This window comes from Hypomesus nipponensis, chromosome 2, assembly GCF_054491055.1.
Source record: "Hypomesus nipponensis isolate SF chromosome 2, ASM5449105v1, whole genome shotgun sequence".
NCBI classification, from domain to species: domain Eukaryota; kingdom Metazoa; phylum Chordata; class Actinopteri; order Osmeriformes; family Osmeridae; genus Hypomesus; species Hypomesus nipponensis.
The window spans coordinates 9,846,287-9,916,146 of record NC_140362.1 but is presented as its reverse complement, the minus strand read 5'-3'; the positions used below and the strand labels follow the sequence as shown (position 1 = coordinate 9,916,146).

General features: G+C 45.9%; 4 protein-coding genes across 5 annotated transcripts in view; 3 read left to right on the top strand and 1 right to left on the bottom strand.

Moving 5' to 3' along the window:
• The window catches only part of mroh1 (maestro heat-like repeat family member 1), a 23,725-nt gene extending 5,820 nt beyond the window's left edge, over positions 1-17,905 (bottom strand). Inside the window, exons 1-32 of one of the 2 annotated variants that reach the window (XM_084704540.1) lie at positions 17,669-17,905; positions 16,983-17,091; positions 16,427-16,572; positions 15,509-15,640; positions 15,076-15,238; positions 14,517-14,615; positions 14,171-14,322; positions 13,217-13,357; positions 12,868-12,960; positions 12,384-12,462; positions 11,087-11,200; positions 10,782-10,855; positions 10,559-10,681; positions 10,344-10,451; positions 9,402-9,546; positions 8,761-8,801; positions 8,277-8,418; positions 7,243-7,295; positions 6,957-7,064; positions 6,613-6,732; positions 5,877-5,999; positions 5,446-5,592; positions 4,032-4,058; positions 2,953-3,075; positions 2,687-2,766; positions 2,135-2,273; positions 1,840-1,935; positions 1,520-1,624; positions 1,192-1,327; positions 680-792; positions 287-439; positions 1-85 (exon numbers count right to left, since the gene is read on the bottom strand). The exon at positions 1-85 is cut by the window's left edge and continues 70 nt beyond it. In XM_084704540.1, the coding sequence (XP_084560666.1) occupies positions 1-85; positions 287-439; positions 680-792; positions 1,192-1,327; positions 1,520-1,624; positions 1,840-1,935; positions 2,135-2,273; positions 2,687-2,766; positions 2,953-3,075; positions 4,032-4,058; positions 5,446-5,592; positions 5,877-5,999; positions 6,613-6,732; positions 6,957-7,064; positions 7,243-7,295; positions 8,277-8,418; positions 8,761-8,801; positions 9,402-9,546; positions 10,344-10,451; positions 10,559-10,681; positions 10,782-10,855; positions 11,087-11,200; positions 12,384-12,462; positions 12,868-12,960; positions 13,217-13,357; positions 14,171-14,322; positions 14,517-14,615; positions 15,076-15,238; positions 15,509-15,640; positions 16,427-16,572; positions 16,983-17,004 (3,382 nt within the window). In that variant the 5' untranslated portion in view covers positions 17,005-17,091; positions 17,669-17,905. The remainder of the gene's footprint in view (positions 86-286; positions 440-679; positions 793-1,191; positions 1,328-1,519; positions 1,625-1,839; positions 1,936-2,134; positions 2,274-2,686; positions 2,767-2,952; positions 3,076-4,031; positions 4,059-5,445; positions 5,593-5,876; positions 6,000-6,612; positions 6,733-6,956; positions 7,065-7,242; positions 7,296-8,276; positions 8,419-8,760; positions 8,802-9,401; positions 9,547-10,343; positions 10,452-10,558; positions 10,682-10,781; positions 10,856-11,086; positions 11,201-12,383; positions 12,463-12,867; positions 12,961-13,216; positions 13,358-14,170; positions 14,323-14,516; positions 14,616-15,075; positions 15,239-15,508; positions 15,641-16,426; positions 16,573-16,982; positions 17,092-17,668) is intronic. The other variant, XM_084704549.1, reaches the window with a different exon arrangement.
• A 16,300-nt stretch (positions 17,906-34,205) lies between these two features.
• LOC146300696 (basic helix-loop-helix transcription factor scleraxis-like) lies at positions 34,206-41,378 on the top strand. The gene is made up of 2 exons (XM_084669452.1): positions 34,206-35,182; positions 40,552-41,378. Exons 1-2 carry the CDS (start codon positions 34,616-34,618, stop codon positions 40,588-40,590), a joined length of 606 nt encoding a protein of 201 aa, XP_084525578.1. The 5' UTR covers positions 34,206-34,615; the 3' UTR covers positions 40,591-41,378.
• A 4,650-nt stretch (positions 41,379-46,028) lies between these two features.
• LOC146300695 (B-cell receptor CD22) lies at positions 46,029-53,544 on the top strand. Its single transcript, XM_084669438.1, has 11 exons — positions 46,029-46,145; positions 46,293-47,088; positions 47,316-47,573; positions 47,764-48,033; positions 48,556-48,825; positions 49,551-49,820; positions 51,355-51,436; positions 51,643-51,691; positions 51,838-51,924; positions 52,129-52,256; positions 52,350-53,544. Exons 2-11 carry the CDS (start codon positions 46,842-46,844, stop codon positions 52,468-52,470), a joined length of 1,782 nt encoding a protein of 593 aa, XP_084525564.1. The 5' UTR covers positions 46,029-46,145; positions 46,293-46,841; the 3' UTR covers positions 52,471-53,544.
• Positions 53,545-61,419: 7,875 nt separating this feature from the next.
• LOC146300694 (uncharacterized) lies at positions 61,420-63,779 on the top strand. The gene is made up of 5 exons (XM_084704537.1): positions 61,420-61,489; positions 61,718-61,994; positions 62,122-62,276; positions 63,077-63,353; positions 63,459-63,779. The coding sequence occupies exons 1-5, from the start codon at positions 61,420-61,422 to the stop codon at positions 63,607-63,609; spliced, it is 930 nt and encodes a 309-aa protein (XP_084560663.1). The 3' UTR covers positions 63,610-63,779.
• The last annotated feature ends 6,081 nt before the right edge of the window (positions 63,780-69,860 follow it).

Sequence of the window (69,860 nt, the reverse complement as noted above, 5' to 3'; positions counted from 1 at the left end):
GGATGGTCTGCCCCACGGCCACCTTCACCTGGTCCTCACTGATCATCTGGAGACGCACGTGCAGAACCTCCAGAATCTCCGGCACCTGACACACACACACGACAGAGTTAGACAGAGACAGATAGACGCCCCAGCTTGTGTTTGTTTATGTGTGTGTGTGTGTGTGTGTATGTGTGTAGATGCATGTCGATGCGTACGTGTGTGTGCGCGCATGTGTGTAGGTGGCTATGCGTACGTGTGTGCGCGCATGTGTGTAGGTGCCTGTGCGTGTGTACGTGTGTGCTACCATGTCCTGTAGGCCGGCTCCCCTGTTCTTCAGCAGGGTGTTGAGGATGACGCTGGCAGCGCGGGAGCAGTTGGACTGGGAGTCCACTAGACCCTCCAACAGCATGAAGATGACCGCCGTCAGCTGCTGCTGTGGCACCCGCTTACTCACAATCTACCACACGACACATAGACAGGGTCGACAACGGCCGCGGTCGCAATCGGCGTACTGACAGTCTACGACAAAATGCTTAGGAGATCCCGAACAGGCAACGATGGGAAAACAAACAAGTTAACTGTCAATGAGAATGCAAGACTGCGTGACAGAGAACAAGACAGATGCACAGACACAGGAAACATGACAGACAGATAGACGCAGTGGGGCAGACAAGCAGACAGGCAGCCAGGGGTGTACCTTGGTGAGGTCAGAGCAGGTCTTGTAGAGGACAGTGTGGTCAGGGTTGTCCAGCTTCTCCTTCAGGGGGATCAGGTTCTCCACAGACTCATCTTTGTAGTCCAGAGAGAATCCTACAAACACAAAGCGGAGTCAGGTGACTGAGCGGTTAGGGAATCGGGTTAATAATCTGAACATTGCCAGTTCGATTCCCAGCCATGCCAAATGACGTTGTGTCCTTGGGCAAGGCACTTCACCCTACTTGCCTTGGGGGATTGTCCCTGTACTTACTGTAAGTCGCTCTGGATAAGAACGTCTGCTAAATGACTAAATGTAAACATGCCTGAAACCTGTATGTCCAGAGCCTACGTGTTTAAGTTTCAGTCCAAACAAACAGCCATCTTGTTCAGAAATACTTCAGCAGTGTTGGGCTAATCAGGGAGTTTGTTTATGTGTGTGTGTGTGTGTGTTTATGTGTATGTGAGAGTGAGTATGAGTGGTTGATGCATATGTGTGTGTGTGTGCTCGCTAACCCTCATAGCGTAGCTGGATGTAGAGCAGGGTGTAGATGCAGTCTATGGCGGCCCTGCGGACGGGGGGGCAGGGGTCGGTGCAGCGGGGGGCCAGACGTCCCAGGAGGGCCCCCAGGTTGTGGAACGACACCATGTTCTAGATACGCGTGGAAACAGGAAGCAAAAACAAATCATCTACATCAGTTTTGGTCCTCACCCGCACACACACACTCTTCGATATCCAAAAATGTGTGTGAAACACGACACAGTGGTGTGTGGTCACGCGTGTGTGTGTATTAAGGTGACAGCGTACAGGGGGCCTCAGAGCTGTGTGCGTGTATGTGTTTACCTTGACTGTGAGGTTGTCCAGGTAGAAGGCCAGGATGTGTGCGGTGGTCTTCAGGGCCCTCTCTCTCTCCTGCTCCTGACTGGAGCTCAGCCACGGCTCCAGGTGCTGCAGAACACACAGCATCACGCTTACGACGTCACCCGATGACACATGACATCACGCTGCGACATGGCACACCACGACATCACACTTTGACATCATGCTGACATCACGCCGAGGCCATCGAAACATGACTGACTGACTAACAGAGGAGAGAGTACGACAGAGAAGCCAGCTAGGCCTCAGTCGGGTAACGGTTCCTGGCGTCCCTCCGGCCTCACCTTGAAGATGCCCTGCAGGCCGTCTGGCGTTGGCTCCCTGGACAGAGCGCTCCTTAGGAGCTGCTGGAGGCCCTGGTAGGTGTCTGAGTACAACGCCTGAAGGAGAGGAAGCACCACAACTGACGTCAATTTCACTGCTCGCGCAGCGACAAATGACAGCGTGTGATTTGTGTGCCTGTGTCTGTGCGTGATCTTCTGTGAGTGTGGTGTGTGCGAGTGCGTATGTATGTGGGTGTGTGTTAGGGCGTGAGTGTAAGTGTGTGTGTGTGTCCATGCATGTGTGTTCCTCCCTCACCTCTCTCTGATTGGGGTCCAGGACCTCGTCATCCTTGCCCTTATCCGGGGCGTCCACCGGGGGCAGCCCGAGGACGCTGCCCACACACGTCCGCAGCATCTCGAAGGTCTCGTTCTCTGTCAGCGCCGGCTCCAGGTTACTGAACCCCGGGGTCAAGGGTCATATTTGTCAACGGAGCACCTTGCACAGGTGGAATCGGAACAGACTGTCTGTGAACCTGATACCAATTACCAACTCACTTACTTACTACCCAACAACTATTCCTTACCCATGCAAGCAAGTAGCCCGTACCCACACGTTAACAACCATGCTTTACCCATGCCAACAACTATCCCGTACCCACATCAGCCCCAAATCAAAGCTCACAACATATTCATTACAGCCATTCCCCCCCAACCAACCAACAATAAATGTTAAATTGACCGTCCAGTATCATCTAGCTAACCACCCCAATGGGCCAACCAACCGCCAGTCTCTCTGCCCCTCCACGTCTGAGGGAAAAGCAGTGGCTGTGGAACGATGTGATCGAGCGACGAGGTGACCAAAGGATACATCAGGTTGGCGCAGGTGCTCATCACAAGATGGCGGACTGGAGTCCTCATCACGTCGGTGGGCTCTGCTTTGATGAAATCCTACGGTTCATTCAAGACAAGAGAAATGCTTTTGTGTTGAGAGGAAGTGGACAGCCGCAGTTTGAAACATGGCTCTCTCAGAGAGCATGCATTTGAGATTTTCTTCCACAAACCGTGGAGACAACAACATTTTCAATATTAATGAGTGTGTTTACAGTAATTAAGAGTGTGTGTGTAGTTACTGACCAGCATGACTCCCATGAGCTCCTGCTTGCGTGTGAACATGTATCCTTGTCGTCGCACACACACACCGATTGCCTTGGCTATGAGGCCCACGCTTTTGATGAGGCTCAGCTTCATAGTCAGGTCCTGATGGAGGAGACGGCACACACACACACACACACACACACGAGAACAGACACATACACAGTCTCTCAGACTGTGGTAATGATAACAGCAACGCCACTCCAAATCACCTACTGAGCGCAGCCGGCACAACCGTTGTCTGGAAGAAATCATTAGAAGAAGGCGGCAACAAGTACATTCCCCGGGCCAACCATCCCACAGCACCGCAAACACCCTGCAGCGACGTCAGAACGAGGCCGTCACTCAACCCAACGCTCTACTCCGCTCCCTGCACCATGTGCCCCTGTAGGCCTCCATCTTGGAGGCCAGCCCAATAAACGATGGATCATGCGTTCATGTTTCATAAAGTACCGTGTGGACCAGATCGTTTACTGGGGTCTAAACACATGGCAGAAGGAACAGAAGGAACAGAAGGAACGTGCGTGAGTGATCGGCTGAGTTTCACACCAGTCGGGGGGTGGGGGGGTGGGGTGCCAAAAGCAGTTTTGTTGAAATGGGCGTCAAAACAGGATGGGCGAAAAATCAGTCAGTACCAACCAAGAGGGTGATTGGTAGGGATTGATCGTCCCTCGTGCCTCGATTTGTAGGGAAATGATGAAGATCAGAGGCTGGAAAGTTGGGTTTCGAAAGAGAGAAAGTGCAGCCCTCCTGCAGCTGTGTTCTCTGAGCCGTGGTTTAGGGAGAGACTGGCCCGGGACCAGAACGCTGCCTAGCATTAATGTGAAGCAGATCAGTTTTGCGTTAAGAGATTTGGTAAGTGGGGAAAATCCTTTTTGGACTGGTAGTGCAAAAGAAATATAGAGAATGATAGAAGGTGAGAGAGAAAAGTTGGCAAAGAAAACGAGTGAGGAACACACCAGGAAAAACAAAGAAGGTGAATAAGGAGGGAGAGAGGAAAGAAAGAAAGAAATAGTGGGAGAGACGGAAGGAGAGAGTCCTCTGTGTTCCCATTACGGTACCTTGGTCTCTACTTTAATCCCCAGAACCTGTACAACAATAAAAGTAGCAATGAGTTTAATCCACAAGGTTTCACGCTTAACATAAACACCTGAAAGCAAAGAAAAACCCTCAGGGAAGTTCCTGTACCCGACCGAACGAAGCTAATGAATAGTGGCTGAGTGTGTGTGAGGCTAGCCTACATGGGCTCTAATGCCTGCAGGAAGAGGAAGGTGTCACAGATACAGATGCCCCTGATCTCTATATCATTACTACAGAGTGACAGGAGGGTTAGCCAGTGTTACAGCAGCTGTCCTGGAGATGAACCCTGTTCCACTGAGGCACGCATGTCTCCCTGTGTGTGTGTGTGTGTGTGTTTGCATCTATCCGCCACCTAGAATAGACATCAAACCCTCATGGTCTAGTCTAGCGGACAACCTTGTGGTTGGGGTTCATACCCGGGCAGGCTCTAGGGTGAGAGGTGAACAGGATTCATACTCCTGTGAAAACCGTGACTGATGGTTTTCAGATCCTTTATGGAACAAAAATAGACAGGTGGGAAAGGGTGGATATAGAGTAAGCCCATCTGTATCCATGGAGACAGTACCGTAATACAGTACATACAAGGCCGTATACAGTTAAAGCCATATATAGTACAAGACTATAATACAGTATACAAGGCCATACTGCACAGAATAAGCCCATATCTAAGGGCATAAATAAGCCATATACAAGGCCAAATATAATATAAAGATTGGAGGAATTCCATGTGTGACCTCTCTTTAACCATCACCTAATGGCTTGTTTCTCTTTGCTGTGGCTCATTGTTCCATTCCTCTAAAAAATACCACAAGTATGCCTCTGGGCTTGACCACAGGCAGTTAGTGACACTCATGCAGCAGCAGACTCATAACAGCCTGTTTGAACGTGACGGTCATCTGGCACTCTCTAGCTCTGGGGCTCAGTGGAGCTGGGTAGACGTGGTTATTTTTGTTACTTGGCCGCATCCGACCCCAGAAACAGCACAGTAGGACAAGAATACTGAGCAGATACAGTTGAAGTCTCTGACTCCTACCTTGGTGTTGAAGAGTCTGACCTCTGACCCCTACCTTGGTGTTGAAGAGTCTGACCTCTGACCCCTACATTGGTGTTGAAGAGTCTGACCCCTACACCCTAGTGTTGAGGTGTCTGACCCCTGACCCCTATACCCTAGTGTTGAGATGTCTGACCCCTGACCACTACCTTGGTGTTGAAGTGTCTGACCCCTGACCCCTACATTGGTGTTGAAGTGTCTGACCCCTACATTGGTGTTGAAGTGTCTGACCCCTACATTGGCATTGAGGTGTCTGACCTCTGACCCCTAACCCCTACCTTGGTGTTGAAGAGTCTGACCCGACCCCTACATTGGTGTTGAAAACTCTGACCCCTGACCCCTACCTTGGTGTTGAAGTGCTGGCTGATGCTGCGCAGGATGTCCTGGTCGATGTGTTTGAGGACCGTGTCCTCGGGTGCGTGCAGAGCCACGTAGCCGTAGCACAGGATCAGTGTGCTCTTCATCTTCTCCACCTCCACGTCGTTCTTATCCTGGACACACACACAAACGCGCACACACAGGCTTAGGGGTTAGTGTTAGGTACCCAGTATGGGGGAAAAATTCTGCATTCGTGCTCAGAGGAATATGACTCTGTTTAGGCCCCAGTAGTAAAACGTCCACACCTGCCATACTGGGTTGGAAATGTGCTACATGAGCTTTGACTGTCCAAGCAAGATTGACCTGATCTGTGGACTAAGCTACGTTAATCAACACCAGATCAAATATAAACGCACATAGAAGTCTTGATTCCCACAGGTTCAAGAGTGTGACGTACTTTGAGGAGGCCAAATATCCCAGAAGCTTTCTTGAAGGCGTCTGACTTGCCAAACTCGCTCAGCTTGGTCAGTGTGCCCCCCAGGTGACTGCTAGCGCACAGGCCGACTCCCATGGCAACGCCCTAAAAAAAAACAGCCAATCGTAAACGCACCTTCCAGGAACGGTTGCCTATAGAGAAGTAGCATGTACCCAACCACCAAAACACACATTTGCTGTACAGTTTACTTTCTAAAACTGCACGAAAAGCTCTTTGCTATGCCAGACACGTTTACAGCATACAGTATTTAGAAGCTAGCCAGCCAGACAGCAGACAGGCGGGCGGGCGGGGAGACAGATGGGACGAGAACTGGTGAAAGGCAGCTTGTCACAAGACTGTCCCCCTAAGCCAGTCAGCCTGTTCAGTCTCTCTGGACAAAGTGCCAGTGTTTTTATAAAGAACTCAATATCTCATACACTGAGGGTCACTTTGTCCACCCACACATAAATACACTGAAGGAACTGACAAACGACAACCTCGGCACTGAGAACGCTCATCAGCTACCATCTACACCCCACTCTTGTGTCTATGAGTTCATGGGTAGAAAGAGGTTTTGAAGACTCAAAACACTAGTTTAGAAAGTAAAAAAAAAAAAAAAGAGTTATTTATCTTTGTGGTGCATGTTTGTTGCTAGTTTTTGGGGGGGATCTAGTTTTTGTTGTTGTTTTCTTTCCTCCCATAAAGGCGGCATGGGTACCTCTCTCTCGATGGAGTCGCTGTGCCGGGCTGAGACCAGCAGCTCCTGCAGCTGTCGCTTCACCACCTCCTTGTTGCTGCACTGCTGCAGAGCCACGCCCACACACTGGTACAGGAAGCTCTGGTTACGCAACAAGGAGACAGGGTTCAAACCTGGGGAGAGCACAGTGGAGGCTCTGTGTGTGTGTGTGTGTGTGTGTGTGTATGTGTGCTAAGGACGTTAGCAAGAGCGGTTTAACAACACGTATCGATATCCTTGCTTCTTCCAGGTAGCGTGCAGAAGGTTACCCAATGTCACAGAGCAGAACAGACTAGAATAGAATGTCGGTGGGGTTTGTTGTCCACCTTTTCTTCCATTAAGTTGTTGTAGGTGGAGAGGTAACGCGTTGCCTCGGCAGCCAGCTGACACGCCCACTTGTCGTCAGCGATGGCGACCAGGGATTTGGACAGCAACTGCAGCCAATCAAAACACAGATGGGCGAAACAGATCATTAATGCCTACACAGATTATTTGGATGACTTTACAGGGAACTTCACGAATATCTTGTAAAACCAAATGAACTATGGAGATGGTTCAGATTCGCGGACGATTCGCAGACGGAAATATATGAGGTGTTTAACGGCAGTCCACCTTCAGCAGTCTCTCCTCCCAGGCCTTCTGGTCAATACTATCAGGACTGGACTCTGGAACATATGAGAAAGACAGAGAGAGGGAATGAGAGACATAAAGAGAGTGCGAGAGTGAGGGGGGCAAGAAAGGGAGTGAAAGAGAGACAGACTGCAAGCAGAGTGCAATAGACCTAATGAGAAGAGAAAGATAGAATGAGCATGACAGAGTTAATGAGAGAGATAATTAATGAGAACGAGAATTTATGAGAGAAAGAGATGGCAGAGTGAGTCAATCCTAAACACAACAATGAGCGAGTGAGTCTCCAGCACACTAAAACAAGAAACAATAGAAAACTATGTTGACCCACAGACTCAGACTTGGCTGAACTTCCAGAACAAAAAAAACAAAAAAAAAACACAAGCAGAAAATCCGAAGGCCGCTCCAAGCCAACCAGAGAGCTAAGATGATTTAAGATCGGTTTTAATACCCTCTGCTCCACTCAAACTTCAGCTATGTCGTTTTTTATGAGGGAGAGGAGAAATAGCCCGGAGCTAAGAAAGCTCCCGGAATAAAAATACAGCTTGAGATTGGCTTCATAACTGGAAGCACTTATGATATCTCATAACTGGGGGGCTGTCGGGGAGGAGAGAGGTGACCCCTGTGGGCCGTCTCTCTCCGATTCACCTCAGCAGAACACCGGGAGAACCCTGTAAACCCGCTGACGCTAGCGCGGGGAGACACATAGACGGGACACGGTGTTGAAGCTTTCGATCTGCCGTTGCTTGGTGGCTTAAGTAGGCTCTAGCTCTAGCTGTCTGTTGCAGTCTTCAATCGAGCGAATTTAAGAGGAATTGAGTAGGGTACAGTTCAGTGGGTTTTGTTGAATTGAGTCTGAAATTGTTTTCGTTATACTTGAGGTGTGCTTGTTTTAGCCAGTGGTATCGGAGGCATACAGCACTGTGCTCCAGTCTGTGTCGCTCAGAAGTTGAATTCAAGTGCACCCCAGAAATGTAAGTAGTTCCGTATATTCCCCCTTGGGTGTGTTTGGTTCATACCTTCAAGCAGCGTGAGGATGGGGGGGATCTCCTTCTCCCAGAGTGCCTCAGTGTTGGGGTGGATGTTGGGGCTCAGCACGTTGAGCAGAGACAGAGAGGGGGAGCCGTGACCTCGGCAGCGGAACGGGAACGCGGCATTGACCTGGGGAGAGAGGGAGCGTACTCTGAAAGAATTCTTCTGAAGGAATCCATCAAGCCTGTCAACTCTCCTGCATCCTCTTGGTCTCATTACAGGAGTTCAGGTTCAAAACCAAACAATGTCACTGTGTTTTTGCTGCTTTATTGGCTCTTGATTGATGTTGCTTGATTGATTCTTAATTGATGTTGCTTAATATATTCTTGGTTCATGCTGTTTATTGATTCATTATTGATACTGCTCGATTCCAAAATAAACAAAATTCTCCATGTAAATAACTACAAAAGGGATTTAGAAGCGATGCACACTGGAATCTTTTGTGAATGTCCTGCACTTTTCCCTACTCACCAGCAGGCGGACCATGAGCATCTGAGGGTTGGGCAGGTTGACTGGAGAGGAAGAGGAGAGCAGAAGAGGGTAAAACTGAGTAGTCGTCATCGTTATCATCATCATCATCATCCTGGTTAACTACCTAAATGATTACCTAGCGCCACTAGACTCCTATCACCCCGCTAACAGCCTGGTCTAATCTGCCCCCCCCCCCCCCCCATCAGAACCATTACCGTACTGCGGGGTTCGTCTAGACCCGGTGATGAATCTGGCTGCTGGGTTGCTCGGCTAATGTGAGCCAGACTTGGCTGGCTGGCTCTCAGACTCAGGTCTCTAATGAGAACAGACTGTCTGGGTGGAACACTAACGGTCCCTGTTCCCCTGGGAGTGAGGCCGGGCCGGGCAGCCCCCATCTTGTTTACATTAAGCACTGATGGGGGAGGGGGAAGGGGGTGATAGAGTATGACTGACTCCCCTCGCCCCCCCCACCTCCAACAGCTGGAATAGTCACACCCCACCAGTCACCATGACATCATCCTCAATGGCCAGGTTTGGACCCTACCTCTGTGAGTGTATGTGTGAGCGTGTATGTGTGCATGCGTGAAGAAGTGTGTGAGCGGCGCGTGTGTGAGTGGCGCGCGTGTGCGTGAGCGCGCTACCTTGCTGTGTGAAGTCGATGGTGAAGCTGGGGTCCTGGGCGGCCCTCTTCTTGCTGCCCAGCAGGATCAGGCTCTTACACAGGGCGCTGGTGGCGTTGGAGTACTGGGGCGGGGTCAGGTAGAACAGCAGCATGGGCCACAGCACCTGCAGCACGCACACACGCACACACACAGCTCAGAGATTCTATAGTACCGAGGGCAGTAAAGCCAGCCAGCCAGCCACACTCAGACATACAGGATAACGTGGGCAGACGCAGTGATAAAGTGACAGTCAGTGTTAAGTCAAAAAATGCAGAGCACGAGATCTGAGACAGGCCGGCTGGCAGGGTTGATGATGACAAATGCTCTCCCTGCCTGGGGTGTTGCTCAAACAACTGTGACATCAATGTGCCCTGCCATCTCTGGCCCTCCGCTGTAAACGCTCGCTTCCAACCACGACTCGGGGGCTGGGGAGGATTTCACGACGAGAACAAACATAAAACATTATTTATTAGGGATTTGAAATGTGTTACTTTTATAGCATCGACTCCCTGTCTGAATAGTGTCCAGGACCAGTAAAATGAAGTTTTGTATAAACAAACTCATCTGATAAAATGTGCAGGGTGGGAGAGGGTGGAAATAAAGTGAGAGAGTTACTGCCCGAGGAGTAGGCAATGGAAAATGGAGAAAAGAGAGCAAACGAAGGAAAAAGAGGGTGACAGAGATAGAGTTTCAGAGAGAGAGAGAAAGACAAGAGTTCAGAGGGGTAGAGAGAGACAGGAGAGAGGGGTAAAGAGAGAGTTGAGAAGGTCAGAGAAAGAGAGAGAGATGGGTAGATAGAGGGGTAGAGAGTTGAGAGGAGTAGAGAGAGGGGTAGAGAGAGAGAGAGAGAGAGAGAGAGAGAGAGAGGGAGAGAGAGAGAGGGGTAGAAAGAGAGAGAGGAACAGAAAGCAGATGGCTCACGTCCGTCAGTCTTCCCACGGTTGTAGTGAAGAGGTGGAGCGTGTTGTCGCACATGCTCCGCAGCGCCTCATTGGTCACCTCCTCTGGGTCTGTGGGCCGCTGGCCGCGCTGCAAACACACACACACACATAGAATTATATACAAATACATACTCTCCACACACACCACAGCACACATCCAGGATGATGGAGCGTTCAGGACACATGGTCACCTACGTAGTAGGTGTCATGCAGGGCGCAGTGCTGGACTATGAACTTGACCAGCAGGTCTCCGCCCTCCAGTTCCAGGTAACCATGGTGAGCCATGGCACTGATGACCTGCACCACCCTTTTCTTCACCTGCAGAGGGCAATAGACACAGCTATGTTTATACACACACACAGTATGTATATACTGGACAGATATATTGGATACACGTGTGTGTGTGTGTGTGTGCTACCTTATTGCTGTGGTCAGCCAGTGGTTGTCTGATGCTGGCCAGGATAAGGAGCTTCTTAGTTTCCATCATGGATGCTAGAACGCAGAAAGGAGAACAACACAGTGAGTGATAGACTTTGTGAGTGAGTGTGTATGACACACTCTGTGTTTCTGGTGTTCTGTAATCTTGAATAGGATTTCAGTGAGGGAACTGATGAGGTGTATAGTTCCTCTTGTTATGAAGTGTGTGTATATATATATATATATATATATACACACACACACGTGTGTGTGTGTGTGTGTGTGTTTGTGTGTGGTTAGTCCTACTGGTAGAGTTGATGAGGTGTCGGAGCACAGCCAGAGAACCCATACGGTTCCTCTCGTTACTGTTCTCCAACTTCTGGAGCACAAACACGATCAGACGATCTGGAAAGGTGTTGGCTGGAGGGAAGAGAGACAGAGAGAGAGGGTGAGACACAGAGAGAGAGGGTGGAAAGAGGGAGAGGGGGAAAATGCAAGGGCAGGCATAGATTCAGGGATGAAGGAACAAAGAGCGAATGAAGGAAGGAAGAAAGCAAGTAGTGGAGGACATGGGGAGGGGAGGAAGGAAAGAAGGAAGGGGCCATGGTGAAGGAAGGAAGGGGCCATGGTGAAGGAAGGAAGGAATGAAGCGGCCATGGTGAAGGAAGGAAGGGGCCATGGTGAAGGAAGGAAGGAAGGAAGTAAGGGGCCATGGTGAAGGAAGGAAGGAAGGAAGGAAGGAAGGAAGTAAGGGGCCATGGTGAAGGAAGGAAGGAAGGAAGGGGCCATGGTGAAGGAAGGAAGGAAGGAATGAAGGAAGAGGCCATGGTGAAGGAAGAAAGGAAGGGGCCATGGTGAAGGAAGGAAGGAAGGAAGTACAAAAGAAGGAAGGAAAGTAGGACAAAAGAAGGGAAGGAAGGAAGTAAATAAAGAAAAAAGGACGGTAACCAGGACAAGAAAAAGGAGAGTGGGGCCAGAAGGAAACATCTCACAACATGTTATCTCTGTATGCAGTCACACCGTCCTGGATAACGACATTACAGAAGCCGGTCATGTGACTGCTCTACCTCAGCAGGGAGAGCAGTGCAGTCACAACTCATAGCACACCCCCACACACACAGCCCATCAACTCGCAGATTCTCCAAACAGAACCTTCCTCCCTTCCCTCCATGGAGACAGCATCTGATCCGACATCATGTTACTTCATGTAGGGGGGAAGAGGGAAAGTTGCATTTCTAGACGATTCAAGCAAGGCTATATTTTATGTAATCCAGGCTTGGCTGGAACACAGTAGAGCTCTCTCCAAAAACAGTGCTTATGTGGGACTTCCTCTTCCTCCCCTCCCCCCCATTCCCTTCTTCCACACTCTCCTATTCCACTATCCCTTCCTCCTCTCCTCAGTCCACCTCCGCACATGACCACATGATCACCACAGGTCAACCTCTCTGGTCAACCAACAGTGACCACTAACCACAGTCAGGCATCACAATACCCGACTGATCCATTGGTGTGAAGGGTTATGAATACAGAGTGTATGGATAAAAGCTATAAGGGCAGTGTTCCAGATGTAGAACAATGGGCGCTGGTTGAGGAGCGGGCCTACCCAGGATACTGAAGCTTCGTAGAACCTCGTTGTGGTTCTTCACCGTGGGGGGGCTGTTGTAGTCCACAGGAGCACACACCTGTGGGGGGAGGGCAGTAAAGTTAACGCTGGTGAACATCTTCTGGGCCAGCAGCGAAACGAGTCGTGACAATATCCTTGAATGAAAATCCATGAATGTCTCGTGATGGGGATTAAGGAGTGACTGTGTCAGGAGTGTGTCAGGCCATTAGAATGCTGGTCTCTGGGGTGACTGTGGTGACATGGTACAACATGCTACTACAGCTCCTGTCCCAATAGCCTGGGGCCGTGCGTCCCTGTTCTGCAGGCTGCACACTGACAATAGAGCTGTTCCAGTCTGCATGCTGGTTCATTCGCTATGCGGTGACGTTTCAAAGATGTCGACGCGAGATGCTTAGCGTTGACTACAGACTGTACACACTGGCTTGTGTGTTGGGGTCAGTCAGCGAGGGTCAGTCTACTGTACCTGCTGGTGCAGGGCAAAGAGTAGACCGTCCACCTGAGTCTCAAGCACTCTGCTACCCATGTTAACAGCTGCATCCAAGACCTGGCACAGGCTCTGTAGAGGACAAACACACACGTTACAATTCAACCTGCACTAATGAATATTTACATTCTGTAAGTACAGGGAAATTCCCCCGAGGCAAGTAGGGTGAAGTTGACACCCAAGGACAAAACGTCATTTTGCACGGCCAAGATTCAAACCGGCAACCTTCTGATTAATTGCCCAATTCCCTAACCGCTCAGCCATCTGACCCCGCAAGGTGAATATGGTTCACCTTGCTCAATACACCATCCAGTGAGTGAAGGCCTACCTTACTGATGATGTAGTGCTCGTTGTTCTTCTTGTAGAGGGAGAGGATGGTGGGGATGAGTTTGGGAATCTGCTCCTCCAGTTTATCGTTGGCCATCAGGTGACTCATAGACCCCAGCGCCTCAGCCACGGTTAGTCTCAGCTAGGTCGTTGCCACACACACGGTGGGTTCACAAGGTTCAGGGTGATTGTGACGGAAAGGATAAGGATTCAAAAAGTGTCTCATTAACTTCATTAACACCTCTGGGTGGGGGGAGGGGGGGTAATGTCCTTTTAACCTCTAGCTGGGGCCAAGACAAATAAAAAAACACACAGTTTGGAACCAGTGACTACTAGAACCACTACTAGACTCTCATCATCCAACTCACTGGAAAAACAGTCAGCGCATCCAACTCAACCAGAACGGTGTTTATCAATGTGGGCAAATAATCAGATTTTAAACATTCTGAAACACGGTCTTCAGATGGAACATTACTCTGCATTTGTGGCTCTGCGGTCAATGATGTCAAACCCAAACGGGGTCCATTACCTGATTACAGATAAGGAGCTGGTTCTTTGGTTGTTATGGCTGCTCTTGGCTCAGACCAGAACAAAAAACACACCAGACAAGACAGCAGCCTGCAGTATGTAAGCTCTCTCCTAATTAACCTGGCAGAGGTCGACAGTCTCCCCCCCTGTCTCCTTCACGTCTAGCCTGGCCTGGGCCTCCTTCTCTGCTGACAACATGTGGCCTCGCCCTGCGTGTGTGTGCGTGTGTGTGTGTCTGTGTGAGAGAGAGAGAGCGAGAGAGAGAGAGAGAGAGAGAGAGAGGCTGATTTGTGCTCATACATGTCCTATCTCAACTCGAAGAGAGCCTTCGTGCACTCTCTCTGCCTCAACAGAGAGGCCTTCCGAGACAGGAACGAGATGAAGTCCTGTTAGGTTTCCCTGGCAGTGTCCCCGCAGTTCCCGCTACCTTGGACTCCCTGCTCTGCAGCCAGCTGGAGAAGAGGATGTCGTAGGCGGCGGAGACCTCGCTGGAGAAGGTGTCCTTGCGCACCGTGGGGTCAGGAGCCTTGTCCAGGTTGGCCAGGTACTCCAGGATGCTCTCACTGAAGTGGGAAAGAGCTGGGGGGGTGAAAAGGGTGAAAGACCGAGAGAGGGGAGTGAAAAGAGGAAGAGAACAAGGAGAAAGAGGAAGAAGGAGAAAAAGGGAGAGAAAGACAGAATTGTATTTTTATTTTTTTAATGCTCTTAACTGAAACTACGGCAGTAATGCAGTATACCAATGTGTGTATGTCTACGGTGTCCAGGGGGCTCACCAGAGGAAAAGGCCCACTTCATGTTGTCATGTTTGGCCAAGGCCAGCATGGGCAGCATGGTGCCCAGGATTGCATTCAGGAATGGCACCATACCATAAACTGGAACCAAGCACAGGAGCCACTTAAGTGACATAAGGGAGGTAGACATCACCACAGCACAAACATACCTATGTATCAGTAGTATTAGAGGTCTGATTAGGAGGCATTTCAAATTTGAGAGACGGATGAAACAGTTTGATCTGTTTGAGTGTCCCATTATCTATGTAACTATGTAGCTAAAGATGACTAGTCAATTATCAGACTTCCATAGCTGCTGTTATCATATAAGTTGTGTAGTGGACATCCACTGAGTAATGGAACACTATTTGTGAACAGTGTTCATGTAGAAGTGCTGCTACAGGGTCAGTTTTGCCTTTCGCATACAACTATATGGACTGCAGCAAAGACATGATCACAGATCAGCACTCCTTGACCGAAATGCAAAACTGCAGGTCCTGGAGCATAACGTGGAGTTGTGTGTGTGTGTGCGTTGTATGATTGTGTGTGGCTTTTCTCTTACTGTTGGAATCAGAGAGGCTGGCTAGTGTCTGGACCACAAAGAAGTGGGGCAAGACCCCTGGCTGGAACTTGGTCAGGATCTCCTCCATGATGTCATTGATGTGTTTGTTACCAACGGCGACCAGGATGTTACTGGCTGCTTGCTGCCAATCAGGTATGACATCCTGTAGAAAGGGGGAACAAACTACCAGCTGATTTACTGTATATAGACTAGTACTTCCTGTTATCAGATCTTGAAATCAACTGAAAACCCTATTTTCCGTTGAAAAATGTTGTATGGTAATTTAAAAAAAACGGATAAAACAAGTTTTACATAGATGGGATATTGGGTCTTCTATTTGAATCTGAAAGTATCGTATCTGAATGAGTACTTCATTCATACTCCAGCACACACACAGAGACGGGACAATGTTTATTGAGAGATCCACACCTACCTTGGATCGTGTCATCTCGTCAGAAGCCAGAGAGATGATGCTCTTGATCCTGGGGGAGCTGATCTCATCTATCTTACTTTTGACCACCAGTTCAATGGTTAGCAAGATGACCACTCTGTGGCTGACCACAAGCTAGAGAAACAGGTAAGGAAAGCTGTCACTTTCAACACTGTGCCACAGCACAAACAGTCTTCCAAATCGGATGACATTTTATATGTATGCCACCACATCTGAGATAAGGGATATGGTTTTAGGGATGATGCGAAGGATAGGTAGCCAGAGGAGTGAGACGCAGCCGTAGATGGTCAGAGCCAGACATCACTGAGCTGCTATTTTAACAGCCAAAGCCTTCTCTGTCTCACTAACCACACACAAATCTGTGAGTGCGAGCCGGGCCTGGCAGAATCAGATGATGACAGTAGTGGGACCACAAATCAAGAACCACATTTACCCAGAATACAGACAGAAAACTATAACATGGTGCTAGATAGTGTGCCTACACAGTGTAACAGTGCTGCTCTTGAGACTTAACAGTGTAGCAAGGATTGTAGGTTCAGCCTTAACATTGTGTGTAAAGTATTGTTAGCAGCACTAGGCAAGAGGGTGAGGCAGATCTAGAGCAAATAGGAGCCACATTTGTACAGAAGTCTGAATATATGGACTTATGAATGGACATATATATATATATATATACACACAAACACACACACACACACAGACCACATCTGTAAAAAACTGTAAAACATAGCACCAAAGCAACCATCTCACACATATAAATTAACTTGACTATGAAAGGTGATCCTGATACTAGTGACCTTGAGATATTGAAACAAGCAGGTCATTCTGCCATACACACAGTTCAACACCATAGCTAGTCAGTGGGATGAATAATGCTAAACAGCTCCTCCACGTACCAACCTTGGGGTGTTTCAGTAAGTAGTCCTGGCACATGGACAGCACCCTGTCTGGCTGCTGTTTGCCCAGAGTCAGCATGGACTTTCTGACCTGCTCTTGTACTACCCCATCCTTGTCGTTGGCCACATCCAGCAGGGCCAGGGTCACCTCTGGGTAGAGCACACAGACAAAGAGTGACCATATTTCCCTCTAAGGCAGGCAGGAATAAATAGAAGGAGGAAGTGTTGTAGACCCCAGGGGACAAAGACTACAAAAGACATCAGACAAAGATTAAACCAGGTCAGGACAGGCCAGGGTGACGTCAATAACACTGGACTAAGGGACAGAAGAGCCCAGTAGATACAGAAGAAGATTAGGGAGAAGTCTAGACACAAACTTGAACATGTTAGTAATATGTGTGTGTGTGTGTGTGTGTGTGTGTGGGGGGGGGGGGGTACTTTACAGAATACAGTACACACAGAGGCCTACTTCTAAGTCTGAACACTGCAGAAAGAAAGAGATCAGGAGCCTTGAGGTTGATGCAGGGGAGAGGTCAAAGGTAAGATGCTAAGAGACTCACGCTCTATATCTGACTCCTCCATAAGGCCTATGCAAAGGCTGGGAGAGGGGAAACTTTCAAGAAGGCATGTGGTGAGACCTGGGTGCAAAGACTGGTCCAACTAGATTGACTGCAAAGAGAAGAGACAGAAGCACAGTCAAATTATGTTAAATGTATTTAAGTATAAGAATGTCAAAACGTCCCATTGAACAATGTGTTATTTGGCAGGCGAGCTAAATTGATAAGCAACGTGAACAAAATCATAACAACGTGTTGCAATGGACAGGAGTTGTCTTCCAACATTTGCGTTTGATGAAGACAAAATAAAAACGAATCTAACACGCTGTTTACTGGATTAAGCAAACCACGAAAGCTGTTTGCTAGACACCAATCAAGGCCACCGTAGAGTAATAACGAGTAGCTAGCTGATAAGCAACGTAACACTGACCAAACATGCTTCTACTAGTTAAACAATTTGTAGAATGAGCACTTCCTCATCAGAAACCAGCAGTACCAGTGAATGTACTAGCTGGCTAATTAGCGTCATCAAGCTAGTCGGTTGCAGTCTGGACTAGCTGGTATAATGTTCAAGTAGCTAACAATGACATTCAAAGTTTTAATCTCTGTTATATTTTAGAGTACTGGTAAACTTGTAACCTATGAATGGAAGGACTGGGCTTTGCGGAGGTGCAAGGTCGGCTTCCTACCTGTGTCTGTGTGTCGGGCTAGCCTTTTGCTAGTAGCAAGCAAGGAAGCCACTGCTGCACTGTGAAAAACAGGATCTCCGACCTTACTGACAACAGTGTTGCGATTTGTGCTGTACCAATACACAGTGAACACAGTCACTTCTATTTAGCGATTGGGTCTTTACCCCTTCACACACGGACAGAGACAGTGGAATCGCTAGCTAACGTTGGAGCTGTCACTCGGACTGCAGGTAGCTCTATCGTAAACACCCTATCATGTGCCTCGAGTCAGCAGGAACGTATCAGAGACTGTGGGCGTGACTGGCCATTCCCAGTTTTGGAGAACCGCGAGTGGAGTTTTAAATGCGTAGCGGTCCCTATATCACGAGATACGATGCTATATCACGTTGTTAGTTATGCAACGTTATTGGTATTTATTTTTTGACATACATACCATCTCAAAATGATTATTTGTCGCAAATATGCAGTCATCTTGTATTGTCATATTGCACATGTTGTTATGTAGCAGTACAGCCATACTATTATTCATAGTCTGCGTAAAATGGTGCCTTTTTCTTTGCTTTGACAACGATAAATATTATTTGTGTTACTGCCATCGAGCGCGGTGGTTTTTAACTAGGAAAAGTCGCTAGAGGGAGCCAGTCAGTTGGACTTCTCCCCTTCACCTGTCAGAGCACTCATGCTGACCCTCCTCACCTGCATAAACAACGTCCCGACTTGACTAATGTGCTCAATAAGCACCTACCGAGACACATCAGCACCACCTCTTTAATGGGAAATCTCTTTTGGTATGTAGTCGTAACAGAGGAAGCTGACGGAGCACAGTAAGATACGTTTTGCTCTGACACTGATCTGGAAGTCTGGAAAAATGATTCGCAAATAACCAAGAACCCAAAATGTGTTTAATAATCCAGTTGTGTCATGGACACACTGTCACACAGTGTGGGCAACTGTCTAAACATCACCTGCTTCCTCTGTTTCTCAACCCTGACTACTGTCAAACATCATGCTGTTCTATCTCATGACTGCTAGTCAGAATTGCGCCATAGGACCGAGTTAAAGGTAAAGAATTTACCATCATGAAACTCAAGCCTGTGTTAGTGAACTGCAGGGTCAACCCAGTCTAGAAATAGACCTTGGTTTATTATTGTTAGCTGCTCAGGTAAGTTCATTGTCTTTGTATAGTCTATGTGTCTTCATGGTATGGAAATTACAGAACAAGTGAAATATGTTTGTAGGGATTGGCAAATCAAGGGGAATCAAATCGTTTGAGTTATTATACAGCTGTAGCAGTACAGTAGACTAATGAGTTGGTTTAGTAAATGTGGTTTAACTGATGGTAGCCTTGTTTGTCATTTGTTGTAAATACTTTTTTAGCATTTTAGGGCAGACTTTTTTCTGCAGACCACAAATCCTGTTTGGAAATGGTGCAGCTGTGGTAACAGGAGCAGAAAGTGATTATTGATATGTAAACTTAAAAATACCAACTGTAAACTGAAATGACGCACCTGCCAAATGGAAGTGTCAAATCCACAGGAAATTGTAATCTGGGTTCCGTGTATGGGTTTGTGTGTGTCTGGCCTATGTGTGTATATGTGCAACCATGGTTGTGTGCATGCGGACATTTGTGCGAATGTGTCCACTGCACTAGGACAGTACTCTGGGTGCAGAATGGAAATGGAGAAACATGTTTATTTGAAGTATTTTTTTATTAAAGAATTGCAAGTCTAAAGTAGATAACATTCATTGGAGATTCATCATGTCTTTTTATTTTGTAGAAGATTATTGTATCCATTCGTTGTGCACTTTTCCTTTGCCTTCTAGCACAGTCTGTATAGTGCATTTTTACCTACTTTGACTAGTCTGCATAAACAGCAAGGACGATTATGGAACCATTCATGGCAAAAATTCAGTGACCTCAGTTAAATACCGCAGTAGTTGATTTGCGGGTGCCGACTGTTTATAAAGCTCAGTATTTTTCACGGTTCTGAGTATGTTCCCCTTGCAGAAATTAATGTGTTCTTATTGCTGCCCATTCTGTTCTCCAGGGATTAGACCGAGACGTAATGAAAGGTTTAGGAAGACAGACGAGATGGAGTGGAGGTTTACAGTTTTATGAAACAACATTAAACAAATGAAAGGCCAAGAGGCAGGGCTGCCCCTATGACCCATCAGGAGTGTGTGTGTGTTTGGGTGTTTGGGTTCCTTCAGCTATAACCAATCACTACCTCACTTGTAAATTGCATGGTACAATAAACACTGCTCTGCAGTATTACATCTGACCATTAATCTATCTTAAAATAAAGAGGCTAATAACTAGAGGATTTTCTTTTTACACTCATACTGCAGTTACTGTAGAGCTGTGAGGTTGGGGTTACAATCAGAGATACCTAGAAACAGAACAGGCTCTGTGGGTAGGTTTTTAGGGGCGTCTTACACTGCCAAACCTATGGAAATGATTTAATACCATTAAATCCATGTAACAGTTAAACAAATCTTTACCCCCCTCCAGGCAACGTTCTCTTTGTTAATATTTTTATATGCTGTAAAATTAGGGTGTTTAATATTCAGTAATGGCCTGGTCAGGCACACGCCAAAGCCTTTAAGACCAATTCAAGGGCACAGCACCTCGTGCAGGGGGAGCAAGGGTTGTTGATACAGCTGAACCCTCCAAGCTCCACACATCACCCTAATACCGGGCCCTCAGAGGCAGCCTGGAGGGGCCGCCAAGTCGAGGCCTAACCCAAACACGCAAAAAACAATCAGATCTTGGACTATGCACACACAAATGCATACACGCGTACATTCACACTTACATGCACAAACATGGATGCATAAAAAAATGAGGCATGCACACACAAGCACACACACCTTCCGCTGTGCCCATACCTCAGGTAGGCCTTGAACTGTATTCCAGTTGACAACTTTAACCCTTAGCCCTGAGGGAACCCCTCCAAAGCTCCTGACATCATCACTCAAGCTCTCCTTCCTCATAGCCTACAGACAGTTTTGACTTGAAGCCAAACAATCCAATACCAGGACTCAAGGAGCCTTTTATTCCCATTCTGATTTAGGGAAAAATGCCATAATGGTAGCAGTTGTAGTGGGGTTTGGGGCCGTGTCTTGTTTCAAAATGGGACAGTTGTGGAATTTCTTGAATCAGTTCCGAGATTCAGTTTCAGATATAATAGCATGCCCCTTTTCTTTGTCCCCTCTTTCTCCCTGTCCTCCAGTGCCTTCCCCCCCTTTCTCAGTCCTCTTCCCTTGTCCTCTTTCCATGCTCTCTCCATCATCCTCTCCTCTCTCCCCTTCCTCTTTCCATCCCCTCCCTGTCCTTCCCCCTGTCCTTCTCGCTGTCCGTCTCTCTGTCCTCCCCCTGTCCTTCTCTCTATGTTTGTTGTTCTTGGCGGCGTGGCTTGCCTGGATGTGACACTTCATCACGGGAAGACTGGGGGTGGCTCTGGAGCAGCTCGCTGGAGGATCTGTCGAGTTTCTCTTAAATCTCTGCTGCGTCTTGGCTTGACGGCATACCCATTGGCACCCAGTAGTAGAATATGAACTCAGTCTTACCTGATAGAATCAAACCTGGGGATCACCCAGAATGAAAAACACTGTCCTGAACAATTCAGTCATGAAAATAAGGGTATATTCCATGTTTTGCTGTGCTTTAACTAATCCTGCAGGACATAAACAGCTGCAGTATGGGGATATATGTCTTCTAAATATCAACCAATCAGGTAAGTACACCAGCAGGAAACAGCTCAGAACTCCTTAGGAACTGATGACTGTCAGGTGGCTGAGCGGTTAGGGATTCGGGCTATTAATCAGAAGGTTGCTGGTGCGATTCCTGGCCGTGCAAAATGATGCTGTGTCCTTGGGCAAGGCACTTTACCCTACTTGCCTCGGGGGGAATGGCCCTGTACTTACTGTAAGTCGCTCAGAGCGTCTGCAAAATTACTAAATGTAATGTAAATGTACATTAATCTAAGGTAGAGTAGGGTGTCAGCATAGAATTTAGAGGCCATAATAACACATCATATAAATAGGCTAAATGGATCATTGCTTAAGTACAGTTACAGTTCTCTCTCTTCAAAAAGCCCACTGATGCTTCTGTCATTGTAGCATCCGGCTCTCCTTTGAATCCATGGCCAGGTCTGAGACAGAGAGCAGGGTCACAGGCAGTTCAGTCTTTACGGCAGACACTCCTCTCACTGCCGTTTGCCATGAATGAAGGCAGTGAAAGGCTAAGAATACCTCATGGCTAGGTTGAAGTCTCCAGAATGACGAATATCTTCCTACGCCCAGCTGGATTTATCAGGTGAGTCTTAGGGTGAGGAGATCATTCCTCACCAGAATAGGAGGGCTGGATTGAACCAAATGTAACTGAAATGTTTGTGCTTTTATCTAGAGATTATAAAAAGGGGACTGCCTTTGCACAAAGCTTTTGGTGTAACGTGAGATCTAATACATTTGAGTGTAAATTCATGTCAGTACATTTGAGCAAGGAAGATAATTGGAAGACAATTGACTAAAGAGTTTTATCAAGACATGCCAGTGCAGGTCTATTTCCACATCCCCATTCATGATCGAGAGTCATTACGATTGCACATCGACAGCCAGCGGTGCCTGGTTTCCTCCAGACATGACGCTTGGCATTCAGGCCAAATAGTTCAATCTTTGTTTCATCAGACCAGAGAATTTTGTTTCTCCTGAGTGTCCTTCAGGTGCCTTTTGGCAAACTCCAGACGGGCTGTCAAGTGCCTTATTCTGAGGAGTGGCTTCTGTCTGGCCACTCTACCATACAGGCCTGATTGGTGGAGTGCTGCAGAGACGGTTATCCTTCTGGAAGGTTCTTCTCTCTTCACAAAACAATGCTGGAGCTCTGTCAGAGTGACATTAGAATTCTTGGTCACCTTGCTCACTAGGCCCTTATCCCCCGATCGCTGAGATTGGCCAGGCGGCCAACTCTAGGAAGAGTCCTGGTGATTCCAAACTTCTTACATTTACGGATGACGGAGGCCCCTGTGCTCATTGGGACCTTCAATGCTACAGAATTGTTTTCTTTACCCTTCCCCAGATCTGTGCCTACAATCCTAGGTATTCCTCGACACAAGGTCTACAGACAATACCTTGGACTCCAAGTTGTAGAAACATCAGTGGAAACAGGATACATCTGAGCAAAATTCCGAGTGTCAGGGCAAAGGCTGTGAATACTTATGTAAATGTGATTCGTTCGTAATTTTTTTTAAATACGTTTGCTTTTGTTCTGCTTTTATTAATGCATTTAATCCATTTTGAAATACAGCTGTAACATAACATGGAAAAGGTGAAGCACTGTGAATACTTTCAGGATGCACTGTATGACTCAGGTGTCCACAACTCAGTCTGGCAGTATCTGTGTGCTATATCAAGGCTCCAACACAGCCTCCCAATACTATGTTGTCACACGTTACTTAACAGGCTCCGCGGGCCCTCTCCAATTAGGCACGCTCACACTCTGCTGTTTAAACAGCTGCTAACTAGCACTGGCTTTCTCCTGAGGACACTCAACACCCACAATCTATGGGTTCTCCTTCTCTTTTTCTCTCTTCTGAATCTCAGGGTCCAAGAGTGCATGCCATACGGTCGTATACGTTAGGCCACCCCAGCATCAAGTCCTGCATTACACCTCTTCTGCTCTGAGCTAATCTGTTTGGCTTGGCCTAGCCAACCCTCACTGACATGTATATAGAGCAAACAAGCGATAATGTTTGGATAGTGAATCCCTTAATTGCCAGTTTTATATCCAAATACCATTATTCATACTTCCACATTTTTTAAGAGAATAAAAATGCCCGTCCCCAGAACCATATGACCTCACTCCCCTGCTATGTGCCTGCTCAGACAGCTTGGTCTGCCGTCAGGAGATGTGAGGTGTGTATGTGTATGCACTGTCTGTTTGTGTGTGTGTGTGTGTGTGTTTGTGAGAGAGAAAGAGAGGGAGAGTAAAAGAAAAAGAGAAAGAGGAGAGATGGAGTGAGACAGACAAAGAGAGAGGAGGAGAGAGACAGAAGAGAAAGATGGACACAAAATAAAAAGAGGGAGGGAGAAAAGAGGGAGAGGGAAAGAGAGAGAGAGCGAGAGCGAGAGAGAGAGAGAGAGAGAGAGAGAGAGAGAGAGAGAGAGAGAGAGAGAAGACAGACAGACAGACAGAGAGGTGTGAAGTTACACCGTTCTCCTTCCAGGAGGACAGCCGTCAGCAGGCCCACAGGCTGCTGAGGTGGTGAGAAGAGAAGGCCCATTATTGACTTCTGGCTGCTTGGCAGGGAGGCGGAGCCATAGAACTCTCTGGCACCAGCCCACACATCCTTTCTTCTATAACAGATGATAGCTCAGCAGCTCTCGTCTATAATAACACAGCAAGACCTTTAAATATAGTTTAGGAAAAACATTAGGGCAGTACATATCATATCTCGGTAGCATTTCACAGAAACATTTTTGGTCTAGCCAAAATGTAATTTTGAAAGGCATGATTAATAAACCTAGATTCCCTTTCAGGATGCTACACTGACTCTTAGAGGTCTTCCCCAGGAATATTTGTGTCCTCTAGGTGTCTTTCTCCTCCTTGCCTTTGCATTAAAGGAGACATTCCAAGGGTCTCAAAACTCCTCTGATCTCCACCACAGCACTGAGACAAGGCAGCAAGCAAGGACAAGGAAACCACCAAAAAACCAAGAGAAGCCTAGGTGCCTGTGGACGGTGTCCAGGGTTCATTTTTACTAGCAGGTGAGCACCCCGCCATCCCCCTCTCCTCCCGCAGCCGTCCAGAGCAGTCCCCGGCCTGCTGAGCAGTCACTGTGACTGACAGCTGCTCTGACACGCTCCATCTGAGAAGGAGTAGTAAAAAACTAAACAGATAAACAGAAAGGAGCATTTGCTATGTCCGCTACCGCTCAACTACCCGGCACACGCACACACACACACACACACACACACACACACACACACACACACACAGCATGAAGAATGGCAAGCCAGAGAGCAATAGGAGCAGGAGGTGAACTGCTCCCTGTGGCCTAGCCACAGCTAACCCCTTCAGCTACAACAACAAATAACACAGCACTGTGTGCTCCACATTGCTTCTGCCTCAACGCATTTAGCAGCTCTATCTACTTTGGAACGAGAGCTATACTGTCCGCCTCTAGAAAAACAAGGAATTTTTTCTTTTTTCTACCCGCGTGTGATACGGTGAAAGGCTAGCTAGGGGATCGGGTTGCCCCCCGGCTTCCTGGAGTGGAAGTGCGTTTCTGAGCGTGGGCCAGGTAGAGGTTTAGGAAGGAGATTGATGGGCCTGCAGGGACGCTACAGCTGGACCCCCAAACCAACGCCAGACGCACTGAGAAGGGATGGAGCCGGGGGATACATCAGGGGCTCTGAGGTCTTATTCTGAGTCTGAGGGTGAGGAGAAGATGAAGGCATGAGAAGAGGAGAGAGTAGAGTGAAGAGGATAGGAAAGAGGAGAGGAAAGGGGAGAGGAGAGAAAAGGTGATGAGAGGAGAGGAGTTGGTTCTCTCTAACAGTGCACAATTCTCTTCAGAAAACAATGTTAATATATATCAAAAACTGCTTAAGAAATGTAACCTTCAATTTACAACACAGCTTATTGATTAGACGATGCAAGCAGCTAATTGAACTTGAATAAGTTCAAATTGTTCAAATAATTGTCAGAGATTAATGCTACAGCATTCCTCTGTAATATGCACTCACTGTAAGTGTAGACCTCACATTAGGTAGCCAGAGCTTTTGGAGTGCTCATGTACCATACTAGCAGGGCCAACCCAGCATACTAGAACCATATTCTAACCCTACAGTAGGTGACCGCATCCCTCTCCAGTCCAGTGGAAGTGTGGTCATCTGAACCACAGAACCACATCCTGTTATTGCACACATACCGACGTCAGGTTACTCAATAATGAGCTTATAATGCAGTCTTGCGCCCCGAACTAGGCACAATGGTATTTTTACGACTTCTGGTTTTCCATCTAGGGTGTCTAAATATGCTCACTTCAACATGTACAACCCTCAAAGGAAGAAATTGATCATTGTTAAATTAGCTTTAGCAGGTCATTTTGGAGCTATTATCTGTGTTTGGAAGGATTATGTCTATGTTATTTGAAGCATATTGATACAGTAATATGTCAGTCATTCAGTGTATTTTGCTTCCTTCCTATTTATGAGGTCCGTAGGTAGTGTCTGAAGGTGGTGAGATGTCAGGGTCATTGTCAGTCTAAATCCACTCCAGATTTATTACAGGACAGTCTTACACTTGTTTTTTGTAATTCAGGTATTGGCCTTTAAATTCTGACTGCAAAAATGTATGATGAATAATATCAGACACTTTACCTGTAGTTAATGAGCGAAGCCTAGTTCAGGCATGGCACTTGGGCATCACGCTTCATTACACTCAATAACTATATAACACCTGTGTTAGCCTGCTTCAAGCCCATTGGCCCACGTCTGATAAGGAAGCATTATAAGACTGCACGTATACTCCTACACTCACTGCCGTTGTTGTATTATTGTGCTGCTGCCACCCTCCCCCGTCCCCACCTCCCCTGTGTTGGCTGTATGTGTCCATCAAGGGGGATTATTTCTCGGTTTGCTCCCTGCCTCATATTCTGTATGTTGCTTGCTAATGCTAGAGACAGGGAGGGCTTCCCCTAGATACATCCACTCCGCCAAAGTCAAACCTATTTCCATGTCTATGGTTATCATTAAATGCTCAAATGTAATACGTGAGTGTCTTGACTGAACACATTTTACCTTTAGATGAGTCATTCTAAAATAATGTAATTAGGTGATAGATTTTTCTATGCATTGCAGAAAGTCTATTCTACTCAGCTGAGATTCTACTGTTTCTGTCTTTAGTTGTTTATACTGGCAGGGCCCCCTCAGAACATCTCTCATCTCACAAGGAGTCTCATTGTCGTGTACTGTGTAGGACTATTAGTGACACAAGTTTCAGAGGCCCATTTCACCTCTCATAAACTGGTTAAAGTAAAGTGGTTTTAGTGTGTGTGTGTGTGTGTTGGTGTTTGTAAATCTTTTGGGGTGTTTTTTGCGTGTTTGTGTGTGTATGGGTGTACTTAGTTTGTATGTGTGTGTGCTCGTGTTCATGAGTGTGTGCTTGTGCATTTTGTTGTGCGTGTGTGTGTGTATTTGGCTGCTCCACCTGAAGGAACCAGTCACATGGAGCCAATCCTGTCTAACCTCCATTCCTGTGAATGTGCTCACTTCCTTCTCTAACCTTCTGAAGTGGACAATGTGGTTGATATTGTTCAAAGTCTGTTCTCTGCAAAATTACCCAATGGTTTCTCATATTCCACTTTGAGGGTTCTGTTCTACAGAGTAGAAAGGTGGAGGTTCTGTCATAAGTGTGGGCCAGTTCTGGAAAATTGTAGCCTGTCATAGAACAGGCCTCCTGATTCTTCGGTACTCTGACCATCCAGAACCTGTAGATATGCTGTCATCTGAGGCTCACCAGAACCTTACAGATCTGCTCCAAGTGCCCAGTGATTGAGCCTTGTGGTTCTTGGTCCAGACATGTCAACTCTGCTGTAACATCAACTTCACTTCACGGCTTTTATGGCTGTTTCAGGTGAATGCAATATACCGTAACCAAAAGCAGCTACGTTTCTTAGAGTGAGTGTCGTTTGAAATACAACAGCAATAACCTCTCTAAGAAAAATATTATTACTGAAAACCAGAAAATAATGTGTTTGATCCACATGTCAATACTATTCACTGCAGTGAAATATGGTCAAAGACAAACTGGGAACGTTACGGTTTAAACCTAACAGAGTGCGTAGAGAATGTCATATGGAAGCGATTGCTGTTATGAGCTAAGGAGGTCTCCAATTATTGCTAAAGCGCTTAATATGTTTCAAAATGGCTGATACTCATTGCACCTCTCCTCTCCCTGGCGAAAAACTGTCACGGCAGCAGCTTTTGGATGTAAATCAAGCACCTCACCTCTGGAAAGAAAGAAAAATATTGGGGAATTCCATCACAAAATAATATCGCAAATTTATGACATTTCGTCAAGCAAAGATATGGTTCTGAGTTGTAAACGTCTCTCCTCCCCAAGTGTTTATTTTTGTTTTAACCTGCTCTGCCTCTACAAATATGTTGTGGTGATTTGTAACCCCTAAAAACTGTCCTGGCCTCTGTCCAGCCACCAGAATCAAAATGGCAGCTGCTGTGGAAAGGTTCTGGACGTTCTTCCTAAGCCCAAATCTTAACCGTTGGACCAAAAGAGCATCCCTATTACAAAGGTTGTCATTTTCAGTCTCAGCCAAGCGTACACTAGTCCAGGCAATCGGAATGGCAGTTCGGTTCGAGATTGGACTGGTTCTGAATCTGACCACAGTGGTTCTTCACAACAGCATGGCTACACCACCTCTCAGCCTATCCGGTATTATACTATACTATACTGCGCTTTTCTATACTGTACTATATTGCACTGTTTTATACTGTGTTATATGGTACTGTATTGTACTATGTTGTACTGCAGTGTACAGTACTCAAACCCAGATGTGTGGCTGGGTCCTGGCTCGTTCTAAACTCCCCTACTAGTAAAAGCCAGAGGCGTGACTTCATAGAGGGTATACAGCATATGATGTCAGCAGACAGTCAGCTACTGATTACATTACAAACCACGAGAAACCATCCAGGCAGGGCTAACAAGCCTGCATGGTAGAAAATAGCAGCTGGTTTCTGGCCACCACAAGACTCAGGGCTGAGGCCTGGACAGAGTAGACCGGGATCTGGTCCAAACTCCCTTAGCTGCTGTGATAGCAGCAATTACAGCGGTACCGTCCATAATTTGTCGGTAGTTTACATGTCATATGTTCAGCGTCATAAGTTACAGGGCCTAACAATCCAATGATCAGCAAAGAGGTACACTATTGCTGCAGGCGGAGGGTTGGCGGTGATAAGCCGCTGCGACAGGGGAGATGCGGGGCGTGTCGTGGCTGTCTCCCGGAGACATGCGTTATTCCAGGCGTGTTGACACACAAGACCATGACCAGCTGCATTGTCTGTAATGACATCATCTCTGTGTTCATGAGGAACTCACTGACTGGTGAGTGTTTTTGTTTGCCTGGCAACCAGCCCACAAAGCTGATAGTTTTGAGTCCATGTCAGCTGCACATTATGTAACACAAAAATGAGAAATCATCCCCCAAAAATGAAATGAAATGTGAGTATTTAGCCATAGACTGCAGATTCTAAAAGTGTCTCTAAACTTGCCAACACTAGCCAGGGCAAACCCAGTCAGGATTCAGGATATATTCTATACCAGCCTTTGTTTTTTAAAGGTGACTCCAATCCATTTACATTTCTCTTTCCATTTGGGCTGCCAGTTCCACCGCTAAAGGCTTGAAGGTATTCTGGTGATTCTCTCCAGCCTGCCGTTGGCTGAGGCCGAGGCGGGGACGTCGGCCAGTGGCAGCGAGGAGGATAATATTATGGCTGGTGATGTCATTGTCTCAAATGAAGTGGCAGAAATGATTTTGCCGTCTCCCTCCCCCTCTCTCTCTCTTCTCTCTCTCTATCTCTCTCTCTCTCTCTGTCCTTCTTCTTCTCCTCCCCCCTCCCTCTCTTTAAATGCCTACTGGTTATTGCAGTTTTGCGGCTCTGCATTCCCTCGCTGACTGCGTCCCCCCCACACTCCCCTCCCAGCCCGACATCCATTTTTTTTCATGCAACGCAATGAAGTCAGTCTGGTCTGAGATTCCATGCTGTCAGCTCTCAGATGCCAAGAAGCTCAGCTCACAACTGGAGGAGGAGGAAACAGAGTACCGCATCAGGGAGCAAGGAGAGAAGAAGGAGCAGAAGGAGGTGGAGGATACTACAGCAAGGAGCCAGGGGAAGAGGGAGGGAGAAATGGAGGGGGGAACAGGAGGATGAGATAGAGAGGAGGGGAGGAGGAGAGGATACATCAGGAGGAGGAGAGATGAAGAGGAGTAAGAGGAGAGGTGAGGAGCAGGATGGGAGTGAAACTGCAGCTCAGGCCGTCTGTCTGCGGAGGAGCTACTGCCCCTGAGAATTTAAGGCACGGGCAATAAAACCCTGATGCTGAGGACGTTAACACTCAAGAGACGAGAGTTGTGCTCTGATTCCTATCAACTCTTCACTACGCTCCTCCATCCATCATCCCAGACAGACTAACTTGGCTCTCACTGCCAGAGCTCTCAGGTCTCTGGCACCCCCCCATCCTCACCCTACTTCAGGATATAAGACCACATGAATGTTAGACACCCCTCTCTTACCATCTCTCTCCTCTCTCATCAACTTCTACACAGATATTTTACTATAAAATAACAAATACTTTTTTCTTGTCTCCAGGCAGAATTAAGGCGAACAGCTACACTGCTATAGTTCTTGTTTTAGGATAGATTGGATTTTGGTATTTCAAAACCCATTGACATTGTATGACTATGTTTAGCTTGTGTTCTGCTCCTCTCTCTTACCAACCGTCTCTGGAGGAGGGGATCCCTCTCTGAATTGCTCCTCCCAAGGTTTCTTCCATTTTTTCTCCCGTTGGGAGTTTTTCCTTGTCTTCCTTGAGGGTTTATGTTGGTTGAGGGGCAGTTCTATGGGCGTATGTGAAGCCCTCTGTGACATGTGTAAAAAGGGCTATACAAATAAATTTGATTTGATAGAAAACTTAAAAGTCCATTATTATTTATTGGAGCAGTTGATCCCAGTTGAGTCAGGTGGCTGAGTGGTTAGGGAATCGGGCTAGTAATCAAAAGGTCGCTAGTTCAATTCCCAGCCGTGCCAAATTATGTTGTGTCCTTGGGAAAGGCACTTCACCCGACTTGCCTCGGGGGGGATTGCCCCTGTACTTACTGTAAGTTGCTCTGGATAAGAATGTCTGCAAAATGACTAAAATGTAAATCCCACCATGATTAAATCTTTGTTATCAACTCCCTGAGCCCTATTAGTTATATATATTCCTGGTGTCAGTGATGGCAATACAACTTTTGTTTTTCACAATGGATAGAGGGCACTTACTTGGCTGGTTCAGTAAAACGCTGCAAGAGCAAATAAACTTGGATTTGAACTTGAGCGAGGTGGAGAGCGAAGCAGGTGACTCTGTCAGACAGCTGAACAGCTCCCGCAGGGGTGAGAGAGAGAGGGGGATCTAAAGGAAGTCATCAGCAATGAAACAGGCCGCGTGCTGTTTAACCCGCCCACAGAAAGCCGTGAGAGGCTGAGGTGGGGGTGGCGGGTGAGTGGCGAGGGCCAAGGAGGGCGGGGGGGGGCGGGGCGAGGGCGAAACCGGGGGAGTCCCAGCCCTCACCTCCCCCATCTCCCCCACGTCCCCCACCCTGACAGGCGTGTGTGTTTGATGTTGCAGTCTTGTAAAGCAGCAGCTGGAGAGAGCAGTCCCTAAGGAACCCTATAAGCCAGCTAGTAAAGGCCCACAGCAGAACCACGCAGCACTGCCGCAGTGTGTGTGAGTGTGTGTAAGTGTGTGTATGTGTGTGTGTGATCCTAGCACACTGATTCTCACCATAGGCCTGAGACCCACAACAACGTTAGTTAGTGTGTTAAACTCCAAAGAGCTCTGGTTTTATTCGATTTGTCCGTATAACTATCCACACACAAACACACACACACACACAGTGCTTTAATTAACCCATTGTGTTGCAAAAAAGACCACATCCACCTAGGATGTTTCTCAAGAGTGAAAGTTTCACTTGTACGGTCACTTTTTCCCATATAACTATACAGGCACACACACACACATCATCCTTCTGAGCCAGCCTACGGTTCACACATGGTGCAGAGAAGCGACCCATATTAGGGCCAGGTGTGTATATCAGGTAGTTCAAGTGCGGGGCATAAAAACCTGTTAGATTTTCCATCCTTAAACCCTTTTAATAAAGAGCAGAAAGTCATAATTTTGTACCCGCTTACTTTTATACCCTGTGTAACTAGTTTGTAATGAGTCAGACTTAACTGTGTGTGGAGTGACACGCAGCAGGAGCTAATGGCTAACTTATACACCTGTGGAAGGTTTGGGATGGGTTGCATCTGTTCCATAGTTAATGTTGCCTTACTGTACAAACTTGGTTTGTATGCAGCAGTGACATGCAAAGCATTACACATCAAATTGAACTGAAAACGGATGTCTACTTGACTATTTTCAAGATCATCACATATTAGTTGCTGCTTTCAAAAAACTGAGAATTAGTAACGCTTGATCCCTGACAAATATGTTTGGAAAATGAGTCATAATCCTGTTCCTTACGTCACAAATACAGACAAGCAGGATTAGACACAGCTGCTGTGGCTTTCTTTCATTACTTAGCTTAATTTCAAGTAGGACGTAAAAAAATTGAACAATGCTTTTTTTTTTTTTTACTATGTGTTTGAACTCAGTGCACCGCAAATGTATTTGTGAGAAGCTATATCATAAAAGAGGATATGAATGGAAAACTAAGTGTAGGCGGTCGGTTCCTCCCCCTCTCGCTAGGAGAAGCCCAGAGTTAATTTGATGTCTTCCAGTTGTGAGACTGTGACCTTCGTCAGCGTGAGGGAAGGATTCAGTTGCCTGACCCAGCTACACACGCTCTCTCTCTTTCTCTCTCTCCCTCCTTTCTTCACTCTCCTCCTTCTCTCTGTTTAATAAGCCCAGCTGTGTGAGTCTGGTCCTCCCCAGGGCCGATGGGAGCAGAGAGGAGTGTGGCAGGTTTAGACCCTGGCTGCGGTTAGAGGCTGAGAATAAGAAGGCCGAGGCAGCAGACTGGAGGTTTGGAGCCTGGAGCTTGAAGCAGCACACTAGAGCCTGGTTCCTGGGGGCTTGAGGCAGGAGACTGTAGGCATGGAGCCTAGGGCTTGAGGTAGGAGACTGAAAGCTTGGAGCTGAGGACTTGGGACTGGAGACTGGAAGCTGAGGCAGGGAAATGAAATTGCAGAGCCGGGGCCTGAGGCTGGGGTTTGGGGGGGCTGATTTTAAGGGTTCTCCAGACCCAGTCCCCAGCTCCCCAGACCTGTGTCCAGACAGTACCGCCCGCCCCCCTCCTTTCCTCTCTTGCTCATCGCTCTGGACAGCAGACAGACGCTATAATGGCCTCATCCAGACGTCTGCGGTACCGGGCCCACGACCGTTTCCGAATTTTGACAGGTCCCTGACCCATGCCAGAGGGGTTCAGCGGGACCGGGGGTGGGGGTTGAAAAGGGAGTAGGCAAGTGTGTGTGTGTGTATGTGCACACGTGTGTGCGTGTGTTCGTGCGCTGAGGAGTGTTTTTCGTCAGCACATGAATAACACTCTAGAGGAAAGCTGAGTGGAGGTTGTGTGTGTGTGTGTGTGTGGGAGGAGGGTAATGACTATCAGATGGTGCTACACTATACTACTGTAGAACTGCCTAAAAGACGTGTCCTACACCAGTGACACATGGGATTGTACTAATCATGTTATTTAGACCCCAACAGCCACAAACTCTGCTAACAAGACAACAATTTACAGTCAGAAGGATGCATAATAGCATGACCGTAAACAGAAGTCAATGAAGGAACAAACAAAATCAAAGAGACTGAAAAAGGACAGCGGAGACTGCTTTGCTTCACCCAATTATCATAAATAACTCAAAGCATTCCTCCAAGTGAATTTGAAATGTTCCCATTGAGAGCAATATGGAAATGCTGCAACGATAAGTTTCTATTTCCTGCTCCAACGACGTATAGTTGGCTACTGCCATGACCCATAAGTCAGTATTGGAGATTATGTTCAGAGACTAATGTTTTCTCCCCTGCAGCACCACTGTAGGTGAAAGGAAAGAGATTGTGTCAGCCCGCGTCTGTCTCCCCGCAGAACCCTCAGAGATATGCTAAGCGGAGGGAGAGATCATGCAACTGCATCATGATGAGGATAATGGCAACGCATACCTGGCAGACTCCGCCCCCGCCACTTCCTCCCGCACTCCCTGTTTGCCTCAAGCCTTTCCTGTTTAATCAACCGTGGCAACCGCTATTGGCCACGTTCACGCCATCAGTTAGACAGGATAAATATTATGAATAAGAGAAGATAATTTAGGCTGACTGAGGCATTGTGGAACCTGACAGATTATGGGAAGTGATATGACCTTTCAGCAGTGCGGCCCTGTTACCAGCCACTATGCTAGAGGCATCTGTATGCATGAACAGACTACATTTCTGGTTATGCTGAAATAGTACTGTAGCTGTATAACCACTAGTTATAGAGAGCCCTGGACCGATTGATTCATCTCAGAGTTCCAGTGCCATAAATCATGAAAATTTGAAGTTTCTCTAAACTACTAGCTAACTAACTACTTGCCTCCTATTCCTGACGTCCTCTTCCATCCATTTGGCTACCTTTAACTGTTACTTCCTACCTACCTCCTGCCTTCTTCTCTTACTCTGAGACTCACTCTGAGACTCAGGCATCACAGGGGTAGAGGAGGGGCTGAGTGTTTGACAGACTCCTCCCCGGGGCTATAAAAGCGAGACCATACGGAAACACTCAGACAGAAGTCACACGTGGAGCGGAGGAGAGAGCGAGAAAGAGAGTGAGAGGAAAAGAATAGGAAAGAGAGAGATTGGAGAGTGAAGACTGCTCTAGGAGGAAACACACGCAAAGCAGCAGAGCCAAGGTTACTTGCTTTGAAGCAGGCAGACAAGCAGACCGGGAGAGAGTTGAGAGATTTCACAACCAGCCAGCAAGAGGAGGCGTTGTCAGCGACCAAGCCAGACGCATATCTTCAGAGGAGGGATTTCAACTGGACGTCATGAGTCCTTCAACCTCCCATCTGAGGAATAAGTAAATAAGGATCTGACTGACTGACTGACTGACTGACTGGGATTCTAACCGTGGTCTGAGGGTCTGGCTTTCCCCGTCTGCCACTCTGAGAGAACCCTTGCCTTTCCGGGTGAAGATGTCTTTCGCCATGGTCCGTGCAGCGCCCGCTCCAGCAGGGCGGTTCCTGTACTCTGATATCGCCATGCTCTCTGAGGAGGATGAGGAGAATGCCAGTGAGGGCTCGGGCTCCGAAGAGCCGTCCCCTTACCGCCTATCTGGCTCTTCCTCCTCCTCCGGCCTGCACCTGAACAGGAAGAGGAAGCTGTGCGTGGCGTCGGGGGTCGGGCAGGTGGTGGGTCCACCGGTGGTGGAGGTGAGACAGAGGAACGCAGCAAATGCCCGCGAGCGAGACCGCACCAACAGCGTGAACACCGCCTTCACTGCCCTGCGCACCCTCATCCCCACTGAGCCTGCGGACAGGAAGCTGTCCAAGATCGAGACACTGCGATTGGCCTCCAGCTACATCAGTCACCTAGGCAACGTGCTGCTCGTGGGGGAGGGGCCTGGAGACGGACAGCCCTGTCACACTCCTGCACCCTTCTACCACGCCCATGGGCTCAGCTCCTCCCCTGGCCGTGGAACAGACCAATCAGCGCAACCCAAACACATCTGCACTTTCTGCCTCAGCAACCAAAGGAAAATGGTGAGTGGCAACAAAGATATCATTATAAGCACTGATCCAAAGTTGGTTTGGAGCTCAGGGCTCTAATAGTCAAGGTAGGTAGATCAAATCGTCAGATGACACTACCTTAAAGTTCATGACAACATAACATATGCTGTTTTACGCGACTCATCAAAAATCTGTTGGGTGGATAATATACAATTTTTGGGTGGACAATTTTAAACCAGCCTTTTGAGGAGGTGGGATAGGTATCCTGCTGGCCTGATATTCCCAACAGTAGTATATGTGATATTGGCCTGATATTCCCAATAGTAGTATATGTGGTATTGGTCAAAAGTAGGTCTGATAATCCGGATGTGTCTCTAGGAAGACATGGTAGCTGTCTGTCTCGTTGGATTCCAGGTTGGAATCCTTCAGCATTCAAAGAAAGTAATTTTAGAACCCTCTTGGGTACCTTCAAGTCCTCAGAAACGTCCAAAGACACATAACATTCTTCCAGAACCAGACCTGAGCTCTTATTTCAGCACATGACTGAGGTAAATTTCATGGAAGATTTCACTTTCAAACCAAAGGGTTAGGTTTTTGAAGGGGGACCTGAGAATACTTAGCCTTTTTTATCTGACGGGGTCACGGGGGGCCACCGAAAGGCATCTGGAGGTCACGTCATTGGCTGACATTTCAATTTTGGCATCAACCTAACCTGACACAACCTGTCATAACCTGGTGTAACCTTGCCATGGTCATATGTAGAGTGATGGATGAGTAGCTGGTAGTGAAGTGTCAGCCTTCCCAGCAGTCTCCCAGCAGAAGGGGAACCCTACACCTCAGCCTTGCCTCACTGGAGCAAGATTGGCTGGGGCGGGCTAGGGAGGGTTTGGGGGGGTTAGGGAGAGTTGGGGAGGGTTAGGGAGGGCTGGGGCGGTCTGGGGCGACAGGCAAGGGGTCAGGCCAGGAGCACTGTAATACTATCTGTCCTCATTACTGAGGCTCGGACTGCACACACGACCAGACCAAACCACAGCGGACTTAGCATGAGGATGGTTGAGGTCAGGGGAAAGTGGAAGTGATGGTTACACTTCATCAGAGGGTGAAGTATGTGGCTATACAGTTTTTGGCCAAGGCCTTATAAGTTCTTGATGCAGTCAGCACCGGAAAGTTCAGCTGGGTGAACTGAAAAGGATCATTGCTCACTTAGTTCATATACTTTTCCGGCTGATGTTACTGTAAAATGCTAAACGTTGAGAGGGAGAAATGTATATCATCAAGGCTAATCGTTCCACACGGACGATTTCATCCCAGGGTAGAAATGTTCCTTTAACTGTGCATTCGGTTCTGACTACTGTGAGCCATCAAGGAAGTCTGTGGTCCAAACAGCCAGACGTAAATGAAACGTGTGGACAGAGATGAGAGTTGTGCTGAGGTCCCTACAGAAGGCCTGGATAAATCCCACAGCTGTCTGGGTGATTTACCTGAACATCCTGTGTTAACAGTCTCTTCCTCTCCTCATCAGTACCACTGTCATCTGCCGTCTGACTCAGCCTTAGTATTGACATTCCGGTTAGGTTTACTTCTGAGAGCCCCAATAAATGATCCACAGATGATGCGAACAGTCAATAAACTGTACCAACACAACCTCTGTTATGAAGTGAATGCTGGAAGTTAGGGTTAGAGTTATGATTGAAATGCTGGTTGCAAGGACATTTGGTCTTGTATTGTTATTCATTGTCTTCATGCCCTTACTGTTTCAAACATCTTTCATTTTAGCTTCATTCACCAGCAAGAATTCTTTGAGACAAACAACTTGGTTATGTTTTATAGGTTGTTTTTACAGTGGTATATATTTCATTTCTCACACTGGCCTACTTTCAACTTTTCATTCAAAAACAATGTGCAATCCACTTGAAATAATGGGGGATACTGTATCATGACAGAGTGAACCTTCTTTAGGATGGCTTGACAATGCTAGACGTTTCGTTTGTTGAAATTAGATCTTGAATGTACAAGAGGAAAATGACTATTGTATTAATGCATAACTGTGAATGTTTATAATTCAAGTCTTAGCTGCAGTAAAAGTTTTATACATCATTTGTTCTGGGCTGTTGGAAATGTGGGCGCATGGAAACAGATTGTGACTGTACCGAACGGCTCAATAATGAACAGAGAGGAAACAATCGTATTTATACGGGTTTCAGTACCACGGCTGGAAGTCATTCACATTACAGAGTCGACCAGCAAATGAGATAATTGCTCTTTAAATGATTTATTCAGTGCTGAAACCTTGTCTCTACAATTAATTCTTGTGCTAATATTCAAAACAGATTGAGGCCAGCTTTGATGTTGTGTCTGAAGCCTGAAAACCACTCTCCTTAACCGCTCCTCGGTCGCAGAACGCTCGTTACTCTGGGGAAAAAAATAATACCCCTCTACCTTGTCCCAGTCCTCTCTTTCTCCAGAGGAAGAATAGAATTAAATGAAACAAAGTCAGATAAATGGTATATGGCTTCAGTCTCTCTTTTCAACACATTTCCTGTAATGGTCTGGGAGCTACAGAAGTCTAGAGACAGAAACACACAGGGCAAATCATTATCACCTCAGGTTTTTCATCCAATGCTGGCTCCCTACTCTGGGGCAGGAAGGGTACTTTTACTTTAGTGAGACTAAATAAAAACCATACTTGCTTTAACAAGTGAGTAAGTAGATTTCATTATGGCTATCCTGGCTCTGCAGTTAAGTTCTATCCCGAAGTAATTGCGCTGGTATAACCATTAACCTATAGTTACTCAGTTTACTGAATTATGTGTATTTCTTTTACGATAAAAACTTCAATTGCAGTTCTGTATACATTTATCTCATTTTTGGAGTGAACATGAAAAATCCTATTCATTTGGTCGCTGGTTGTGTGGAATTGACCCTCAGTGGAAAGTATTATTTAATCTTGGGGGGAGAGATTTGTACTAATACTAGGATTTTTTATTAAGAAAATAATGCATTCATGCAGAATTCACTCGCAGAATATTTTATTTGAATTTACACAGTTAGCATTCAATATCGGTACTTCTAGTTCCATGACTTGCTCTGAGCTGTCTGCCTGCTCCTGGCTGAAACACCCTTGTCTGCTGCTCTGTGACAGATGGAAACTGTTAGACTCTAATTCGGTTTGTAGAAGTAGTCAGTTCAAATACCAAAATAAATAGATTATTCTGGTTAATTTTCATATTTATGTATTTAAATCATTAGGACTAAATTGCCTGTAAAGCAAATGAGAAGAAATACATAAACCAAGCAGAGAAGAAATCGTGAAAACCTTTTACTCCATTGATTTACTACTGTTTGTGAGGTGTTTGCATCAATTAAGACTATGTTCTTTAGCTGAGTGTTAACTTGAGTTATTTGTTGGATGCTTGAAATGATTGTAACATAGTATACAAACCATAACAGGCAAGCAAAGATATCTTACTTTAAAACCTGCTAGTGCTTCTTATTATGGTGGTATTTTTTTCTTCTTCTAGGTTTCCATATACACAGTGTTAGCCTAATCAAAGATTATTCAATTTCACAAAACCAATTCAGAGTTAAGGAAATATTAGCTACTGTGGTTTTGTGGCACAAGATCACAAGACTGCATGAATTGTGCCAAAAGTGCAATCATTTTCCAACCACGTCAAGTTTTTTCTTGTCCTTTTTTCCAGTAGCCAGAAGCAAAATTATATGTTTGTGTTGAAAGTGTCTCATAAAGAAAGAAAGAGAGTATGGAAAATCTATTCTTCGGTAAAGTGATATTTTAGAGTTTGTTTCAGAAAAAAAAAAATATTTGATGATTTTGTAATGTGGAAGCAGAAACACTTGTAAATGTGATAGGATTCCTTGGAGAGCGTATTTTATCAATGTGTATGAAAGTTAAGACCGTTCCACCCTAATGCAACAATAATATTGTTTAAAAATGAATGTGATATCAAAAGCAAATATATAATGTAATCACATTAGGAAGGGACAAAGTACCCTCTGGAGTGTTCAATATTCTCTGTTCTTCAGGTTAATAGCTTTCATGAGAGCAGCGAACAGAGAGCGTGTTTTGTTATCTGATCTGCCCTTATTAGAAGGCTGGTGTGTGTTTTGACTATGAGATCGGGGTTGAGTCTCAAAAGTCTTTCCTTGTTTTTTTCCCTCCTAACACCTCTTTCAAAATATATTAAAGCAGACTACCAGGGGACAAAAACATTTACATACTATATCTAGAGAAAGAGGACAGGGGAGAAGGTAGTAATTCAAGTCAAGGAATCAAGGATAGACTATTGAGACACAGCCCCATGCGTAGTTTCTCATCGCCAGTGGCTACGTGAACAATACAATTCCCCACCTTCACCCTCTCCCTCTGCTTGGCTGGAGGATGTAATGCAAGCCAGGTGTGTCACTATAGCACAGAGAAAAGAGGAGAGGAAAGGAGAGGTGAGAACGGAAAAAGTGAGGCTGTCTTCCTGGCCAGACGAGCTGGCCGAGCAGGAAGTGGCCAGCCAGCGAAACCAAGGCCACCGGGTCGCCCGTGATAAAACAGATGAATGATAAACATCTGATACAATCCCATTACCGAGCCGCCCATGATGTCATAGGGCTTTGGCGAATGAAAAAGAAGGTGCAGTGAGACTTTGGGGTCACCAAAGTTCACAGTTTCATTCCGTGGTTATCAAGCGTCTTAGAGTACTGATCCAGGACAGGTGTGCGTTCGTTTGTGAATTCATAAGGAAGGGAAACAACCAGACGTGACACTTCATGAATACTGTACTTGAATACACTCGCATGGAGGTGCATTAATCCACAAACAGTTTGGGGTACTTACTGTGGTGGTATGTTTTTGCAATGTCTAGTCCATGATGTATCAAACTAAGTTACTACGTTATTTTAATCAAGTATTTCAAACATGAGTTAAGGGAATGTTTGCCTCAGCAGTTGTAGTGTCACACGGCCACAATACTATACAAGTTGTGATAAAAGTGGAGAAAGGATAATGTTGACAACAATGTTGTGACAGCTGAGTGCAATGAAATTCAGGTTAGGGTCAAATCTGCTGATGTTTCAGTCTAGCAAAAAGTGGAAGCCAGCTAATCAGTCCAATAGTATCCAGCTGCAATGCAAGGCTGCCTCCCACAAAACGAGCCCTCTCCCTAACACAAACAAGTCTCTCACAAAACAGTGGGCTGGATCAAATATGACCTTCTACTGATGACACTTGGACATTGATAGATCCACGTTATTCAGAATAACGGTACAATTACTGGAGAAGAATCCGTGTGTGATGGTGCTGGTATTTTTTTTTGTGAGGGACGTTTTGTTAGTGAGAGGCCTGGCTGCGTTGCTGCAGCTGGATGCTGATATTCTCTCTCTTTCTTTCACAGAACAGAGACCGAGACAGAAAAACAGCCATCAGAAGCTAACGAGAGAACTGAAAGGAGAAGGAAATACACCACTCACGTGAAGGACAAATCGAAAATACTCATCTTAAGTTGTGTTATATAGTAGATGTATACTGATGTGTATTTATATATGCCCTATATCAAGAACACTATGTTATTTAATAGATGGTCCCAATGGATAATGGGCACAATGTCTACTCAGATTCTGTTTATCTTAGCCTTATCTTTATTGATGAGTAATACTTCAGGGTGGGAAGCTTGCTGGGTTTTGGTTTGAGAGACCACCTGTGGAGAGATGACAACTGGACATTCCTTCTCACACCCTACCATGCCCTCCTGTGAGAGACTCAGAATAAGGTTTGATCAAACAGGATGCCGAACAATGTATACGCACAGCAGCCATGTCCAGCACCCCACGTATGCAAACGTCTCATGCAGAGAAACTGGAAGTCTCTAGCCATGGAGAGTCTGAGTGAGGGCACAGGAGGTTTTCACATTACCCCCGAACCATCAGGTCAACCCCCAAAAGAAGCCCTGAATAAACCCCATCCTGAGAATGAATCAGACCCTGTTTGGACTACGGACTGCTACTCTCCAGGATGTGCTGGACCTTCCTGGGGTTTTCTGCCTATGGACACTATGGACTTTGCTGGTGCTTCTTGGCGACTCTGATAATCAGAAACATGCTGATGTTAGAAGACATGCTGGACCTTCATAATATTGTTTAGAAAGATAGAGTTTGGAAATGCCTCGTGCTGGAAAATAATTGAAGACAAATAAAACAAGTATGTGTATATACAGTCATGAAACTCTGCTGGTCTGCTATCTGTACAAAACATCATCAAAAGAGATGTGTGTCATGTGTGTGCCTGTATGTCATGTCTGTTACTGGTTCTCCAGCAGAGCTACTAGTTTGAACAACTGTTATTGTTCCCATCGCTGCTCAACAAGGCTACCATAAGTCCTCAACCTCAGCCCCAGAATTTGCACCAGCTTCAGCCTCAGTCCCAACACATGCCTCAACCCCAGCCCCAGCCTCAGCCTCGGCCCCAACACCAGCCTCCACCCCAGCCTCAGATCCAGCACTAGCCTCAGACCCAGCTTCCGTCCTGGTCTCAGCCCTACTCTCAGCCTCGGCCCCATAGCCCTAGCCTTGAGTGCAGAGCCAAAGCAGCAGATTGCATCTGCAGGTAGAGAATCTTGGAAGGATGCCTGCCTGCCTGTCCTCTAACTGTCCTCTGCTTTACCTTTGAAAACTGCCACGTGCTCCCTCTCTTTCCTCTCCTCCTCTTCTCCTCCCTCTGTCCTCTCCACCTCCTCTGTTCTTCCTCCGTTTTCCCAAGAGTGCCACTGGCTCTCTGGCGCGTCCATGATAGCTTTCCAATGTGTGCGGGACTCGGTCGGCCACATGCCCTCAGATGCTTCTCCACGGCCTACCTCCCTGCCTCTGCCTCTCCTCTGCCTCCCTCTCTGTCTCTACCTCTGTCCTACCAGACCCTGGAGACATCCTGGTTGAACACAGAACATAAGGTCAACCCAAACAGGTCGCTATAACTTTGCCGTGTGGTCGAGAATCAAAATGAGTCACTGTACCGTACCTGTCCACGGAAATGTTGAGCTTTCCAGATCAACAGTAGCGCTTTACATGCAAGCAGCATTGTGAAAGAGAATATATGAACTATTAAACCAGGTAGGAACTGTTAAGAGCTGTAGTGGGTGTCCAATGGGGAGGATATCGTTGATCTTCTGCCCAATAGAGTTGCTGTGACTTGCGGACAACAGCGCCAGACCATAATAACCCAATCTCCCTCCTACTCGACCTCAGCCATCATCCAACAACAACAAACCCCTCCACACCGTCCCAGTAATTGTGGAAAGAACCACCAGACTCAGGTAACGGCTTTAGAGTGACAGAGTAAACGGAAATGAGTGGTTTCTGGGAACTCTATGGAGAGCGTCAATGCTTCATAATGTAGATGCCATACTAAAGAGCATGTCTGTCTTTCTGGCGAGCATGTTTGTCCATTTGCTTGCCTTCCTGTCTACCTATCAGTCTGTCAGTCTATAGTGCCTAACTTCATTACCGTGCATAGCTACTGTATCTACATACTCTCTGAATAAGAATGAAAATGTAAATTATTGCCTGCCTGCCTCCCGTCTGTGTCTGTCTTTCCACCTGTCTGCATGCGTGCCTGTCTGTCTGTCTGTCAGGTGACGTTAGAGGATAATCTACTGTTCATGTCTGATCTCTATAACAGGCCGGTTCTGAAGCGGGGAACGGAACTGTTTCCTCCCACAGAACCCAGATCAGGTTCCCACCCGCCCACACACCCACCCACCCACCCACTACACACACACACACTTAAACACAGAGATCCGTGAGTGCAGTTTAGTACTCTAACCATCTCTTTAAGGCCTGGTGTTGAAAACAGCTCAGCTCTGGTGGACCAGGCCGACTCCCCAGAGTCCACCTCTCTCTTTCTCTTTCTCTCCCTGTCTGAGTTTCCATCTCATCATGAAACACAGATGCTGCAGGCCGGCGAGCACTCCAGCGGGCAGGCCAGGGGATGTGGGGAGCTGGTGACTAGAGCTCCTGGTCTAGACGCCTGTTCCCTGGGGAGGACTGGGCCGGAAAGGACTCCTGCTGCAGGTCTGTCTCCCAGACCCTGTGCTGGAGCTCTCTCCCTGGACCCTGGCGCTGGAGCTCTCTCTCTGGACGCCGGTCCAAAGCTCCTGTTCTTGTCTCTTTCCTGGATCAAGGTTGGATGGATCATCCTCTGTGGGTAGAGGCTAAGGGGGAGCTGGGAGCTCTACTGCTGCCAGGACCGGCAGGAAGTTCTTAAACTGCAGACATGGAACGACAGGTGGCTCATTTGGCAAAGCGCCTCACACCACTTTCCTCTGCTCGCCACTTCCCTCCCAACCCCAACCCCCCCCCACGACCCCCGCACCTCCTTCTCCTAGCCCCCCGAAGAGCACACCTGTGAGAGTGCCATGTGTCCCACAGCCCCAGAACCCCCCGCCTTTTCCCCCTGACCTCCCACACCCCCCCCCCCCCCAGCCTCCTTCACTGGCCAGCAGATCTCTTTGATGGCTCCTTTGTGTCAACATTCCTCCAGTCAGAGCTCGGCTCTAAAGCTGAGTTTTCATTGGCTGTTAAAAAGACATTTCCGCTTGCTGCCGCTGTGGAGGGCCACTGTTATGTGCGATGTGTCACTCATCTGCTCTTGTTGTTTCACACCATATTCAGTCCTAAAGGTCTGTCATAAAAAATACCTCTATATTTGTGCTGTATTATAGGTCATCCTATGTGGTAATGTACAATGTCAAGTCTTTTTTATTATATCATCTTTTTTCAGTGTGACACATGAATACAGTGGGTGATGATAATTCTCTTCACTCACCAATTCATAAGACTGTTTCCTCCCCTTGGTGAGATGAGCAACTTTAATGTTGCTATACTGTCACCTACTGGTCAAAGGTATAAATATCAAACCCACATCCTCTCCAGTTCTTTCTTTCTTCCCCACCTCCCTCACCTTTCCTTCACTGCTTCTGTCATTGCATTTGCTGTCTGAATCTGTTCACTCTCCTTGTCTTCCTCTCAACCTCTCCCTCTTACCTCTCTCCACCCCTAGTTTACAATCTCGTTCAATCGGAACTCTTTCTCATACACCCATGAACACAACACACCCACACACACACACCACCACACACACACATACACAATCCAACAGCTGCAAGCGTTTCATCCTTTTACAAGCCCCACAAAGTGGGAGACTCTTCAGGTTTACAGCTCTCCAAGCCAACGTATACATCTCCAACTTCTCATCCAGCACATGTGGTGCTGCAGAAGTCCACCCATGCCAAACAGGCAGCCAGCAGGAGCATAACAACAACACCCTGATCTGATTTCAGAGACACGAGTCTGGAGAGTATAAAAGGCCTTCTGCTGCACTGACCCTGTCTCTCTACCCCCTGTAGGATATTAAAGGAGGAGAAGAGTACACTTTAGACCAGTACACTCCAGACTAGTACACTACAGACCAGTACACTCCAGACTAGTACACTACAGACCAGTACACTCCAGACTAGTACACTACAGACCAGTACACTCCAATCCTGTAAACTCTAAACCTGTATACTCCAGACCAGTACACTTCAGAACTGTAGGCCTATACTCCAAACCAGTTTACTCTAGACCAGGATACTCCAGGTCATCCTCTCTAATAAGCCCTGAGGTTTAGAACGGGAACATTCTCCACCGGCTGTCAATCATTGGCTTTAATAAAAACAAAGTATAACATTGCGGTCTTGCTCGCTCTCCGTCCCCTTGGAGAATTAGAACACGAGGGTGTCTGCGGAACTGTGAAAATCTCCCACTTTTACGACTCTCAACCTGAACGCTGGAAAAGCCAGTAGGACTGTAGACAACATCTGGAGCACATTAAAGCAGCCACCTGGACACTGCCCAATCCTGAAATTAAAGTTAGGTATTATAGAAAATGAGCCTGACAGCAACCCCCCCTTCCTCTAACATGTGGGCCTCTCTCACTCACTCACTCACTCACTCATTCACTCACTCACTCACTCACTCACTCACTCCCTCTCTCTCTATACGTGTTTATTCAAATCTCCTAAAGGAAAAACAGACCATAACCCATAAGATATTACCTTAAATTTATTGGCTGGCCCCATTGGCTCTGCTCTATGATGTGAATGAGCCATCCAGTCATATGAATGTCTGGAACTCAACACACACTCGCATGCACGTTTACCACCAACACCACCCCCTTCCTCCGTGGCTACTGAGTGAAGCTGCTCTGGCCCAGGGGAAGCTGTTTTCCTACAGAAGCCCCAACAGCCCCCATCATCCCTTTCTAGGTCTTCATTCCTTGTTCACCTACACATGGAAAAGACATTGCAGAGAGAGATGTCTTCTTCCATCTGAGTCCTAGTACACACGCACACTGCACACACAGAGACACACACACACACATACACACAAACACACAGGTTCTTCTCATCTCAATCTACACCAGGACAATCTGTTTTTCTTATGTTCTCTTCATCTCTTCAGAATGTTTTGGGTTAATTTCGGAAACACATACAAAACAAATAAAATCATAAACATTTATCTGATATCATTGTGCCAAAACGTTCATCAAAGGGATTATTCTAACCACTAGCAGTTTGGCTCCTAATATAACGTTGTATCCGTTCGATCGTTTTACAATAAATTGCATGGCTTATCCCTGATTGTCCAATTAACTCAAGGTAAACAACGTACCCTTTCTTTCTCAAAGTGAAAACGTACACGTTAGGTTAAACACAACAAGCATAGCCTATCCATTTGAATTAATTGCAGCAAAATTCTGTAACGTTGAGGTTTTCCTGGTTTAGAAAGATAACCTAGGGGGCTGTGCACATTCGTTTCCTCTTGAGCATTAAAAGAAAAAGCCTCAACACAACGACCGCCACCACTTCATCTCCAGTATTACTACCAACTGTTTCGTACGCGTTCTGCGCGCTCACCAACCGACTTCACTCCTGAGCATTAACACGCACTTGGCGAGGTGAGTCTCTGGGTCAGGATGACATTTGAAAAGCTTATTAAAATGTGTTTTTTTCTTAATACTTTACACCAGTTAGCTCTTTGATCGTTACCAAGACCCCCGCTAGCGTCTCAATTCTTTTTTTCTCTCCGGAATGTGGCATTGTAGCGTTTTCGCGCTGAGATGTTGGCAGGTGCGTTAGCGTTGAGTGTCATCCTTGCTGCTTTGCCAGGTAAGCTATCAAAAAAAATATATATTTGGCGATGTCAATTGGACAAAGTAACACTTTGTGTTCACGTTTTCAAACCGCTCATTGCCTCTCCTCTAAAAATACACAGGTGCCCTTGCATGACGCACAAGTTATTTAAAGGTATTGATCTGTCTTTGTGCAAGTCTGCGTTAGTCAAGCCAGCCACTCTTCCACATTGTGCCTCATCAGTAGCACTGTAGGCTATGTGTCACTGTCTCATTGTGGCACACAGTAATACTCAACTGGATTTTTAGCACCAGGGAGTGGTAGTAAAGTAGTAGTTGAGGGTCTGTTTGTTTTGTAGATAGTAGAGAATACAGAGGGTTTGTTTGGAGTAGGTGAAGTGTGTGTGTCTTCAAGGTTGTCTAGGAAGGTGGAGCGTGACCTTTTCGCGTAGGGACATCTGCGTTTGGGCTGGGACCACCGTCACACTACCGTGTCGCTATGACTACCCGTCGGGTCACACAATGAGGCGGGTCACGTGGTTCCGTGTGTCGGCGGAGGGCAAGAGGGAGTTGGCCTACCACTCAGACCCCTCCATGATTAGCTTGTCGTACCGTGGACGCATACGCTACACGGGCAGCCAGAGAAGCTGTGGCGTCCAGATCACGGGCGTGAAGCTGAGCGATGGCGGCCAGTACCACTTCAGGTTTGAGACAGACCACCCCCAGGGACGCTGGACCTCCCCTGACACAGTCACTCTGTCCGTCACAGGTAAAGGCACTGATATTAGCTTCAATGTACAAGTTTAACACTGAGATAACAGGAGAAATAAGGTACAGTACAGCCAATGAAATAACATGGTTTGTTACTGGTGCAACACTGGTAACAATACTTAATTGAAATACTGGCAGCAGAGTTGGTGGAATTGAATCTAAACCAAATCGGCTAACTAACAGTGGTGTATACCTGTTTGTGGTTGTGTTTTGTGTGTTTTTCAGACCTCCAGGTTCAGGTGCACCCAGCCAGGACGGCCAACATGTTTGCCCAGGGTGAGACAGTGTACCTTGGCTGCCAAGCACGAGGATGCGGGGCGCCAGGCCGGACCCTGGCTCTCTATAGGAACGGTCTCAACCTGGGCTCGCCTGACCGTTGGATCACTGTCTATAACTTTGACAGCCAGCACGCCGGCACCTACACCTGCCGGCCCATCCCACCACAGAACGTCCAGTCCCCGCCACTGGTCCTGGCAATGGGATGTGAGTGGTTGTCATTTCTGTCAATCATTGGTAGCAACATTAGCACGCTGTGAAGAACACAAGATATGTAGAAGGAATGTGTATCCCTCCATCTCTCTGTTTACTTCCATATTTTCTTCGTTGATCATTCTACCTCTCTTCTTTCTCTTGCCTTTGCCTAATTCCCTCCTTCTCTCCCCTCCTCACACAGATGCCCCCCGCTCCACGTATGTGGTGGTCAATCCTGGGGGGCCAGTGTCAGAGGGGGAGTCAGTGACCCTGACTTGCAGCAGTAACGCCGCCCCTCCCGTGGAGAGCTTCGCCTGGTTCAAGGACCAGGAGAGTGGCAGCATCCCGGACAGCTTCAGTCCCCAGCTCCTCCTGCCCAGGGTGGCACACACCGACCACGGGGAGTACTCTTGCGTGGCACGCAACCCTCTGGGCACCGAGCGCTCCAAAGCGGTCCTGCTCAGCGTCAGCTGTGAGGACACACTCTCTCCCTCACTGCCTCCCCACAGCTAGCCTGATCTGAATTGAGGCTCACTCCTAACAGCCATTGCTTTGCAGCTAGATGTTACTAACTTGGTTTGAGTTACACTGTGTTGTTTATGTTTTTTATTGTTAAAAAAGTCCAAGATAACATAGTCAACTGCCTGTTCTGTGTGTACGTTTGTGTGTGTGTGTGTGGGGGGGGGGGGGGCGGGGGGAGAGAGACAGAGTGAGAAGGAGAGAGAGAAAGTGGTTACTTCAGTTCAGTCTCTCAACTTCCTTAACCAGATATAGGCCAAGCTATGACTAACATATTTCCAACAGAAAGAAACCTGCTGACTGCATCACATCTGACCACAACAAGAGATCCCTAATTAGTTATTACTTTCACTGCAGTTAAGCCATCTATGCTAGCTTAAAAAGAATTATGAAATAAGTATAATGGTCAGTATCTACATGCAGGCCATGCAGGCTATGATAAGGTTTTACAGCTGTCTTTTCTTTGCTGGTCCAGATTCCCCAAAGGGCACCAGGGTTCTTTTCAGCCCTCAAGGTGACATCAGAGAGGGCTCCCCTGTCAACCTGAGCTGTAGCAGCCAAGCCCGGCCCCCTGTGGACCGCTGGGCCTGGTACAGGGTGCTGGGGGATCAGGTCTGGGCCAAGGGAACCAGACAGAACCTGTCCTTCCTCAGTGTGCGCTCCCACCACGCTGGGCAGTACTACTGTACCACCTGGAATCGCCTGGGGCACCTCACCTCCCCGTTTGCCTCCCTCACTGTGCTCTGTAAGTACTGTTGACATACTGCTGTTTGTTGCGGTTTACTTTAAGTACTGCTGACCTATTGCTGTCTGTCTAAATATATTGTGTAATGACTGCTATTTGTGTGCTCACAAGTATTGTATACGTGCAGTGTCTGTCACAGAGAACTCATGAGGACTAATGTCTCTTAAGGTACTCTGTCAATACTACTAACAAACATTTGTTTGGGACAATTAATGGCTGGGATTAATTATGTCTTATTTTTTGTTGCCATCACCCTGGTATCTTTTGCATAAAAAATACTGGTCAAAATGAAATGCATGTAAATGGTGTATCCTCTGGTTAGACAGTAGGTCCCATCTGTTCTGTGCTTCCCTGTGTTCAGGTGAGCTGAGCCTCTGTGTGTTCAGGTCAGGTTCCCAGAGAGGAGAGGGGAGGGGTTGGTCTCACCTCTGTCTGCAACAGGACACCCACACCTCCCTCTGTCCTGTAGGGAACTAATCAATCCACCATCAATACCTCTCTCCCTCCCTCACTCTTTCTTTCCTGTACACTCCATTTTCTCTCTCTCTTTTCCTCTCCTTCTTACTCCTATCTCTCATTGGCTGCCTATCTGTCTACCATGATCCCATGTCTCTCTTACCTGCTGTCACTCCGTTTCTGTTTCTGTTATTACTTGTCTTCCTTTATTATAATCCCTCTCCTCTCCTCCCCTGTCCTCCCTCTCCTCTCCCTCCAACTTCTCCCAGACCCTCCTAAGAACACCTCCGTGCTGGCCCGTCCCTCCGGTGTGGTGGATGCGGGTCGGCCCCTCACGCTGACCTGCAGCAGCCAGGCCAATCCTGCTGTGGATAACTTCACCTGGCACCGCCTGGGCTCTGCACAGGCCTGGGGAACCCGATCAGGCTCCAGCTACACCTTCCATGAGGTTGGCCCCGGGGAGAGCGGACAGTACTACTGCGAGGCCCGGAACCGCATCGGAACCCACAGCTCACCCATCCTCACTGTCAGGGTCAGAGGTCAGCTCCTGAGAATGCTGGGATTGTAAAAATGTTACAATTTATGTCTTTCCTTTATTTCAAACTTCAATTTTATATGGAAAACAGCCCAACAGTGTTAAATGGTGCTCTGTTCTACGTGCTAAATTGACAGATTCAGTCAACCTTTGAATCAGAATCAGAATCAGAAAGGATTTATTCGCCATTTTATTCGCCAACAAGGAATTTACTTTGGCAGGGAGGTGCATACATTAAACCTATAGGAATATTGAAACTTAAATATGTGGACTAAAACCTAGTTTATACTTATGTCGCCGACACTTTTGAAAGGGTCGCCGACGAAAAGAAAAAAAGTGTCGCTCAGGCTGCTGCATTTATACTTCGGGAAACAGTCGCCTGTACTCAAGGTTCGCGTGACGTAAACGGAATCATTTTACTGTTACATTCGTAGCTATGGTTACATTGTTTATGCTTTACCCTAGGTGATCGATCGGAGAAAATGGCTGTAGCTAATTTTGAGAGACATTATAAAGGTGTGGATATGTTCTAACTTGCTCTGCCAATCTCTCCTATATTCCTTCCATCTTAAACAGCTGTTGAGCGTTCACTAAAAATTCAAAACAATGCAGTCAACGACGCGTGCCGTCTATCTAGCCAATCACACTTGCACGACACTATGTGACGACATCAGCGCCAGTAGAAATTTCTCCTGGTAGGCGACACTTTCAAGCGACGGTTAAAAGTGTCGACCGTGACGCCATTTCTGTCGGCGACCTTTTCAAAAGTGTCTGCGACCTAAGTATAAATTGGGCTTTACTATACAAAAGGAGCAAAGTCTAGCTAATACTAAGGGGGGTCTAGCTAATACTAAGGGGAATCAAAAATAAAAATATAAGTAGCCATAATTTACAATTTAACCTAAAAATACAAAAAAATACAGATAGTGCAAACGATACAATAGTGCAAAATGCAATTTGCAGGGTGTCATTGTGCAGAATGTGATTTAAAGTCAGTGTGAGTCCTTGGCCTTGTTAAAGTGGCCAACAGCCGATGGGAAGAAACTGTTCTTGTGGCGTGAGGTTTTGGTCTTGATGGACCGCAGCCTTCTGCCGGAGGGGAGTAGCTGGAACAGGGAGTGTCCAGGGTATGGTTAACCACAGCACTAGGGAAGGAAAGTTGCCTAATTTGACAAATCTACTGACACAAACACAACTACTGATCTTTTAGGACAAAAAAATCAATACAATTGTTTGTCCATTTGTTATATGACCTAATTTAGCAATTGCTTGACCCTTGTAACACTCATGACTACTTGTAACCCCCTTCCCTCCACTACACAAACGCAGTTTGCTAACGTCTCATGATCTTGGTGTTACTTCTGCTTTCTCCTGTAGTTCCTATCGGTCACTACCGATAGGAACACACTGGAAAGGACTAGACGTCTGATCATACAACGTGATCAAAACATGATTATCACACTGTCTGTCTGTCTGTCGGTCTGTCTGTGCCCTCCACCTCTCTAATTCGAAACCCTTTTGTACTTCCTGCTTGGCAGGACGTCTGAAGGTCATAGCCCTCGCATCGGCAGTGGGCGTATCCGCAGGACTCATTACTCTCACCGTGGCGATCATGATCAGGTGACAGGATGGAGTCATTGCTAAACAAAAAATAAAGCTCACTGTCAATACAATAGGGTTAGAAATATTTATAAAAATCTAAATTTTCAACCACTTAATTTGAATTTCTCTTTAGTTTCTGAACGGAAATTGATCCTGAGCCAGTTGAATTCCCTTCAATGTGTGACTGTTTGTATCTATGGCATTACTGGGTTTCTGTCTTTTAGTAAAAACATGCACCGTGTAGACATGGAGTCTCCAGAAGAAATCAAAAAGGTACGAGTCTCACTTCTTCAACGGTCTAGAGATTTCTCTATTGAACTGATTGCAGATCTTTGTTTTCCCCATCTCATTCTCTGTCTCTATAATGATAGTCGTAGATTTCTCTCTGTCCTCTGCCCTGTGTGTGTCTATGATCCCAGAGAGCATCTGTGACAGGTGACACCCTTTTCCAGGAGTCTGTCCAGCAGACGTTTCATCTCAGGCAAAGCAACATGTCAGACATCCCGGTATGACCTTAAGAGGCAGACAGAATACATTGGTTATTTACCTCATGTTTTTATCCTGTGAAACCTGGGACACTTCATATGTGATCTGTTACTCAATTATTCTTGTGCTTTTACCTTATTTGTCTTGCACTCTGAGGTTCCCCTTCCACCTTACTTTCGCTCTTTTCCTTTGTGTGTTTGTGTGTCTTTGTGTGTGTGGTATAGGAAGAGCCGGAGGAATTCTGTGAGACCTCCCATCCCGCCATTGTTCCCTTGAAAGATGCTCCACCCATCACAGAAGCAGAAAGCTCTGCCCTCAACTACATTACTGTACACTATTCTAGAAAACCCAGGTACATACCTCCTTCACCTACCCTTCTCTTTCCTACCTTCTCAACCTGGTTTCCTTCTCTCATCGTCCTCATCTTCTCCTCTTCATCCTCCAGTGGCAGTCTGGATCAGGTGCAGGTCACAAAACCTAAAGCTAATCTACCACTGGAGGGAGACAGAGGTTCCAAGGATTCTACAAAAGTTGTTTACACTGTCCTGGCACAGCCTCATCAATAGAGGGCAGCAGAGGAGAATTAAGAACACCTGACCAAAGAGGGACCAGCAGCATTTCTCCCTTCTATCCCCCCACCACAGAGGATTGGAAGCCTCCTCACACACATACATATAGACACATGTTGACCTACTACGTCTAATTTACTGTCAGTAGATTTCAATTGTCTGTAGCAGCTTAAAGAACACAGCAACTGTAGCTTTACCTCAGTCTAGCCCACTGTGATTCTGTCAAATGTGTTGATGAGTCAAAGCTTTGGCTGCATGTCCATTGATAGCATGAAATGTTAGCCACACATCTCGCAGTACCTGCATATAGATTGGAAAAGAGATTGGAACAGCACAGAGGATGAGGAAGACAGTCGTGTTTGTCTTAAACAGATATGTATGGAATCTGTTATTGAACTCGTAATCCAGTGATTATGAAAATACTTCAGCCTGCTATTGGTTAAATAAAGTTTATACACGTAAGCTGTTGTTAATATGTTAACTGATTGTCTTTGTTATCTGTGCTTGACATAAATACAAGGAAGGAGACCAACTGTTATCAAGACTCATCAGTCATCACTCTCTCTTCAATTTCCTCATTATTCCTGTAACACAGTCCTACTTTTGTTTACTGAATGATTGATTCAATCATGATTGATTATATGTAATCATACCAGTAAGGAAATAGAAGATCAGTTTGAAGTGCACACTATCTTATCTAGACTGAACCCATGTTTCTTGCCTCACGTGTAGTAGCTGCTTTGTCAAATTGACTTGAATGCAAGTATAAGTTATAGTCAGGCAAATAAGACCACATATGGGGTTTTCTATTTAACTTCTTCTATTTGTAATCTGTAGAAATGTATTTCCGATTTTACAGTGAAATGGGCTTGACATGGTCCGTAAGTTACTGTGGTAATTGCAAGAAGTGGCATTTGTAAAACATCATATGATCATAAAAGATTCTCAGCAACGAAGATGTAACAGTAAGACTATATATGTAAAGCACTAAAACCCTCCCTCAGGAAGTGAACTGTGCCTAGAATAAGAGTTGAGTACAGGTGAATTCTATGAACAGTAAATGTTGGTTTCTCACAGAACTATCTTTTGAGATTTTGTTTCTGTCTGTTTCTGAATGCCTATCAATTTAAATAAATTCACTGACTAATAAAGTAAATAATTGTTAACAATTATTGTTAAAACTTTTTTTTAATAGGTTTAGATTTTTTTACTGGGGCACAGCAGATTTATACTGGGGCACATGCCCCTGTACAAAGGGTCTAGCAACACCCCTAAGACCCCTATCACATGTATGAGGGTATAAGAGTGCAGAAAGGAGTCTTTATGAAACCAGACATACAATTCATAAAAGGGTGGGTAAATGGGACCATGGGCAGTAGGCACTGCAATTACCACAGCACTCTGACAGGCACTGCACGAACACATGTCAAGTGTTTAAGGGGAAACCCGAATACCCTGCCTCTGTCTGCAGTACCCCCCCCCCCACCACCACCACGTTCTCACTTCCCGCAGCAGCAACTCTTTCGAAAAAAGATTATTTCACTTATAAATACCCGTGGTTGGGGTTTCTCAACAGATCGACATTAGTACCAGGTAGGTGGTTATAAGTTAATGATGAAATAATTAATTATTGAATAATACAATGTATTTGTTGAAGTTATGTTGAACATGAAACAAAGAAGATGAAACAAAAGCAAATCATGTGTTTATTTCTAGTATATTTTTATTAAATCCATTTGTCACAATTGTGAGCGTTTGTATGACACCTATATCTTTACGGCTCCACTGTGATGGCGTAACGAGAAAACAAACACCAGAGACAAGGCTCAAAATAAAGAAAATGCTGTATTTCTTTTATGTGCGTTCTTCATTCAACCACATCATGTTTTTAGAGAGACATCATTCCCTCGTCCGTCCTTCTTCCCCTTCCCCTTTGTTCCTCTCCTCGTTCCTCTCTTGTAGCCTCAATCAGCACCTTCAGGGTACAAACACAGTCATTAGTGTAATCCTCTCAACCTGGTCACCCTGACGACGCCTTTACTCCACCTCACCCCCCATAGAGGGCGTAGCAGGCCTACGTCCTCTTACACAATGTATTGTTTAATATGTAGGGTAGAGTGGGGTGATTTGTGCCAGCGGGGAAGTTGTGCCACCCCCTGTTTCTAGGAAACCATAGGAGAAATTGGTCATGTGACCACACATTTTTGAAGAGTCAGTCATTTTACTCATCCTGTAAAGAAGAGAGCCTCAGTGCATGAGAGGTAAACACATTTAAGTTCGAAAAACTGTTTTTTTCCTTCCAAAGTAAAATTTGTATGATCAAGGTTTTTGTTGTGTATGAGTTATAGACAAGTTTGAAAACATTTCACATGTTTTAGTGCTTTGGTAAGCTATACAACGAGTCTATATAGCTAGCATGATTTTAGCTCAAAACTGGTGGATGATGCATTTTTTCAAAAAATGTGGGATTGGGGTGATTTGTGCCAAGGGCCAAATTGCAGTCAATTTGGTCTTCATTTTAATTTCATTTTGTTCTGAACATAAATTACCTTTAAATATAATTTTTGTTTTTTGTTTTTTTACTCAATTTTGTTCTGATGTGTTCATGAAGCCATTGGCCTTGTTTAAGAAAATTGACCTTTGATACCAGACATCCCAAGTCTACTGGATGTTCCGGGAGTGTCTCGCGTTTCAATAGAGGCTCCCTGACGCCTGCAAAATGCTATACAATCTCCCGGAAATCAGGGATTTTGTATTTAGAGCAAGTGAGAGACTGTCCAATGGTAATTTCTGGTTGAGACAGGTGCATATCGCACGTCTTGATTCGGGGGGAGGGGGGGGGGGCTGATGTGCTGGTTGAGGGGGGGGGGGAAGCCACCTCCCTGAAATGAGTCTCTGCAGGTTGGGATGTCTGTGATGTACAATATGCTTGTAGAAAATCGGCCTTTGGTGTTGTAATATAACTTAAAGTAAACCTTAAATGAGTCATTTTGTATTGAACTGGTCTAGCTTTTATATAAGCATCAAAGTTTCTGAGATGAAGATATACTGTTTTACTCACAATAATCAATGGCACAATTTACCCCAATGTATTCTCTTTAAAGGCACAATTTACCCCGCACCGGGGGCAAGTTGTGCCACGAGACCACTTGTTTTCGAACTGGCACAACTCACCCCACCCCGGTCAACTGGCACAACTCACCCCACTCTCCCCTAATGATAATTTGTAGAATATGAAGCATGGTATTCTCTGTCTCCCTGCTAGTATGTTGAAACTGCTGATATTAGTCTTCTGATTGGGTCTTCTTGGGCTGTCCATTGGTGCCACAGCCCAAGGAAATAAACAATGTCTCTTTGTATGATTTATTATCATTATTATAGTTATAATTAAGGATACTAGCCACATGTGTAAACACAATGCTGTTCACATACTGTAACTTAACAATAGTGTTAGGCTTCTTTTAAATTGAAGTTCTGATCAAGGTCACTTGTTTTTGGATAATTTTAGCCTTTGGTTGAGTCACCTCAGTCACCATCACCAACAGAAATGTTTTTTCTGAGAGGCTCAATGGCTTGCAAATGACGAAGAATGGCAATTAGCCATGCTTTGCTACCCAAAATGATATTCTCCCTAGTTTTTGTTGAGAATTTAGCCTTATGTAGGAAAACTCGCCTTGATCATCATTGTATACCCACATAAAAACCAATGCTCATTCAAACCCTGTCAGGGTTGTGACCCTTTGTTGGCCACCAGAGGCCCTCGCTGTGTTTTTGGTTCTATTAATCTGTTATCATTATGACATTGTTTTCACCTGTGCCTTGTTTGTTCTGTGCTTTTTAAGTGGCTTGGATTTTTAGTTCTGTGCTTAGTTTTTCTCTCACCTGCCACAGAGTGAGAGTCATGCCTTTTTGATCTACTTGTGTTTGTTATTTTCTGCTTCCAATAAAAGGAGGAAACACATCTTTTGGAGTATGCCTTTGGGTCCACGTTTGCATTCCTGACAGAAAAACTAAGCCACTATGGACCCAGCGGCTTCAGAGTACAGGAGCTCTTTTGGAGCTCTTTTGTCACACTCTCCTGGGGCCACGTTACACATTCGCAACAGGCTTGGGTTGATTCCGGTGCAGCTGGGAATTTCATTGACACCTCCCTAGCCAGGAGGCTTAACCCTTGTGTTCTCCTCGGGTCATTCTGACCCATCAGTCATTGTGACCCACCTTCGGTTGCGACAACTTTACCGCATACAAAAACAAAGTGAAGCATTTTCTTTTAACCGTTGGGCTGTCTCAGACCCCCCACATTGCGAAGGTTAAAATACAATTATTTTTATTTGCTTTTGTATTGGGTAAAATCGGGTAAACACAACGATGGTTCGTTATGAACCTTTTGGTCATGTGACCCGAAGGCAGCACAAGGGTTAACCTCTCCTCTGAGCCCCTTTCTTCTCCCCTGGTTGTCACCGCCCTGGATGGGCGTCCTCTGGGACATGGTGAGGTCACCCATCAAACACCCCCTCTACACCTCTCAATACTTCAACACCAGGAGGAGATCATTCTACCTCATTCAGTCTCCAGCGTTTCCTATAGTCGTAGGCTACCCCTGGCTTCTTCGGCATAACCCCCATATTGACTGGTCCAAGAACACTATCCTTGAGTGGGGACCCACCTGCCATGCCACGTGCATCTTCCCCTGTTCCTCAGAAGTCTCTCTCGAGTCCCAAGAGCCTTGACCTCTCCAGAGTTCCCCCCGTGTATCATCCACTGAAGGAGGTCTTCAGTAGACACAAGGCCACCACGTTACCACCACATCGGTCCTATGACTGTTCTATTGACTTGCTCCCAGGCTCTGTTCCCCCTAGAGGCCGCATTTTTTCACTGTCCCTTCCAGAGCGCGTGGCTATGGATAGTTACATCAAGGAGGCCCTTGCCTCTGGCTTTATCAAAGCCTCTACCTCTCCTGCCGGAGCGGGGTTCTTTTTTGTGGGCAAAAAGGACGGCGGCCTCCGCCCGTGCATTGACTACAGGGGCCTCAACAAGATCATGGTCCGAAATCGCTACCCCCTACCCCTCATGTCCACTGCCTTCGAGCTGCTTCAAGGTGCCTCGCTGTTCACCAAACTTGATCTGCGCAATGCTTACCACCTGGTGCGCATAAGGCAGGGGGACGACAGGACATTATGAGTATCAGGTCATGCCTTTCGGCCTTACCAACGCCCCGGCTGTTTTTCAGGCCTTGATCAATGATGTCCTCCGGGACATGCTGAACCAGTTTGTCTTTGTTTATCTGGATGACATACTGGTTTTCTCCAGGTCTGTGCAAGAACACATCAAGCATGTCCAGAGAGTCCTTCGTCGTCTCCTGGATAACCACTTATATGTAAAGGCAGAGAAGTGCGAATTCCATGTTTCTGAGGTGCAGTTCCTAGGGTTCGTCATTAGTCCAGGTAACATCCAGATGGATCCAAGGAAAGTCCAGGCCGTTGCCAGCTGGCCTACCCCCACCACTGTGAAGGATGTTCAACGTTTTTTGGGGTTTGCAAACTTTTACCGCAAGTTTGTGAAAAACTTTAGCACAACGGCAGCACCTCTCACAGCTCTCACGAAGGGTAAAGGCTCCAAAGTCATCTGGGGCACGGATGCCGAGGGGGCCTTTCGGGAACTAAAACACCGTTTCACCTCTGCTCCTGTCCTTATCCTCCCTGACCCTGACAAGCCATTTATCGTCGAAGAGGATGCTTCGGACGTAGGAGTGGGAGCTGTTCTCTCACAGCGAGGGGTGGACAACAGGCTTCATCCTTGCGCCTACATGTCACATCGCTTGACACCTGCTGAGAGAAGATATGATGTAGGGGACCGGGAGCTGTTAGCAGTGAAACTCGCATTGGAGGAATGGAGACACTGGCTTGAGGGAGCGCCACACCAATTCCTGGTTCTTACAGACCATAAGAATCTTGAATATATCCAACAGGCTAAGCGGCTGAACCTCGCCAGGCCCGGTGGTCGCTGTTTTTCAGGCGCTTTCAGTTCACGTTGTCCTACCGGCCGGGGTCCAAGAACGTTAAACCTGACTCCCTGTCTCTGATTTTCTCACCACCGGGTCATGAGGAACCAGTAGGACCCATCATACCAAGCACGAAAGTGGTGGCCCCGGTTAGATGGGAGATTGAGGCCACCATAAGGAGGGCCCAAGCTCAGGAACCGGACCCAGGAGGGGGTCCTGCTAACCGACTCTTTGTTCCAACCACTGTCCGGTCTCAAGTTCTGCAATGGGGTCATAGTTCTCGCCTTACCTGCCACCCTAGAGTAACTCGGACCCTTGACTTTCTCCAAAGAAGGTTTTGGTGGCCCTCCTTGAAGGAGGACACTTGGACGTTTGTGGCAGCGTGCCCTACGTGTAACCAGGGAAAGGTCCCCCATCGACCACCTCAGGGACTGCTACTACCACTCCCCATCCCTCGACGGCCCTGGTCACACCTCTCGATGGACTTCGTTACGGGGCTCCCACCATCCCAAGGACACACTACTATTCTTGTAGTGGTTGACCGGTTTTCCAAAGCATGCAGGTGTATACCCTTGCCAAAGCTACCATCTGCCAAGGAGACTGCGGAAAAAGTAATAGAGCATGTGTTCAGAGTCTTTGGAATCCCACAGGACATCGTCACAGACAGAGGTCCTCAGTTTACGTCCCGCTTCTGGCGTGCCTTCTGTCGACTGCTAGGAACGACGGTCAGTCTGAGTCCAACGGACAAACTGAGAGACTGAACCAGGAACTGGAAGCCACACTGAGGTGTATGGCAGCAAACAACCCAACTTCTTGGACGTCTTTTCTTATGTGGGCAGAGTACGCCCATAACACTCTACGTTCCGCAGCCACCGGCATGTCCCCTTTTGAGTGCCAGTTTGGGTATACACCTCCACTGTTCCCTGACCAGGAGGCGGAGGTCGCGGTCCCTTCTGCTCTACGTTTTGTTTGCCGTTGCCGCCTTACCTGGAGGAAGGCCAGGCACAAGCTTCTCCAGACCTCTCGGCAGTATCAGATCCAGGCCAACCGTCGTCGTCGAGCTGCGCCTGCTTTACGTCCTGGTCAACGAATGTGGCTCTCGACTAGGAACCTGCCTTTGCATATGGAGTCTCGCAAGCTTGCTCACCGTTTCATCGGCCCTTTCCGCATTGCCAGACGATTGAACCCAGTCACCTATCGTTTGTACCTACCCAGGTCTCTAAGGATAAATCCTACCTTCCATGTTTCCTTGTTGAAGCCTGTAGTCACATTGCCGTTTACTCCTGCTGTCAGACCGCCTCCCCCGCCTCGGTGCATTGGAGGTCGGCCTGCATACACGGTGCATCGGCTACTGGATTCCCGCAGAGTGAGGGGTTCTGTTCAGTATCTGGTGGACTTGGAAGGTTACGGCCCGGAGGAGCGTGCCTGGGTCTCTTTCCGGGACATCTTGGATCCTACCTTGATTCGTGACTTTCACGAACGTTACCCCGACCGTCCTAGGAGGAACGTCAGGAGCCGTTCCTAGACGGGGGGGTCCTGTCAGGGTTGTGACCCTTTGTTGGCCACCAGAGGCCCTCGCTGTGTTTTTGGTTCTATTAATCTGTTCTCATTATGACATTGTTTTCACCTGTGCCTTGTTTGTTCTGTGCTTTTTAAGTGGCTTGGATTTTTAGTTCTGTGCTTAAGTTTTTCTCTGACCTGCCACAGAGTGAGAGTCATGCCTTTTTGATCTACTTTTGTTTGTTATTTTCTGCTTCCAATAAAAGGAAGAAACACACATCTTTTGGGTCTACGTTTGCATTCCTGACAAACCCCACGGTGGAGGGTGATACTTCTGGACATATACTTCCATTAAAGGGATCAATAGAGGAATGAAAAAGACTGATATCATTTAAGTGTTTCTCTGTCTTGAATAAGTAAAATAATATGAACCTTGAGTCTAGTATTAAACTAGATTTCCTAAACCTTTGATCGCTGTAATTCGACTCACCCTCCCCTTGAAGCCTATCTATACAGATAAGCTTCAACAGTGTGGCACGTTTTACTAATAAACAAGCACTATCAAAAAAAACTTGGTTCATGTGTATTGTATAAATACCTCAGCTTGATCATGGTTTCCCATAAGAACATTTACGTCAAAGTCTTGTGGTCACTGTTGGGTATCAAGGTAGGTAAAATAGTTCTTTAGGACGTCATTTGTTTCTTAGTTTAAACTTAAACAATGTGGTCGTGTGAAGCAATCATTTATGTTTAGGGACTGTTAAAATCCAAACCGTTCCTTAACTCCAACCCACAAAATTGTTATAATATTAGAAATATGCACTTCTGATTCTTATGTTCTGCTATACTAATTATTGTATATGTGCTATTTGTATGTTGCTGTGGATAAGAGTGTCTGATAAATCAATGAAATGGAAAGGTTTCCACTGACTCACATTCATTTTCTGAGACAGGTCCTTCCATTTGTATAAATACAAACTAAAGCAAACATGTTTACAAGCTGATGTTTATTTACTCAAGCTCTTGTGTTAAGAGATTTCCAATGTGTTGCAATGTCAAATTTACTTTTAGTATCACATATTTAAACGGAAATAACTACCTTTTCTTAATTGGATGTTTACATTTAAATAAATAATATTTTTTATATGTTTTCAGATTCAACTATTAATCTGAATATTTGGGCTTTGTTTTAGGGGAGCTTTTTATAATTTTCTATCAATTCTAAAACTTTGAACATTGAACTTGCAACTAAAATGCATTAACTTAACTGTGCTCTACGACTGCTGTGTATATAACTGGCAACTGAATAGCATGTTATAGTATGAAGGCCTCATCTTATTTGTAACATTTGCTATAATGTTTTTATAATCATGTTAAAAAAAAAAATACAATACTAACACGTCTCTATTATAAATCATGGGTTTCTCTGTTGCTACTTTGCTAGTATGTTAAAACAGGTGACTTTCTTCCTCTGGTTGGATCTCCTTGGGCTGTCCATTAGGGCCGCTGCCCAAAGTAAACAAACTCTTCATACGTTTTCTAACATGTTGTTTAGTTAAGTTTACTATTCACGTGTGCATTTCCTATTACATGACTTATGCTGTAGCTCACAGATTGTGTCATGACTAATGGGGTTCAAACACCTGATGCAGGTGCAAACTTGGGATATCAAAAAGATTTGGGAAAAACAACAATATGGTCGAGTATGAGTTTTTTATGTCTTTTACCCCCATTACTATTCAGAAAATCTTGCCCTACATGGAAAAGCTACCCAGTCGTTTATACATGATATCGGTCATGCCTCCAACGCCATTGATGGAAACCGAAATTCACAATATGAGGCTGGGTCCTGCTCTCACACTACCACTCAAGCGTACCCCTGGTGGAGAGTGGATCTGCTTGACACGTACATTGTCACCTCAGTCACCATCACCAACAGAAATACTTTCCATGAGAAGCTCAATGGGGCTGAGATCCGCATCGGAAACCATATAGAGAACGATGGCATTGACAACCCACTGTAAGATAATACAAGCTTCAGCTTCATTTTCAACAGCGGAGCAACATTTTAATTTAATGATAAATGTGTTATGTTCTCTCTCTGTTCTAATCTCAGTTACCTCCCTCCATTTCTCTCTCTTTTTCAGGGCTGGGGTCATTAACTTCATTCCAGCAGGCAGATCTCTCACTCTTAGGTGGGACAAAGGTGTAGAGGGACGCTATGTGACTGTAGTTCTACCGGGAACAGAAAAAACTCTGACTCTTTGTGAAGTTGAGGTTTATGGGTACCTTGCTCCGACAAGTAAGTATCTGTGTGTTACATTTTATACAAATTACATTATGATGTGAAATACAATTACACTACTACACATGGATCAATACACTAGGCGCCACCATGCTGCCGCTCTTAGGCCACACAACTGTGTCATGGAGAGCATCCTGAACATCTGATATTTTCATGTCACCAAAGGTCTGCCACAGAGTATGTGAGGCAGGTTATTGGTGTGTCAAAAGAGAAGTTGAGAGTAGGAGAGGTGCATCAGAGCAGTGCTGCAGAATTTATTTTTAAAACCAAAGTTTGAATAAAGGAGCATTGGACAATATCCTAGAGCAGGGGTGTTCAATCCTGGTCCTCGAGAGCCCCTGTCCTGCTTGATTTAGATGTTTCCCTGCTCCAGCATCATAAAACTTTACTGAAAAGAGAATGTAAAAGCAAATAGTAATGTGTAGTAGTGACTACAGTATAGTTGAACAAAGTGGGATGTGTAGTAATCGCAAATGTTTTTTGCACTTAATTTGTCTCAGCAATGGCCTCAGAATGTTTTCTCGTTTTCCGGTTTGTTATTTTTCCCTGCCCATTGTGTTTTCTGTCAGTCTCGCTGGGTGTATGTTCTGGTCCTGGTTTTGTCTCTCTCTCCTGGTTCCTGGTTCACTTTGTTCCTGTATCACCCAATCACTCAGCTGTTGTCTATTGTGAATGTGATTTCCCCTCAGTTTTCTCTTTGATCTTCTGGTCTCCTTCTGCTTACATGTAGGTCCACCACCACAACTCCCACCTGACAGTAAATCGTTTTAATATTAATTGTTATTTCACTACTCTAGGAGATAATTTGGCTTTACAAGGAAAAGCTACGCAGTCGTCACTCCATTCAACAGGATTAGCATACAATGCTATAGACGGGAACCCTGCCAGTAAGTGGGCACAGGCCTCCTGCACCCACACTGGAGCAGATTTGAATCCCTGGTGGAGGCTGGACCTTCGCAGGGTCTACAAAGTTTTTTCTGTTGTAATCACTAATTATGAGTCACCCGCTAGACTCAATGGGGCTGAAATTCGCATTGGACACTCCCTCAACAACAACGGCAATAACAATCCCAGGTAAACTGTGGGAGTAGTAGTCATCCAGTTGTTGTCCATTGAACTCCATTACTGTATGCCGAGTGTTACAACTTATTGTGCTTCTACATTCATGTAACTTTTCAGGTGTGCAGTAATATCTTCAATTCCTGGTGGCTTTACTCACACATTCCATTGTAATGGGATGGAGGGTCGCTACGTCAACGTGGTCATTCCGGGAAGGACAGATTATCTGATATTGTGTGAGGTGGAGGTGTATGGGTCACCCCTAAACTAAAATGTTGATAGTTCTAGTTTTCAGCTTTTTATCAGATAGTTACTCACTACTCAGTCAAATACGTTTTTGTTTTTTTTCATGTATGTATGTCGGTGAGGTGTATATGTGTATAAACTACTGGATTAACTGAATTTCCCTTGGGATGAATAAAGTATCCATTAATTCGTTAATTAAGTAACACAGTAAAATAATTTGCATGAATTCTTATGTTTACACATATCGTTTTTTACTTTAATTCCTTTTCAGAATCAGAATCAGAATCAGTAACGGTTAGGTTTTAATCGCCATGAAAGTTTGCACAGACAAGGAATTTACTTTGGCAGGAAGGTGCATACATTAAACATATAGGAATCTTAAAACTTAAATATTTCATCTAACTATACAAAAGGAACAAAGCCTAGCTAATATTAAGGGGATTTTGATAAAACAAAGTAGCTATAATTTACAATCTAAAAATACAGATAGTAAGCCTACAAAAAATACAATAGTACAAAAGATACAAAGACTGCTAATTGCAATGTGGCAAGGTGTCATCGTGCAGATTGTTATAAAAGTCATTAAAGTCAGTGTGAGCCCTTGGCCTTGTTGAAGAGGCCAACAGCTAATGGAAAGAAACTGTTCTTATGGCGTGAGGTTTTGGTCCTGATGGACCGCAGCCTTCTGCCGGAGGGGAGTAGTTGGATAGGGAGTAGCCAGGGTGGGAGGGGTCGGCCACAATCGTTCTCGCTCACCTCAGGGTCGGTAGGCAGATTGCAGCCGATCACCTTCTCAACTGAATTACAGTATTTTACAATCGCTATGGCAATTTTGTCAATACTTTTAAGAACTTTCCTAAACTCTTGACACAGTTAGCGCAACATCCGCCTGTGTTGGCTATACAATTAACACATTTATTGTTGTTTGACACAAAATCCATAGAGTAAATGTAACCGTACAGGTTCCAAATGTCCGACCCGTGGGTACACAACAATACAGAGACGTGATAGTAGAAAAAGTGGCTTTTATTGAAACGGTTTAAAAGTAATAATCGTCTAAAATGGGACACAAGGAGAGATTCTTAAGTAAGACATTTTATCACCCGATGCATGACTCTCTGGATTGGTACCCCCTCGCGGGAGCGCGCGCGATTCAAGGAGAGACAGAAGTCTCACATTATACCGTCTCTGATGTTGAATTCAAGAGAAGGATGTCTGTTAACTGTGTAAATATCAGATGCTATTTTCAACACAAAATCCTTAAAATTCGTCATTCAAACGGTATGGTAACGAACGCGAACCAACATTCTTGCTCCACGACATTAGCCTGGCTGCCAGCCCAACTTCTCCCCGCCCACAAAAACATTTGGTCGGGAACTTGGGTCTGGAGGGTCTCGTATTGGGGAACAACCAGAGCCATAGAAAAATAATGCATTATGGAAGATTTCGGTTACCAAAATAACTATAAAGCTTGCTTTGCCTGGCGAGAACAAAGACGGAGCTGTTCATGCTAACAGTTTATTTCATCCGATACAATGCGTTGGAAATCATACTCATATCACGAAGAAAAAAAGCAACCTAGATGAACTAGATGAGTTCCATCTAGAATAGCCCTATATTTAGCCCTATAGCCTATTTCTAAAAAACAAGTGAAAGGAATACTATACAGTGACAGAATACATTTCCGTTGAGTTTGCATCATGTGTCTGATTCTTATCGGACTTGTACCCCATTCTGCCACTGCAATGCCTTAGCTCACACGCTCGTAACATAGGCTCGTAACCATATCAATCTATGCTCGCGACTGGTTTTCGCAAAGTATTACGTGTACAGCTAGTTGCAAGCGCGCACGAGGTCTCGGAGCTAGGGAAAAAAAGAGCCACAGTTAAAAGCTAGACCGGAAGACACGGAAGTGGAAAGATGGCTGCGTCGTTCTCGCTTGCCTCACTGCGCCACTGAGCACTTTTCATAGAAATGAATGGGGACGCCATCTTGGAAGACAGAAGTAGCTGTCTCTAGTTATATTAACTCTATGGTATCCGCGAGCGCATTTGCAGGCAACTTTTATTGGCGTAGGCAAATAAATGGGGTGCTAGTTTACCCATTTCGGATTGGTTTCAAATTTAGCAAAAATCAGGAAAAAATATTCTATTAAAAAGCTAGTAGTATGAGCCAGGTTCGAGAATCGAACAAAAAGTATTGGGGGAGATAGTTTTGTAAATGTTGACTGGAGTTAATAGAATAAAAACGACCGGAAGACAAGGGAACTTAACCGTAAATGCAATACCACCTACATCCACCGGGGCCGTTGCTTCAAGGCGAGGGGCGAGGGCTTGCCGTCTACCCTTGCACAGAATTTGTTTCACATTTGTCCTCCTAGACAGTTATCATGCCGACTATTTTCATGTTTTCGCCAAAAGTGAGTGTAGATACTAAAGTAATTCTCAAAGCCCCGGTAAAGGTAGTCAAAATGTCTGTTAAAACGTCGCAAACGTTAGGTCTCACAGGATCTCAAAGGGCAGTCTGTTGAATTTCGTTGCTTGTGCTGATGTGAAAATGTATATACGTTTTGTAGTTGTACATTTCAGACACTGGTTAAGAAAGTATTTAAGTTGAATTCTGTTTCCATGCTCAACTTGTCTGCTGTGTCATGCTTTCATGGCTCATAGTTTATCTGTGTTCCCCATAACTCATGGCGATCTCGCAAGCGCCATTGTTCTGCACACGTGCTTTTGTAGTGCTCAAAACAACGCTGCATTGAAGAGACGCATACCAAAATATTTCAGTTGGAATACATGGACCAATACACCTTTACTTTGGATAAATGCAATATATTAATGTGTTAACTTATCTGATCTCTTTGAGAACGTGCCTTTCTGCAATCCAAAATATTGGGTCATCGGCCATCAAGTCCAAATTGAAAGGCTATTTTTAGCATGCTAAAAAAAGGGAGGAAACACTGCACAAGTACACATATAAACATTATACTATTGCTAGAGCCATCCTTTTCTAAACCAAACACTACAATATAAAGGAAAACCCAGGTCCATTCCAACCTATTGAGTTTACAGGCTTACGATATACAGCCTGCTGTAAAAGCATTTAGGACACACAAAATGCTTTAACTTATAACAGTGATATATATTTTCAGGCTTAACATATTTGTATGCATCTTTACCCCAACTGATGTTCTGGGGGGTATTCCAGGTAGCGGGTTTAACAAACTTTGAGATTAACCCTGAACTCTGAGTTGAGTTACTCTAACATGGGAAACTCTGAAAATTCGGTTCCAGAAAAGCTGAATTTGTTAAGAAACAGGTTCTACATCGGGAGAACAAAAACTGTTGATATGGTTATGGATTATGTCAAACATAATTGTACATTGATGCAGGAGAATGCAGGAAAGAAAGTTGAGAAATTAATGACATTGCAAATGAATTTCTTACGAAAAGAAAATAATATGCTTAAAAAAAAAAAAATAGGGTTGGAGTCCTTGAGGTTAGAGTCCTCTAAAAAATAGGGTTAGAGGCCCTGAGGTTAGAATCCTCTAAAAAATAGGGTTAGAGGCCCTGAGGTTAGAATCCTCTAAAGTAAAGAAAAAAATAGGTTGAAATCCTTGAGGTTAGAGTTCTATTTCTTTCAACTATGGGGTGTCGAATAAATCTGTTCGAAAGGAATTTGTTGTGCAAACTAAACCGAAATGATATGCACTACTGATGTTTCTTGTCTATTCCTTAGGATAAAGAACACTTGGCCTAGCAATTCCATACACATCCCCCAGCAGTGGAATGCAGAGATTTTAGCGACCGCAGATGTGGCCTTGCTAGAAGCTGGGCCTGAGCTCCTGTGGTCCACACAAGCTAATCATATTGTTATCATTGTTTGTAGTACGACTCTTGAGAACCGGACCTCAGTATGCTAGTGATAGAGAAGTAGGGAAAGGTATTGTCCCAGTTATTGATGCTTTGTTGAAACAAGGAGTCATAGGTAGACTTAGGTCAATTTGATCCCTTAAGGCTAATCAAATACTTGGAAGTTTATTATGGGTTTATAAGCTGGTAATGCCTGTGTTATACATCCTGTTGTGCCTAACTCTGTTACGATACTTAGCAAGTAACCCTGTTACTTTCTAGCCCTGTAAATGACTATTGGTTGCTTTTCTTCTTTGTTCCCATTGCAGAAGAGAGCCAGTAACTGTTCGCATTCACGTTTCGCCAGGTCTACTATACATTTCAGTTGTACCGCAGGAGTACACTGAATCACCTACGTTGTTTAGTCAAGCATTACGAGAGGAGCTCCAGGATGTCACCTTAGCAGCCGGCTATACTCTGGTGCAGTATATTTATGACCTTTTTGATATGTTCTAAGAATCTTGCCTCCTGCCAACAGGACACTATTGTTGTGCTACAGGCACTGGTTGAGAAGGGCCACAGGGCCTCAAAGGCAAAACTGCAGTTATGGTCTTAGGAGGTCAAGTATCTGGGCCATACACTCAAAGGTACAAAGCGTCTATTGACGCCTGATAGAGTGGAGGCCATCCGATGGATACCGAAGCCTAGAACACCAAAACAACTCTAGGTTGAGTCGGGTATTGTCGTTAGTAGATCCCTGATTATGCTGTGTTGGCTAGACCTCTCCTTGATAAAAGGAAGGAGACTGATACTCATTTGTTGTGGAAAACTGAAGCTGATAAATCATTTGTATCTCTTAAGCAGGCCTTGGCCAAAGCGCCAGCTCTCGGTCTGCCAGAATACACCAGGGTGTACTGACCCTGCAGCATGGTTATCTTAAGAGGCCTATCGCCTATGTGAGTTTCTTCTTTAGATACTGTGGCAGCAGGTTTCCCCCCGTGCTTACGAGCAGTCTGTGCTGCGGCAACATGTGTGGAAGCAACTTCAGATATAGTGCTGGGGTCGCCCTTGGCAGTGATGGTTCCTCATGCAGTAAGTGTTTTTCTGTTACGCACCAAAACTCAACACCTGTCAGCCACTAGAGCTACAAAGTATGAACTGTAATTGTTGACTCAAAGTAACATTACATTCCATAGATGCCCCACATTGAATCCAGTTTCATTGTTGCCCACCCCTGATGATGGTGAACCACATGACTGTGAGATGGTTGTCGATAAAGTGCTAACACCCAGACCCGATATGTTGTGACAAACTTAGGGATAATGCTGAACTTGTGTTGAACGTAGATGGATCTTCGTCCTGAGCATGGGATGGCTCTCTAAACTCCGGATAAGCGGTCTGCACGGACAGTGAGACATTCAAATCTGGTAAACTGTCTGCACAGCAGGAAGAGTTTTGCTTTGACAAGGGCATGTTGTTTGTCAGAGAAGGCAAGGTCGTAAATATTCACACTGACTCGAGGTATGGATTTGGAGTTACTCACAATTTTGGTGCCATATGGCCAGAAAGAGGTTTCATTAACTCCTCAGGTGGAGCAATTAAGAATGGAAAGATGATTTGATAATTTAATACTATTACCGAGAAAGCCAACTATTGTTAAGTGTGAAGCTCATACTAACAATAGCAGAAAAAATGTTTCAAGAGGAAATACTAGAGCTGATGTTGCAGCAAAGGCTGCGGCCCTCTGATGTGTCCCAGGTCTGTATTTGTTTTTTTGTGTCTCAGCAACCAGAAACGCTCATTCCCTGTCTTCATGTTGTGGTGGACCTTCAAGTCGCTGCTGATAACACTGAGAGGGATGGTTGGTTATCTGTTGGCTGTGTGAAAGATTCCACGTGCATTGTTCCCTGGTTGGTTCGCATGGCGCACGGATGTGCCCATACGAGCAAGGGGGGTATGGTCTCAATAGTAAATACAGATTGGTTTTGCACCTGGTTTTTCCACAAAGGCTGAGCAACATTGTGCTCAGTGTCATATTTACCAGCAGCATAATCCCGTAAAGGGACCAAAGAGAAGAGACCCAGCCCACCCACCACCAAGTGGTCCTTTTATTAATTTACAAATTAATTTTATGCAGATGAACAAGTGTTGTAATTTTGAGTGTGTACTTGTAATTGTTGTCATGTTCTCTAAATGGGTAGAAGCCTACCCATGTCGGAAAGTTGATGCTACCACGGTAGCCAAGATTTTATTATAAGAGATGTGATCTGTAGATATGGGATCCTCACAAGACTGTCCAGTGATAGAGGTTCACATTTCACAGGTCAAAATTGTTCAGGAACTTTGATAAGCGCTCCAGATCAACCATCATTTCCACTGTCCCTACCACCCACAGTCTGCGGGGACAGTGGAGAGGCAACATGGA

What these genes read in the sequence shown, in the direction of transcription:
- LOC146300696 (XM_084669452.1), top strand. Translation starts at nt 34,616, where the DNA reads ATGTCTTTCGCCATGGTCCGTGCAGCGCCCGCTCCAGCAGGGCGGTTC. An exon ending in TCAGCAACCAAAGGAAAATG is followed by an intron (nt 35,183 to 40,551) that starts GTGAGTGGCAAC and finishes TTTCTTTCACAG; the next exon opens with AACAGAGACCGAGACAGAAA.
- LOC146300695 (XM_084669438.1), top strand. Translation starts at nt 46,842, where the DNA reads ATGAGGCGGGTCACGTGGTTCCGTGTGTCGGCGGAGGGCAAGAGGGAG. An exon ending in ACCGTGGCGATCATGATCAG is followed by an intron (nt 51,437 to 51,642) that starts GTGACAGGATGG and finishes TCTGTCTTTTAG; the next exon opens with TAAAAACATGCACCGTGTAG. An exon ending in CACTATTCTAGAAAACCCAG is followed by an intron (nt 52,257 to 52,349) that starts GTACATACCTCC and finishes TTCATCCTCCAG; the next exon opens with TGGCAGTCTGGATCAGGTGC.
- LOC146300694 (XM_084704537.1), top strand. Translation starts at nt 61,420, where the DNA reads ATGTTAAAACAGGTGACTTTCTTCCTCTGGTTGGATCTCCTTGGGCTG. An exon ending in TGGGTACCTTGCTCCGACAA is followed by an intron (nt 62,277 to 63,076) that starts GTAAGTATCTGT and finishes TCACTACTCTAG; the next exon opens with GAGATAATTTGGCTTTACAA. An exon ending in AACGGCAATAACAATCCCAG is followed by an intron (nt 63,354 to 63,458) that starts GTAAACTGTGGG and finishes GTAACTTTTCAG; the next exon opens with GTGTGCAGTAATATCTTCAA.